The following is a 72,089-nucleotide window of genomic DNA, read 5'->3' on the forward strand; positions in this document are numbered from 1 at the left end:
AAATTGTCTTTTTACTTTTGACAAAAAATCAAATGGTTTTGTGGGTTATTTCTGGACTGTCTATTCCACTCAATATGATACATGTTTCTGCCTTTCCATTAAAGACCACCCTGTCTTGATTGCTGTAGTTTTAGAGTCAGCCTTTCAGTCAGACAATACTAGTCCTTAAATTTGGTTTCTCTTTATGAAAATTAAGTCTCTTTTAGTTTCTTTTCCTTTATGTATATTTAAAATGTCAACTTATCTATAAATAATTCTGCTGATATTCTAATTAGAATTGCATACATTTACTGACTAATTTAGAAAACACTGACATCTTAATTTTGAGTAGCCTAATCTACAATTTATATATATATATATATATATATATATATATATATATATATATATATACCTATTTATTTAAATCTACTTTGATTTCTTTTAACAATATTTTATAGTTTTTAGAACATAAACTCTGCCTAAAGTTGTTAGGTTTTTACCTAAGACTTTCATGTTTTGGACTATTATAATTTTGTTGGATTTTGATTATATTTGTTATTAGATTATTTTATTAAAATTTTAAATTTCTGTTTTCACTTGTTCCTTGCTAGAACACGGAAGCATAATGGTTATTGGCAAATTGATCTTTCTTGGGTTCTGTGACCTCCCTAGACTCATTTATTAGTTTCAAAACATTTTTGAGGCCTAATTGAGATTTTTATACCTGGATAGAAGGCTAATAATTTTCAGATGCAGGAACAAATTTATTTTTCCTTTTTGAATATGTCTTTTCTTTCTCTTGCCTTCTGGAACTTTCAGTGTGCTGTCAAATAGGTCAGGTGAAAATGAACATCCATCCTAGACTTGGGAGAAAAAGCGCTGTCTTTCACTATTTAGAATGTAGTAAACTGTACTTTTGTAGCTTAACTTTATGAGGTTAAGGAAGTTTTATTTTATTCCCAGTTTGCTGTTTTTTTTTTTTTTTTTTTTTTTTTTTTTTTTTTGTTGTTGTTGTTGTTGTTGTTTATTGGCTTGTTTCTGGTAATGGGGATTGACCCAGGGGCACTGAGCTACATCCCAGCCCTGCTTAATTTATTTTTTATTTTGAGACAGAGTCTCACTAAGTTGTTGAGGCTGGTCTTATGCAACCTGTGATCCTCCTGCCTAAGCCTCCTGAATCTCTGGGATTGCAGGCATGTCCACCACTCCCCATGCTTGAGACTTCTTTTTAAAATCATGAATTAATGTTGGATTTTTCAGTACTTTTCATTGCTTGGTCTCTCAAGAGTGATCTTGTGATTTTGCTCTTTTGTTCTGTTAATATGGTGAATTATATGATCTGATTTTCTAATTTCTTTTGAAACATGCATTTCTGGAATAAACTCAGTATTCATGGGTGTGATGTATTTTGCTTTTTATATATTGCTGTTTTCAATTTGCTATTTGCAATTGTGAGTTCTTTCATATATGTTCATGAGTTAAAAATAAAATAGTTTTATTTTTTTTGTACTATATTCATTTAGTTTCAGTATCAGGGTAATGTGACCTTTCAAAATGAGTTAGGGAGTGTTCTTCTGTTTCCTGTAAGAGCTGTGCAGAATAGGTGTTAGCGCTCCATTCAGTAGTATAATTGGCCACTGAGACCATCTGAGACTGGGCTTTGTTTGTAAACATTTTTGAACTATGAATTTCTATTTATTTGATGGCTATAGACATTTTCAAGTTATATCCCCTACCCCTGGGCGATTTTGATAGTTGGAAGTCTTCAGAAATGGCCCATTGCATTAAAGATCTCAAACATGCGCGTGTAGAGTGGTCGGCAGTGTTCCCATGTCACCTGTACATCTGGGATGTCTGCACTGATACCACACTTTCAGTCCTCATCTTGATAATTGTGTCTTCTCTCTTTATTTTCTTTGTCCATGTGTCTGGACATTTATTAAATTTTGTTGATCTTTTTTTCAAAAAACAGCTTTTTATTCTGCTTTTCTTTTTTCTCGTTTATTGATTTCTGTTGTCATTTCCCCTGTCTTCTTGCTTCCTTATTTTGTTGTCCTTTCTTTAGGTGGAAGCTTTATTAATAACTTCATCTGTCTTCTTTTTTTTTTTTTAAAGATGAACATTTCATACCACAAATTTTCTCCAGACACTATTTTACTTATATTCCACAAATTTTCCTACACAGTTTTTGCCTTTTTATTTAGTTCAGAATAGTTTTTAATTTTTTCTGAGACTTCCTCCTTTTTCAGCGGGTCAATCAGGGTGGACTTTCCACATGCTCTTAAAAAGAATGTGTGTTCTGTTGTTGGTGGAATCAGTTACATTCAGCTGATCAGTATCGTTCTATATTCTTGCCAATTTTCCCTCTACTTGTTCTGCTCTGCACTAAGACAGGAGTGTTGAGTCTCCACCTTTATTTGTGGATTTGTCCATTTCTCCTTTTAGTTTATCAGTTTTGGGCCCACCTATTTTGAAGTTCTGTTTTTAGGCACGTACATATTTTCTAGGTTGACCGTTTTATTTGCTTTTGTCTGCATAGTGCTTGCTTTTTCCATCTTTTTATATTCATCTTGTCCATGTCTTCATATTAAAAATGGATTTAAGAAGACGGCCTGTAGTTGAGTCTGTGGGTATCTTTTTTCTTTTAGTTCCACAATTTATTTTTTAATTTGTGTGTTTAGGCTATTCTATTTAATGTAATCATCGTTATTTTTATATTAAAGTTTATCATTTTATATTTGTTTTGTATTTGTCCTTTCTTGTTTTTGTTTGTTTCTCTCTTTTCTGTGTCCTAATTTCTTTTTGGCTTATTTAAATATGTCAGTATTTCATGTTAAGATCCCTATTGAGGTTTAATTATATTGCCTCATATAGTTTTGTGTTTTTTTAAAATATATTTTTTTGCTTTTTTGTTGTATCATTTTTCCATCAATGAATATATAGTGCTTGTACAATGAAGAAAGGCAGGGCTGGGGATGTGGCTGAAGTGGTAGCGCGCTCACCTGGCATGCGTGCGGCCTGGGTTCCATCCTCAGCACCATATACAAAGATGTTGTGTCCGCTGAAAACTGAAAAATAAATATTGAAATTCTCTCTCTCTCTCTCTCTATCTTAAAAAAAAAAAAAGAAAGGCAAACCACAACAGGTTAAAAAGAAAGACCTCAGAGATGAAAAAAATAACTCCTCTCATAGCAGGTAAGCTAGACCTGTGTGTGCATTCATAAATATGTTCACTTAGAGAATCTGAGAGCTCTGAGCATTTCTTGTAAAGGTCATGAGGGTGGTAGGTGAGGGAGGGAGGGGGTCAGGATCATGGCAACGAGAGAGTGATTTTAGTGAGGTGAACAGGGAACTGAACTTATGAGGAAATTGGTATTCTATCAAGGGAGTGGGACAAACACACACACAACACTAACAAAACATTTCTTATCCTATGTCGTAAGGACTACCAAATGCCCTGTAAAATGTTTTCAAGTGATTTTCTTTTTGTTTGTTTTTAAGAAAGTCCTTTGGCCAAATAGATTTGGCAATTTGTGTCCTCATTTTGGATCATTAAAATACACAGATGGGTTTAAAACCTGTGTATAATATTATATATATATATATATATATATATATATATATATATATATATATGATATATATGTGTGTGTGTATATATATGTCTAAACTCACACATATATACATATACATGTATATCCTCTGTGAATATATACATATATGTATAAAACCTCTGTTTAGATTGAATATTTGTGTCTTCTCAATTTATATGTTGAAAACTATTCTCCACTCTGAGAGTATTTCAAGGGGGTTGGGCTTTGGGAAGTAATTAGGTCATGCAGGAAGGACCATCATGAATGGGATTAATGCCCATTATGGCTAATTTTAGGTGTCAACTTGGCATTTAAATCATCGAACTGAGTAAGGAAGATCTGACTTTGCCAACTGAGCGAGCATCATCTAATTGGACACAGGAGGGCCTGGACAGACACAATGCCAAAGGTTTCTCTTCTGGAGCTGGGGTATCCATCTTTTCCTGTCCTCAGACACCAGAACTTCAGGTTCTCAGACCTTTGATTCTAAGATGTACCCTGGCTTCTCAGGTCGTTGGCCTTGAACTGAGAATTATACAGTCGGCTCCCCCGATTCAGAGATTTTGAAATGAGGCTGAATTACACCACTGTTTTCCCTGGTTCTTCAGCTTACTGACAGCATAAGGTGGAACTTCTCAGCCACTATCATCTTGTGAGCCAATCCCCCTAACAAATCCCCTCTTGTATCTCTTTATATATACATACTACTGACTGTTTCTCTGGAGAACTCGAATACATTGCACTAATGAAGGAGGCTTCGGAGAGTTTTCTGGTCCTTTCTACCACGTGAAAATACAACGAAGAGGTGTTCCTCTGAATGAAGAGGTGGGCCCCCACCAGACATTGAATCTTCCATGCTTTGAATTTGGACCTCCCAGACTACAAAACTCTGAGAAATAAATTTCTCTGTGTATAAGTCATCCAGTCTGCGATATTTTTTATTATAGCAGCCTAAGTGGACTAAAACCATCTCTGAGAAGTTCCACAGTCAAAAACCTATAGAAGGGCTTGGGATGTGGCTCAAGCGGTAGCACGCTTGCCTGGCATGCGTGCGGCCCGGGTTCGATCCTCAGCACCACATACCAACAAAGATGTTGTGTCCGCCGAGAACTAAAAAATAAATATTAAAAATTCTCTCTGTCTCTCTCTCTCTCTCTAAAAAAAAAACACCTATATTAGTTGTTGTTTATCAAACTTCCTGGAGCATTTCATAGAAGACTATATTTCAAGGAGCTCAGTTTAGGAACAATTTTTTTTATATGGGGCAGAAGATATTATGTACTACAAGGCAGAGCAAGGTCATGTATGACCAAGTATGGCATAAAGACTTGAGAGAATTTTCTCTAGGTCTTTTTTTGTATATTTTTTTTTCCTTTTGTGAATTTGGTATTTAGAGCCAGGAGAAAAGAGGAATGGAAAAGGGTAGAGAAAAAAATCTGAATAACAAGTAACTGATAAATATTGACATCTATATAATTAGGGTGTGCACCAATAAGTACATTGTGTACATCATCTTGTTTTATCTTTATTTTACCAGTGAAAACTATGGAAGCCTAGAGAGGTTAGGGAGTTTGCTCAAGGTCAAGAGAGATAATAAGTAGTAAGACTGGAATTTCAAATCCATCAGTATGAGATGAAATCCCCTCATCTGAATCACAATGATAGTTGGCAGCAGCAGTGTGATTTTGCCAAAACAGAGTACATGAGCTCTATTTCCTCTGCTAAGAAAAGTTTGTTCTTAACAAAAGAAACTGTACTACAATATTATAATTGGAAGAAGAAATAATCAATATTAATTGAGTATCTACTATGTTGCCAAATGTTAGTTCCCTCACATGTAGAAAGGAACTAACAATGCCCAGAACAATGCTATGGCCTGGGTATTGAGTGCCTTGGTCCAAGTCATTGCCAGAGTCAGCCAACAGAAAAGCCAGAGTTTAACTCTCCACCTGTGGAGTTCTGAAGATTGTGATGTTTTCCCTACCCCTGGCTGCCTCTTCTGTTTCCCACCTTTCTCCTGACATGTATGCCTGACCACTGTGGAAAACATTTCTAAAATTATGGAAAGAGATAAGTTTAGAGATTATAAAATTCTCATTACTTTGATCTATCATCCAGTGACCCTCACCTGCTTGCTATGGGTTAACAAGCACATGGCAGAGTGAAGTCGGGAGAAGACGGGGTGTCAGGCAGGGGTTTGCATAGAACACACCTCCAGATTCAGATCCTCTTCCTCCATATCAGTCTGCTCTACTGCCTCTCTCTCAGATTCTGCTCCAGGGCTGTGTGGTGCTCTGTGTTCTGAACAGTGCCACTGAGGAAGAAGGTTCCAGCCTCTTTCCCTCATCTTCTGAAGCTCTATCACTGGGTTCTATGTAAAACACTCCTTGCTCATGACCAACTGCATTCTCTTGAAACCTACATGCTTCTTCTACCCATTGGATGATTTCAGCTCCATTCAATGGCTCAAATTCCATGTGGGTCCCTAGAGAAGAATGTGTAGCCATATAAGTGGCAGAGCTCAAGGCTGGTTATTTCCTTTGTCCATCTGTATCCCCCAAGTTCTTTTCAGTGGCTAACCACTCTGATGTCCCAATAAACAAATACCCCATCCCTCATGGGAATTCTGATCTGATGTTTTATGTGCAGTACCCCCAAATACCTGAAAGAAGCATGAAATGAAAGGGTATAGGCAGAGCATCTCCTTTTGGGTGAGGGACTTTCTACACAGACAGGACCATGAAAGATACTTGTTAGGTCTGGTGAGAGAGTCTGCCATATAGGCTTTGAGACTTTCATCAATCTTTTTGAAAAACTTCTGACTTTTGTCATTTCCTGGAGAGCAGAATGGAGAGACAATCTAGAATGATATGAGAACAGACTTGGAGATAGAACTCAGATGCTTGTTCTTATTTCATAATTTATGTATTGTGTGTCACTATCTTTGCAGCTAAGAGCCCTGGACAATCCAGGGCTCTATCCATTAGATACCATGGGCACAGCATTGAGGGACCAAGAGCTTTTACAGATCCTAATAAGTCCTTGAAACTTGCAAAAATTATTGTCTCCAAAATGAAAAAAAATACAAGATAGAGAATCAATAATCATAACCACTCAATGACTAAATATTATAATATTTCATCAACTTAAAATCCCACCATTATATTTGTATATAGTTTTTTTGTATAAAATCATATTTACTATAAGATGGTGGTACATTTTAATATTTTTGAAATTCTGTGGAGTGTGACTTTCAAAAATAAGAGCTTCCCAGTCTTTAGATTGTTGCTGAACTTTGCTTTTCATGCTAAGGGGTTCTTAGAATTAAGAGAAGAGAATTACCCTTTGAAGGTTAACATCATACACTAGGTATCCGTACCAGGTAAGGTAGGCTAACCACCATAACAAACAACTGCCCAATTTCTGTGGCTTAACCCAATAAAAGTTTATTTCTCATTCATACAATAGTCCAACACAACTGTTCCTTGTTAGCAGGATTTTTTGGGGATAACTTTTGAGGGAAAAATTACAATCCCTGACTCCATTTATCTTGGCTCTACCTCCTATGGATCCTTGGAGTCTCTCCTTTCAGGGGAAAGAAAGTGTGGAAGAACATCAGAAGGATTTTAGAAGTCAGGCTGGGAAAAGACCTAGATGAGTTCCACCATATTTTATAACCCAACATTCAGTCCCTTCTACCTGAGATGAAAGGTTTGCTGTTGAGCTTTGTACACAGCAAGAGAAGAAATCAGCAGACCCCTGCAGGGTCTGCCTTGGTGTTCATCAGCATTTCTCCACGTATTTTGACGCCAGATGTGTTGTAGCTTTTTAAGGAGGTGTTGACTTCCTTCTTTGATGAGAGACTTTGATGTTTGAGAAGAAAACAGTTATGTTGGTTTTATTTCCCTTTGGGCTTCTCTGCTGCATGTTCATGTTTTCTATTTCCAGCTTGTTCTCGTTGACTTCTGAGTGCAGATATTCCTTTGACCATTGCAGTGACTTACTTAGGGTTTCCCATGGCCTTCTGTTCTCCATGTTCTCAACTCAGGGGTGATCTTAGAGGAGGCACAGATACATTCGCAAGCAGGTAGAAGACCAGGCAAATCAAATCTATCCACTCTATCCTCAGGGGCTTTGGAATGGAGTTCCATTGCATGCAAATATTTGAGACTTAAGTAATGCATATCAGGCCCATTGAGGTTCCAATGTAGGCATGACCTTGGGAACAGTAATGAATCTATTTGCCCTTAGATTATCTCCTTTGTAAAATAGATACTATAGTGTCTAACTCATAGGTTATTGGGAAGATTAAACAAAATATATTGCAAGTACAATGCTTAGCACAACATTTGGTGCATAGTAAATATACAAGTAGTCAGTTAATTTCCTTTATAAATGTGATATACTTTTTAGCAATCAGATTCCTTCTTTGTAAGATAAACTGAGTTTGAATGACTTCAGTAGAAAATGATATCTTGAAAGTATATGGATTAAATGAATATAGTCAGGCCCAGATAGACAACTTATGATATAACATATATAGAATATAAATAGAGCTTCTAGAAACAGAGAATTGAATGGTAGTTATTAGGGACTGAGAGAGAGGGTGGGATTCAATCAATTCTGATCAAAGGATACAAAATTTTTATAAATAGCAAACCAAGAGATCTGTTGTACAACATGGCAAGTATAGATAATAATAAACACTCTATAGTATACTTCAAAAATGCTAAAAGAAGAGATTTTAAGTGTTTTCACTACATGAAGAAGAGATTAAATAGGTGAAGTAATGGATATGTTAATTAGCTGTTAATTAGACATTCTATTATATATACATATTTCCAAATATCATTGCTGCACAGCATAATACAAAATTCTTTGTCAACTAAGGGAAAAAAATTGGTCTAGAAACCTATTCACTGTTATGTTATTTTGTTATTAAAATAGATCATTAGGTAAAAGGGAATAAATGTATTTCACAAAATTTCTTAAAGGAATGATGAAGAATTGGTCTCTTGATCACACAACCATAGATGATGCCCCAAATCACACTTTGGAATGATTTTTTGCACTGGCTGTGTCACCACCTCTGGTGGGCTGTGTCTACCAATACCACTGAGGGGATGCTGGATTACGGGCCTAGAACTGGTACCCAAACTGCATCTAGAACTGAAGCCATTGCCATTGTCACTATCTTTCAACAAGTTCAATTCTTATCAGTCCCAGCAATGTCATGCCACTAACCCCCAATTCGAAGTTGAGGCCATCAACATGCACTCTGGTCATATGTCCATGCCCAACAACTAAAGGAGTCTGGGAAAGCAAGTATATGGCATTTTCAGGTTCTGTTGTGGGATGGGGTTCTCTCTCAGACCTAGATAGATGTCTGTTGTCTTCTTGCAGGACCCTGCCTCTGAGACCCCTAGTCTATGGCTTTGTAGCTGTGACCCAACAATAATAATAGTAAGCACCCAGTAACTATGTGTGATGTGCCAGGCCTGGTGCAGGGGAATCTGCATGCTTTGTCCTGTTCACTTCATCCCCATTTAATAGAGGACACCGAGGTTCAGAGAAGCTAAGTGACTTTCTGGCTTCAGAGACCAGCATAAAGCCAATATTTCCCCCCTTTTCTTCCTGGAAAGCATCTCAAAAGCATCAAGAAAAGGGAGAAAAATGTCAATTTTATTTCTGGTGAAGATAGATAAAAAGAAGAGAGACAAAACCTTGCTTTTTGAGAAACTTCATAGATGCTTCTCTCCATTGGATAAATTAAACCTGTAAGGGGCTGAGGTTGGGGCTCAGCAGTAGAGTGCTTGCCTAGCATGGGCGGGGTCCTGGGTTCAATCCTCAGCACCACATAAAAATAAATAAATAAAATAAGGGTATTGTTTCCAACTATAACTAAAAAATAAATATTTTTAAACAATTAAACCTCTAAAAGCTCATAAATGAATAGAGAGATAAAAAGAATTACATTTAGCCTGGAGTATGGCCCAGGCCTGCCCTCATGTGGATGGACCACCACTCAATAGCCCATCCAGAAAAATCTTTCCTCCTTTAGTGATGAATAGTACAAGATCTATACAGAGATATTACAAGAGTAAAAAAGTAAAAATTAGAATGAAGAATGGCAAAAAAAACAAGAAAACATGTTATAGTAGACCTGATGTAAATTGGGAAGCAAATTTGAACCATTTTTAATGGTTCAAATATGTAATAGTGTAATAGAAAAAAATATGTAATAGTGTGGTCAGAACTTGGGAAAGAAAGCATATAGGTGTGTGTGCACCTGTGCATGTCTGTGGTGGAGGAGAAGTTGGGGTTGCATAAACCATCACTGAAATGAAGGAGAAATTATAAACACAAGGGAAAACAGACTTTACTGAAAACACAATAAAAAACATAAGACAGCAGAATAAGAAAAATAAACAACGTTAAGTTGAATTGAAGAAAGGATTAAATCAAATTAGTCAGAAAATGATAGATAGTGGACAGGCAAATGAAACCCAAAATATGAACTATTGTGATCCCCCCAAGGAATAAACAGGAAATAATTGTCCAGAATAAATATCTAAAGATGCAATTCCAGAAAGCTTCCCTTGAAATAAAACTTGGATTTACATAATGATAGGACAAGCCCTGAAGGAACAAAACTTTGGTGAAATTACAGAAGCGAGAGTGAAATGTAGCTCAGGATGAAGCAAACCAGCGGCAGAGGAGGCCCATCCCGCCCCACCCCCTTTCCCATAACTTTGTTTAGGTTTGTTACTTCTGATGGTGCTTCTTTGCCCAGGCTGCTGTGAGAGCTTTTTGTACTCTGTGCTTGCCCCAGGATGAATGCCACTGTCCGCCCCTCTGCTGGGACAGCAGGTCCTCCTCCCCTGTGTGGGGAATGGAGGGCAAGATTCCTCTCCCTCTACTGCTTCCTACGGTATTCCAGGTCTTGTCCTTGACTTCTCATCTCCACATCCCTAGCCTTGAGAGATGACAGCCTTCTCTGCCAAGGACATGAGCTTCTTTTGAATTAAGTTAATACCAGCTGAGATAAAGACTGATTTATAATAAACAAATCTGAAGCCACATAGTATCATGGTAAATAAAGAGAATTTCTCTTGCCTAAAACAAAAGCAAGTCCCTAATAAATGCCAGGACTGAGCATCTTCCTGTACATACTTCTGATGACAGGAGATTGGCGAATCCAAGTCAAGGATCTGGCAGAAGAGCACAGGGTAATGGGGGCACCTCATCAGTCTAGGCCAAGTGTCTCCAAAAGAGGGGTGAATCCATGACCAACTATTGAGGGCTGGTGTCAGTGAGGGAGTCAAGACAAAAGAGGGGTTTGTGTAGAGGACCGTGCCCACACCCAGGCAGGGTCTGCAGGGTACAGCAGATGTACATTATCACATGGCCTTTGGTAAAACTTGACCTCCTAGGAAACAGTCCTGATGTGGACTGTGGGCTCTCGAAATTGGACATTGCTCTCCAAAAGGGGCTAGTTTTGTCTGAAGAATTTAAATGTAGATCGTCTGGTTGAATAATGTTTCCTGAATTGCTAACACTTTGGCATCAAGAGTGGAGCACTATGATGAAGATGTTTAATGAAGTTGTGGAGGAGCTCAGCTGGCGTATACAGTCATGGATTATAAGGGTGCATGCTGGGCTCTTCTTAAAGCTTGTCACAAATTAATTCTCAGAGCTGGTGTGAGATTAGTGACCCCGCCAGAGATGTAATTTGAAGTTGATTGGGCAACTTGTATCGTTGGGAAACGGGGTCTTCTCTTAAAATGCTAAAAAATAAAGCAGAACTTACCAAGTGAGAGCAGGGGCCCCTCACATGTCCACCTAGCTTCACTCAGGATGAGCCTTGAGTCTGTGCAAATTGGTTTTTGAGATACAGACAGCAAGATGGCCAAATTGTCAGCTGGCAAATTGGATAAGCATGTGATTCTGCCTCTTGGGAAGGATGACATGCATTTGAGTACATCCAAGGCTGGTTTTTCAAAATTCTTGGTATATTTAAAATATCGGGTTGGCTGGCTGCCCAGATTACTTAAACAGAAAAGATTCACTGAGCTCGGGAGCAGCTAGCTCCCCTCCCCACCTGCCATCCCTTAGGCTATCAAAATCCTGTGCTGTGACCCATAGGCAAGCCTGGACCTTGGTGGCCCCAGTTGCCATGAGAGATGGCACATGTAGTCCACAGCTATTTCAGATCATCTCCTCTCTAGAGGGTGATGTGAGGGGTGGCCAGGACCATTTCAGGGGCAGATGCACTTTCTGGTACTTCTGAGGCCAGAGGAAAGAGAACAATTGTATTTCCACCTCCTACTCAGAGGAACAGTCCCAATGGGAGAGGCCGAACGAAAATTCAGTAATCATTTATCCAGTTGAGCAGTTTCACAGTGACAACCTTCTGTCACTCCTGTGAAGATTTTTAATAGGCCCAATTTCACCAAGAGATGGAATTTTTAAAAATGAACTTTTATTTTGGAATTATTTTAGATTCACAGAAAAGTTGCCAAGAGAATACAGAGATTTCTGGTACACCCATCACCCAGATTTCCCCAACCCAATCTCTCACATAACAGTAGTTCATTTGTTGAGACTAAGAGAGTAATAACGGGACATTACTATAATCTAAGTCCTGGACTTCATTTGGATTTCAGCTGTTTTCCCACTAATGTCTTTTCAGTTTCAGGATTCCATCCAGGATACCACATTGTATTTACAACCGATGTCTCCTCCTCTGGTCTGTGCCAGTTGCCAGTGACTCAGTCTTTTTTTTATTTTTCCATAAGGTCAGCTGCCCCTCAGTTTTGTTTCTAGGATGTTCTCCTCACAGTTAGAAAACTGGGGTTATGCATTTTGGAGAACGCCTGGGAAGTGGAGTTCTCCTCACATTATATCAGGGCATCCCTGCTAACAGCATGACCTCCATTGGTGATGCTAATTTTGTTCACTTAGTTAAGTTGGTGTCTGCCAGAACCCTCCATTGTGAAGGTGCTATTTTTCCATTCTTAGATTCATTTTTTTGGAAGTGACTTCAAAGGTCAGTCCATATTCAAGGTTGGAAAAGGAATTAAACTTTATTTTCTGGAAATTGGAGTATGTACATATATTATTTTGAATTCTGTAAAGTAGGCATGCTTCCCTCCATATGTTTATTTATTCAATAACATATTTGCATTAGTATGGGCTTGTGTATATACTTTGAATTATGATCCAATATTATGCTGTTTATTTTAGTCAATTTTTTTTTTCTAGCTTTAGCCATTGGAATCTCTTTCAGATTGGCTCCTGTGTTGTTTGAGAACTTTTTTGCTTTCTGGCGCTATGAGGTACTTTGTTCTCCTGCTCTTTTTTTCTCCACCCCAGTCCTAGAACCAGCCCTTCCTACAAGGAGTCTGATTCCTTTACTGGAGAATGATGTTAGAAACCAGGACCTGTTAGAAACCCATTAAGTGCTTGTTGCTATTTAGAGTCCCTGGAGAACAGTGCTAAGTACACTTTTGCACAAACACTAATTTGTATATATAAACATATCTATAATTGTTTCTTTCTCTATCTGTATCAAACTACGTGTGAGTGTGTACTGATATCTCACCATATCATTACAGTTTGTACTGTATTCTCACCATTGTTATATCTTTCTCCGAAAGACATTTAGATCAGGAGGTGAAAGATTTTGATATTCTCTGTTTTAAATTATTTGCATTTAGAACATATGGATCCTCCTGAATGCAACATAAAACGATCTTTGCTTTACCCCAAACTGCTTGCCCTATAAGAGAATGAATCTATCTATCTATCTATCTATAGAGAGAACTAGATATTTCCTTTAGTTTTATATATTTATGATTGCTGACTGGGAATATAAATACCATAGAAAATTTTATATTCTATTTAGTGTTTTCTGCAGCATTATTTTGCTGTTTTCAAAGCCTCTGCCAATGAGTAAACTCTCAGGGATGTGTGAAAATCTCAGTTTGGCATGATAGAAAGCAGATGTTAATATTTACTGATTCTTTAATTTTTTAAAACAGCTTTATTGACATACAATAAACTGCTCATATTTAAAGTGTAGAACTGAATAAGTTTTGACATGTCTATACATCTGTGAAACTATCATCGTACACAATGTCAAGTGAAAATATTTCTTATCTCAAAAGTTTCCTCATGCCCTATGTAAATTTGAGCAAGTAGGTGAATGTGCAAATATGGAATCTATGAAAAAAGGAGGATCCAAAGTTTATTTGCCAGTCTTTATACCAATACTCACTGTCCCGATTAGTGCATCTGTACTTTCAATTTTAAAATTAGATAATGTTAATTCTCCTATTTTGTTTTTTAAAACATTTTTTGGCTATCTTAGGTCCTTTGAATGTATATTTGAATTTTAGAATCAGCTTATCAAATTTTATATAAAAAAAAACCCTGTTAGAATTCCAATTAAGATGACCTTAAAATCTATAAATTAATTTGTGTATTTTTTTGTTTTTAATTATAATTTTTTTCTATTCTGATTATTTCCTTTGTTCTACTTACCTTCCCATTCTTTTAAAATAATTTATTAAGGGGAAAGTTGAGGTCATAAGTTTGAGACATTTCTTCTTTTCTAATATAGTCACTTCTAAAAGTTCCCGTAAGTACTATTCAGCAATACTTCACTGCTGAGAGCCATAGCCAAGTAGGAATGACGCATGGCATTTTGGGTTGAAAGGTGACCCTGCTCAGGGAATAGGGCGGCTCCGGGTTTAGGGTGGATCCTGCTGGGAATAGAGCGTATCCTGCTGCCTCAGGCGCCTGCTCGAGTTCTGGCGGGGTTCTGAGAGAATTGGTGCGTGGAGCGGGGTAGAGGCAGGGTGTTCACGGAAGTGTGGGTAAGAGTGTCGGTGAGAGTTCGGGAATAAAGAGTTGCTGTTTGAATCTACAAGGCTTTGTGGTGGCTCGGTTATTTGGTGCCCAGCCAGATTGCGGCACTTCACAACTTTTATCTGTTATGTTTTATTTTCTTTTAGTTAAAAAAATCTTTTTAGTTTATCTTTGGATACCATTTTTGGCCTATGGGTTTTTATAAGTATGCTGTGTGGTGTCTGAGTATTTCCAGTGATCTTTTTTATTGAGATCTTATTTAATTCCATGTGTTTCAGAAGATAAGGTGGCTTTCTCCTCCCAGAAGCCCAATTCTTATTTCCCCTCTGTTCTCTTAAGGCTTTCTTTGATCTACAATATGGCCTAACTCAGTTTCTATCTATTCTTAAGAAGAATGTGTATACTGCTGTTGTTGGTTGGAAAATTCTGTAGTATCGATGAAGTCATAATAATCTGTAGTATTCATATCTTCTATATCTTTACTGATTTTGTCTATTTGTTCTATTCATTATTGAGAAAAGGATACTAAACTACATCCCTATATTGAGCTGTGCCAACTAAAATTATGCATTTGTCTGTCTCAGCTTACAGTTCCTCAAGTTTTGTTTCATGTTTGACAGGTGCACCAAGGCTTGGCATAGTTACATACTTACGATGAGTCAATTCTTTTATCATTAGGAAATGAATGTATTTATTCCTGGTAATATTATTTTACTCTAAAATTGATTCTGTCCGACATTAATATTGATAAACCAGCTTTCATTTGATTAATCTTAGGAAAGTATATTGTCCTACATCATTTTATTGTTCTCTTTGTGCATTTATATTTGAAATGCATTTCATATTGGAAATTTGTAGTTGAGTCTTTATTTTTTTAATCCAATATGTCAATCTCTTAAGTGTGGTGTTTAGAGTACTTACATTTAATGTGATTATTGTTGTGGCTAGGTTTAAATCTATCATCTTTCCATTTATTTTTTATCTTGTTCACCTTTACCCCTATTTCTGCTTTCTTTTTAATATTTTTAATATTCTATGAATTTTTTAATGTTCTATAAATATTTTTAATATTCTGCAAATATTTTGTGGTTCCCTTTAAACTTTCTTTATTGACTGAGTAGCTAAACCTTTCATTGCCATTTTAGTTTTTTCATTGCCATTTTAGTGGTTATTTTAGGTTGATAATATACCTCTTTCATTACTATCTACATTCAACTGATATTATATTCATGTTATATAAAGTACTGAGTGACTTACAAAGGTAATCTAATTGACTACATGCAAACTCCAAGCCAGGTAGACATTAATAAGAAATTGAAGCACAGAAGAGTTATATAGTTTTCTTTAAATCAAACAACTAGTTTGACATATAGCTATAATTAAAAAATGGGAGGAACAGAGTAGGACTGTCACTATTTTTTATCTTGATAGGTTTATATACTCATAGAGAGGAAAATGGCTATGGGTTGCATGTTAGCTAAGGAGACATGACTTTAAAGTGCCACATCTATTTCATAAATCTCATGTGTTCAGTATGTTTTTCATCTATTTTCAAATTAGGAATGAAGGGTCTTGACTGAAGAGATCCAACTGGATACAAATGCTCTTAGAAGATACAAAATTAGGATTCACACTGCCTGTGATGTCCTTCTCTCTCTCAGAAGCTCCAATCCTTAATTTTTGTCCCCCTGATTTAGTGCTTCCTTATTTAGGTGTCAATTTTCTTCTGAATTCTAAAGCTTCAGTTTAATTGTGATAAGTCAGTTTCCCTCCACAAAACCCCAAGAAGCAGCCCTGAGTGGGTAGAAGTGACACTTACCAGTGAACCACGTCCTACAGGGAGGGAGAGTGAAAATTTTGCAATGTGACCCCTTTATAAAAAGGAAATATTTATCTTTGGTTAATGTACATGCGCAGTTTTGGTGAATTTAGCCTAAATTCAGTGAGTGGTTTCTAGGAAAGGCTTGTGAACCTTGGGATACACCATTTTATGCTTGTACCATTGGAAGCATGAAGATCCACTGCTTTTGTTGAAAGAGTTAACCATTCAGCCACCAGAGAAAATCTAAACCAGTTGTTATTATTAACTTGGTATCTCTGGAACCCCCTAGAGTCCATGAATGTGGAGCATAAACAAACAAGCAAAGAAGCAAAGAGTACCTGTGTGTACGTACACTTTCAGAAGATGAAAGTCCATGGTTCTCATCAGATTTTAAAGGGTAGCCCAATAGAGGAGGGCGGGGTGCTGAGAGAGAGAGGGGGGGCTGGGAGAGGGAGAGAGAGAGGGAAAGGGAGAGGGAGAGAGACACAGAGAGAGACAGAGAAAACTTTTTAATGAAGAAGCATTCTCTCCCATTGCACAGAAATTATTCAAAATAGCTTAATAAATGGGATAAGATTTAGTCAATAAATGTAATTTAGGAACCATTTCTAACATTCATCTGGAATGCTACAGTGGTTGAATATGAACTTGGACTTGACTAATAGGGGTTTTCTACACTAAGTTCATACCAGATTTCTATAAACAAGTAAAATGGAATAAAAGATTAATTCATTAGAATATTCATACAGCCAAACAGTTCCTGGAACTCAATTTTTCATGTGTAAGAGGTAAATGACAAGAAAGAAAATTACTATTGATTAGTCAAAATGCTTTTCGGAAGCGTTATAAGTTCAAGTGACGTCTGTGCTTTTGGTTTCTCTCGTTTTGAGCTATGGGTGGGTTTCAGGTATAACGTGGGTGGTCAAGTTTGCCACAGTTCAGTGTTGTTTCTAAGGCAGCTAGCTGAGTGGATGCACATTAGAAAGACTGTAACCAGGGAGATAGGAAGAGGTTTCTAGTTAAACCTCAAAGAATGGGAAAGCGGAGTCTTTCACTTCCTGAACAACATTAGCTGGTCAAGGTTTTATGAGAAGGGGCTGGTCTCATGGTGCTCAGCAGCTCACAGGGTTCTTCACTGATGTTTTGCAGATCTCACACTGGCCCTTCCAAGACAGAAGGTATTCAGATGAGGACTAGATCTCATTGAAGAACCCACATATGGAACCTGAACAAGTTGGTCTTATAAAAGTAGAGAGGAGAATTGGTGATCAGAGGCTAGAGAGGTTGGGGGAGGAGAGGCTGGGAGGAGAGGGTCAGTGGATACAAAGCTGCAGTGAGATGAGAGAGAGGTTCTGGTATTTCTTTGCACACTGGATGACTACAGTCAATAATAATGTACTATATATTTCAAAGGAGGTAGAAGAGAGGACTTTGAATGTTCAACACAAAGAAATGATAAATGTATAAAGTGATGGATATGTTAATTATCCTGATTTGATCATTATGCAATGTATAAAAAGATTGAAACATGATCTGTAATTATTATGTGTCAACTCAAAAAAGCTAAAAAACAGTAGAGTTCAAGGCCAACTATTCATGGAGTCCTTACTGCCAAGAGAGCGGAAATGATTCCTAGAAGCTTGAGCGGTAACAGCAGCACAGCGGTACAATTTCCAACATTCTGGTGCTCTCATTCCCTGCCAGACTCCAGGCTGGGCCCTCTCCCTCAGCCCCTGGATAAGGTAAAGAGGATGGCATCTGCTGAGAGGCAAATAGGGGGTGTCATTCCACTCTCTTCTTCAGTGGTGAGCACTGGAAATATTCTGGGCAACCAGATGCCATCTCAGTTACCAGTGTCCCCTGCAGATGTGCATGTGTGGCATGAAGTTTGTTGTATTTTCTTTTTCTTCTGGTCATCTCAAAATATGTCAAATGAACATAATCCCTAAGAAGTTCTACATGAGGTCCCTTGGCCCCAAACTCTGGGGTCAAGGTCAATGTTATGTTGGCAGCTGCTTACCTTTCTTGCTCTCCTTGTCCCTTGAGTTTCTACAATAATGATATGATGGCTAGCACTTACTGAGCACTTACTGTGTGCTAACACAGCAAATGCCCTTGCATTAGGTATATTTTTACTGGAGCAAGAGGTTCTTTGCTAATGTCATATTTTTCTAGCCCGCCCTTCCTCCCTCCCTCCCTTCCTTCCTCCCTCCCTCCCTTCTTTCCTTCCTTCCTTCCTTCCTTCCTTCCTTCCTTCCTTCCTTCCTCCCTCCCTCCCTCCCTCCCTCCCTTCTCTTCCTTCCTTCCTTCCTTCCTTCCTTCCTTCCTTCCTTCCTTCCTTCCTTCCTTCCTTCCTTCCTGTTATGGAAAATGTTAAACAAAAGGAGACAGACCTATTGTACTCAAAATCCCTGTACTTTTACTCTGCAGAAACAGATGTGTTCTCCTGGTCACTTATTTCTTTACTTTTGTACACCCCCCTCCATATCACCTAGAAGCCAATCCCAGGCCCCCAGCGTTTTGTCAGTAAATAGTACAACACAAATCCATAGTAGGAGCTCTTCTGTCACATCTACTTGGCTGTCTCTGATTTTAGCTGCCATTGTGGCCATGGTTTCTATGGGAGCCCAGAGTCTCTGACAGTGACAACGTGGCTCCAAAAAGTGTGTACCTTGAGCGTTGCCACTTTCTGCCTCAGTACCTTCTCTGAAATGTGTGGAGTCACCAGCCCTGGAGTTATCAGCTCATGTGGAGGACGGCAGTTGGGAGATGATGTTTCAGCTTCTCTTTTTTTCAGAAGGATGATTCAGGGGGTAATGTGTCCCCTTCTCAGAGGCCACTGCTGTGGCCTGCTAGTGCACCCTTGTTGCTGTTTCTCTGTCTGGCTCTCCCTGATCCCTCCTCTTGCTTCTTGATGAACGACTTGAATCCAGGACCTGATCTCCGTCTCTGCTTTTAGCAACCTCCAAGCTAAAAGCTGCTTTTAATAATGTCCAAACTAAAAGTTAAGAGCTTAACACCACTTCCAGCCCCAATATTATTATGGAAAATATAATAATAATCTCTTAATATCAAACTTCAAATCAGCTTTTGTCTCATTGCTATTATAAATTAATTTTGGAATTTTCATAAACATTTTTTAAAAACATGCTTTTGAAGTAGAATCCAGTGTTTAATATATATATATATATATATATATATATATATATATATATATATATATATCTTAGATCTCTTAATTTATAGCTTTGTTACTGTTGCAAAAAAACTTAAAATGTATGTGTTGGAGATTCTTGTTTTCTCCCCAACCCATGGAGAATGAGTTGGTCACATTCCCATGATGTCATGCATAATCTCAGTCTTTTCTGTCAATCAGATCGAGGTTTGATTTGGGTGTCCTCTTTTGGCAAGCAGAATCAAAGGTGACTGGGAGTCCTGTTTAGGGTTGCGGAGTGCCTGGCAGTCTCTTCATTATGTTGGCAGCTGCTGAGAATCAATGTCTGGATTGTTAATTCAGGAAAGATGACAAATGGCGATATTCTAATTCCATCACCTTTTCTTCATTCATTACCTGGGACACTTTAATAAAGAGAAAGTTTCCCACATTGACTGATTACTCTGGTTATGTAGTTCACATAGGAAAGGCAAGATACATACTTGATTCTTTTACCTCACCAGTTTTCAAACAAAGAGTTGGTTCGATGCCTCCTTAAATGGAGCTTGGTTACAATTTTTAATTTATTATTGCCACCAAGAATTTGGTGGTGGATCTAGATGCTCTCAGAATATTTCCATCTATTCTAACATCTATGCATATCAAAATTCATTTATCCCTTTTTTGGCCAGTTCACTTTCAGTGGGCCTCAGTTCTTTCTACATGACCCTCTTGATTTTGTGGGGGCAGGTACCGGGGATTGAACTCAGTGGTACTTGGCTACTAAGCCACATCCTCAGCCCTATTTTCTATTTTATTTAGAGACAGGGTCTCACTGAGTTGCTTAGCACCTTACTTTTGCTGAGGCTGGCTTTGAACTCATGATCCTCCTGCCTCAACCTCCCAAGCCTTTGGGATTACAGGCATGTGCCACCAGGCCTGGCAACCCCTCTTTGATTTTTGATGGCAAAACCTCTAGGCTCATCTTGTACATTTCCTCCTTCTGATCTTCAATTAGCTTCAAGGAGCCTCATTTCCTTTACCAGGAAAGAGAATCTTAAAAATGAAATCTAGGTGCTAGCTATGGTTAACATTTCGAGGACTTTCTATAACTTTTCATTGCACAAAATTAGGAGATATTTTCTGATTTTATTTGTTTTAAAACAAAATTCATAATGGATTATACTAATACTTCCTTAAATCTAACACTTTTATTTTTCTGTATCACAACTGTATCTCCTTTTCCCCACACTTATAATCCCAGTTCTCAAGGACACCTGGGATGGTAAAATTAGAATATCACATAATTGCTTGTTTTATTCCACAATATCATACAGTAATCTTAAAATAAGAGTAGCAACACGATCATCAACACTATGATTACTGTAAATAGTGCAAGATTTAGTTTTTTTATTTCTTCATTTCTTTTTTGTCCTTGGGTTTTTCCCACTGGGTGTGTGTCTTTTAACAAGCACCTGGATTATTCCTGTGTAAGGGAACTCGTGCTAGAAGAAAGCTATCTATCTCACCAGTAAACAGGTCTGTCACATATATTGCCCTGTCCTCTTGGGATTTAGAACCACTTCTTTACAGTAAAAATAGACGTAAAATGCTTAATTTGATCCTGAACCAGACGAAGGTTCCAAACTTCAGTTCTCATTGTTTCGTGTGTGAGCCTCAGGAATTTTATTTTAATGGTATAGCCCTCTCCCTCTCTTGAGCTAACTACAGAGGCAGAACTTAAGGAATTAAGAAAACATGGCATCAAAAGACAAATGGGGATTCTTTTTTCATCTATTATGTCAGAATAAATATTCCCTTGAAAAGAGAATCTCTTATCTGCAAAAAAGTCCACATCTTACACTCAGCTGGTGGCTACCATTATGCCCGTAGCTCACACCCAGCTTCTGAGATCAGAATCTAGAAACAGCCTCATCCATCTGATAGTTAGCTCCAGGATAAGATTCTTGGCACTGTCGTCTCCTATCTCTCTGTCATGGTCATGACCTCTGGGACCTAGACAGTTCTCCTTCAACAAGTGAGATCCCAGAGTCCAAGAATTGGACACAACTATTGTCCACCCGATCCTCCATGGAGAAGGAAGTCAGAATCATGTGAGATTAGAAGTAATTCAAGTGTCTGACAAAGAACTGTTTGTCTTCCTGACCCCGAATGGCAGATCTATGAAGAAGGTTCCTGGACATCTCGGTAGTATCCTCACCTCTTTGTCCCCCCAGTATTCTCTCAATCTTCTGGCATGGAATCATACTGAGAGACCTTGAAAAGCCACATGTCCCAGGCATCTGACAACTCTGCAGAGCTGAGGAAAAGCATTGAGCCTGTTTTGAGTCATGACATCTGCTAGCGAAAGCACAATGGAAAGCAGAGCTAGGGAGGAAATGTGTGTGGATTTAGGTGCAAAAATTAAAAAAAAAAAATCCAGAGGGTTGGAGTCTGGCTAATTCTGCCCCAGCATTCTGGATGCCTGCAAATGTTCAGCTGGCCCCAAGTGACTGTTTTAGCCTGATTGTTCACCAGGAATGGGATCTAGATGTCTGCTAAAGTGAAGAAACCATTATCCTGACTCTGATGTAGACAGAACTAAAGGAAAGACTTGGACTTGCTGCATTTCCCCAACTCTTCTGCTTGTGCCATCCTAATGTCCTGTCTTAGCTCAAGTGACCATATGGCTGCTCAGCTGCTTGGCCACCTCTTGAGACTCTCCAATCCTGGCTGCTTCTGAGTCCTTTGTATGATCCTCCCAGGCTAGCCAGATGTCAGACTTAACACATGGGTATGCCCTGTTCACACATTCTGCCACCACACCCTGACCTTGGCCGTGTCCCTTCGGATTACAGTGTCATCCCAATGACTTCTTTATCTTCCAGTTTATAATTTTTCAGAACCACAACATCAGCAGTCTCTCCCATGCTCCTAGAACTCCATAAGAGCTCATAACCTACTCAGTTGTCTTGCTAAAGTTCCTTGTGTGTACATGTGTGCATTTGCAAGTGTGTTTGTGTGTCTTGACTCCAAAATTACTTAAAAAGTTTCAAAGGTCAGGGACTATATATCATCTGTCTTTGGGAAATCTCTTAAGTCACTAACTCTATGTTCATTGTATTGGAAGATACTAAATGGAACCTTTTTCTGTTGTTTGGAAAGTCATAATCAGGACCTGCAACTATGGACCAAAGTTCTGTGCCCCAAGTTCATGATGAGTCAGAAAATATCTGGAAGGCAAAAGCCTCTCAGGGTTTTCAACAAGTATACTACAGCTAACATCTTACAATTTCCTCCATTTTGTATGTATTTTTATGAATCTGACAATTGGGTGTGGCATGTGGGATGAAAAAAAAGATTGTATGAAAAGTGTTGAGTCAATGAATTGTCAGCTTTTCTCCTCTCAGTAGGAAGAAGGTAATTGTGGTCACATCCAAAGTCACATTAAATAACCGAGAGTCTGTTCCGAAAGAATCACTCCTCAGATGAAGGTGGTACCTATAAGATGAGGGAGTCAGGAATGGATCTTCCTGGTAGGAGGTCTGCTTGGTTAGTGAAACTGATCATCTACTACTTGTGTCTATTTGAGTAGTGAAAAAAAAAATTGGATGGAGATACAGTGGGGAGATTGGCATCAACAATGAAGCAACTAGCATGGCCAAGTACACGGGAGTATCACACAAGTCAATTGGACACGGAAGGTTTTTCAAATCGAGCCATCTTGGTGGTGTGGTGGTACGTGGAACAAGAGACTGGATATGAAACAATTGAAGGGTCCAGGAAGTTGTCAAACTGGGGTGGATTTCCCCTGTGCAGAGAGGAAGCTACTTTCTGAGCCTCAGAAAACTTACCCATGATCCCTCAAGAGGGCCTGAATTTGGAAATCTTTTTTACCAAGGACAATGACAGTCCAGGCAGGCAACCATGGTCCTATTTGAGCAAAATACTCTTTGCTTTTTTCCCCTCATTAGCACTTCCTGCTTGAGCACCCTGAAGGAGAAAGTGTTCTATATGAAGGGCAGAGGATCCGAAGGGCAGAACATACTCTCTCCTGTTGCAGGTTCTTCTGGTAATGGTTGGGTATAAATTCGGATTAGAGGGAGAAGTGAAATGGGCCTTAAATTAGAAATGAGACTCAGGATTTAAACTGGAGTTATGAGCATGTTCAAGGTGTACATAAACCAAAAAAGGGAGATTTGAGAGAACATTGTTCTACCATATCAATTAGAGGCAATCTGTTTCATATCTGAACTCCACCGAGCACAGATTATTCAATAAATATGTTCATAGAATGTATGACACTGATTAAATTAATTTAATGAGAATCAGGATAATGCTAATCTTTACTCTTGTTTCCTTTCTTTCCTCATGGACTGCAGGACGTGAGTTGTAAGATGGATGGCTGGGCATTGCCTGAGGGACCTTCAGGGAGAGGGTACTGAATCAAAAGATAATATAAGGGACTATGATCTTTACACATTCTGTTCCCAGATGTCCTGATGCCTCTTGGAGCATCTTTAAGGGCTGAAATGAAACTCTTGGCTTAATGAGAAATTTCACGTATTTATATTTTTTTCCTTTTTTGGAAGAAAAGATTTTGTGGCTGAAATAAATTGAAATCCATTGGCCTAACTTATTTCCCAGTGTAAGGTCTATGCCTGCCTATCTACCTGTCCATGAAACTATCACCATTCAAAAAGATCCTCAATGGAAAAAAATAAATAAAGCCAATTTCTGTGTGCCAGGCTCTGTGCCAAACTCTGGATACAGAGTAGAAAAAAATGAGCAGGTTGATTTTTGTGGATTTTCTCTTTTCCTTGCTCAGAGTACTCAAAGTTGCATAGAGAGTCCAGAAGCAGAAGATGATAAAAATGTTTGGTGCCATTCATGGATTTCATTTTCTACCCTAGACACTTTGGTCTGCAAAGTGTGTTGCTGGAAGATGAGAGGAGGGGAGCAGAAATATTTTCAATTATCCAGATGGCCGTGGTTTCCTGTCTTAGCCATGTACCAATAAGTGGTTTGAGAGGAAGGGATAAATTAATATGTCAACACATTATCTAATATCTGGAAGGGTCAGATAATCGATGCTTGCCATGTCTGCCACCAGGTGTGAGCTCCTGGAGCTCTGGGTTGCTTCAATGCTGTCCCAATTTTATGTGTACTCTTCGAACTCTGGAAGTGCCTACGGTAAAACTTCTCTGGTTGGTAATGATGAGATTTATTTGTGCTGCTTAGATTTATGGCAGGTGAGATTGTGGGACATGGGAGAAAGTCTGTCAATTTAAATTCCACAGGAAAAGAGATCTCATTGGGTGAGCAGCCACCCGTCTTGAAGAAGACGGACTCAAATCCAGGGAAGAGTCGGATTCCCCAGCCACACATGGTGAGCTGTAAAACAAATGTACTGAAAAGAAAATAGAGATTCTATTGGGAACCCGATAGACTGATTCATCTGTGTAGCATTAGAAAGAAGAAAGAAAAGAAAAAATAAAAGAACACATTTCAATTTTCTCCTTTGGCATATGGTGGTTACCTTGCCAAAGGGTAGGCAGCAGGGAATTCAGCACTTGAGAAAATGCACAATTAATTTTCCATCATCATTTTGCATTTTTCCTCTCTCCCCTCTCATTTCTCCCTTTATTCAGAAAATGTCCGTTATCTATTTTGTCAGGCTGCTCTCCCACCCTTTCTTGCATTGACGCCAGGCTTCCGCCTTGCTTGCTTTCAGACTTTGTTCTTACTGTTTTCACTCTGCTTGGAGCACCTTCCCTCTCTCTCACCTGGCTAATTCCCCCTCCTTATTTAGGCTTCTGCTCAGCCATTACCCACTCCGAGGAGCTTTTCTCCTTCGCCTGGATTGACTGTTCTTCCTCTGACTTCCCTCTACGTGCTTCAGCACAGTTAGACCATTCTCTGTGCAGGAGTGCCCCACCTTCTCAAGACTGTGGGCTCCTGGAACACAGGCAGTCTCTTGCTTTAAAACCCCTGTCTAGTCCCGCACCTGGACACAGGATGCGTTTGGCTCACATTTGTTGACTGAAAGATGAGATGAATGAGCCCGTGTTAGTTGTGAAGAGGGCTTCCCGGGATGCTTTCCTGATGACTATGATTTAGCAGTCTTCCTTGAACACCTGCCTATTTGTTGTGTTTTGTTCAATTCATCAAGCAACTCAGTCGGCTTAGTGCCATGCTGGGGGTATTCCGTGTTCCGTATTGTCTGGCCCAGTTGGACCTCGCTTCGATTCCTCCCCTAATCAGGTGGGATGACCAGTCTCTCTGCCTGCATATGTGTCATACATATGGATGTTCCAAAAAACAGTCATCTCACCATGTTATGTGCTAGCTTTGCAATCTCCGTGGCCCCTCTTGGTCAGCGGACTCAAATCTCACTGCTTTAGTAAGGCATCCAGGTGCTTTGTTTTAGAACCCAGGTGGTCCTTCAAGCCTTGCTACCAAGTTTCTCTGCATTATTCAGTTTTTGTACGGTATAAGAAGCAAAGCTTTAGCCTATTCGATTATGTATATCCATTGTGGTTTCCTCTTCATACAAGTGCCCCAAGATGGATCTTCAATTACTGCTTGTTGTAAAACAAAATGACAAACCAACAGAACACGCCAGAGAGTGTCATGCTGTAGCACATCTCACTACTCCAGGAAAAGTGAGGGGCATTGCTTCATGTTGCTAAGGGATAGGTCTCCTTCTCATTATTTGGGCCTCTGCTCACAAAGTATCTCCTTCCAGAGGACTTTGGTGACCATCTTGTCTCAGTACCCATTGTCCTGCCTAGTTTCTTTGTGTCACATGACACCATCTGAAATAATTTTCTGCTCGTGATTGCTTGCATGAGTGTCATCACAGGACTGAGCCTCTTTAATTTAACAGCCTGTCCCCAAGCATAGGAGTAATTCATGTCATGTGTGCCAACATTTAGCAACTGGTAAATATCTCTTGTATGTCAAAACAAAACCAAAAGTCAATGAACAATCACTGGGAGCTGGTTGGAACAGTGGTTTTCCCTCTCATGGATAAATGTGGGGAGTGGGCTTCTGGATAGGTCTTGGAAATGACCACAAGTACCCCATGCAGGCTAATGTTTCTACCAAACTGAATACATCTCAGGATAAAATCTGAGCTGTTTGGCTCACCATACAACCAGCTGAGTGCTGAGAACCTCTGCCATGTAAACAAGAAGAGGCTACCATCGTAACTCCTATGGGTCGGAGTCACAGGTTTCTATGAATGTCCCCATTTTTGACATTCCCCCCTTTTTTTTTTTTTACCAGATTTCCTAAATATGTCAACTCTAAGCTCTTTAAAGTGAAAAGGAGGAGTAGGATATAAAGGAGGAGAAGGAATTGGAGTTTCAGGATAGTCATGTTGGGTACATTTTACCGTGAATAAATGTGTTTCCCTTGGTGAGACAGAGCAAAAGATAAGTTTTTACCTAGCCACAAAGGCCCAGCTCAAATGTCAGCTCTTCAATGGTCATCTCTGATTACACCAGTCTTTATTTAGCTTTTTCTAGTCTGAATTCCCTATAGAATTAGCACTTCTAACTTGAACTCTTAATTGAATTTTATCTTAAGTTAGTGCTATTTTTCAATGTCTTTGTGGTGGGCTCTGTGCTCACTCTGGACAGATGACCTACCTTTTGGATCAGTATATTATCACAGCACACTGCACTGGGCTGAGAACCTAACTTGATGACTGATGCCAAAGCACACAGATGGTCCTGGCCACAGTACTGTGCATATGTGGTTTCATTTGATCCTTTCTGACACTCTGGGGATAGATACTATTTTACAAGCGAGGAAATTGGAAGTCAGGGTAGTTGAATCATCTGCCCAAGGCTACATATCTCATAACAGCTAAACTAGAACTCTACCAGGATTTAGCCTGTGCCCTTTCTTCTGAAACCTGACTTGGAGAATATGTTCCTGGCAGATGAATACTCACAGTCAGGTTCATTGACCACTGATGGTGGGCATGGAATCTCAATTCTGAAACCATTACCATTCTTAGACCCATACATGCAATCCCGCTGCAGACTAGCTTCCAAGTGTCAGCAACAGATGATGCTCTACCTCAGGGACTGCTAGGAGGTCATGGGTAGGAAGGCTCTGGGTTCCATCATTGAACCAGAACAAGGGCCTTTGTGACGTGCTGTGCTTTGTCTTAGACTCAAGAGCATCCAAGGGAAAAAATCTGGAGAGAAGACTAGCAATGAGTTTAAAGCTCCTGCCTGCAGTAGAACTGATGTCCCTTTCCTTAGCTTATCAGAAGTTGCTGATTAGCATCTTGGGGAAAAGGTATGTGTCTTTTTTATTTTGGGAAGAACTATTTATTTCTAAATACTTGCATCTTAAAGATGGTATTTGTGATGATTAATTTTATGTGTCAACTTGACTGAGGTAAGGGATGCCCAGGTAGCTGGCAAAACATTCTCTCTCTCTCTCTCTCTCTCTCTCTCTCTCTCTCTGTGTGTGTGTGTGTGTGTGTGTGTGTGTGTGTGTGTGTATCTAGAAGAGATTGACATTTAAATTGGTAGACTGAATAAAGGAGATCTACCCTCATCAATTAGGTGGGTATACTCCTATTGTTGAGGGTCTGAATGGAACAAAACCAAAAAGATAAGGTGAGTTTTCTCTTCTTGGGCTGAGATGTCCATGTGCTCCTGCCCTCAGATATTATCACTACTGATTCTTAGGACTTTAGACTTGGTCTGGGAGTTATGCCATCAATTTCCCCAGTTCTTAGGCCTTTAAAGAATATATATATATATATATATATATGTATATATATATATATGCATATGTATGTACATATATAAAATATGTGAAATCTATTAAAAAATAGATTATATAAATATATAATCCACTTTATAATATATACATTCTCTATGAATATATATGCTTCCTATAGTTCTGTTTCTCTGGAGAACCGTAGATGGTACAGTATTTTCAAGTTACTTTTTTTAAAACACAGACTTATGAAGAAAATGAAATCTACTTTTACAGAAAGAGGTGGATACAGCACGTTATTCCTGGTTATCTCTGTTAGAGAGATTATTAATTTCTACATATATGGCTTTATTTGTATACAATTTTGCATCTTTCTTTATTTATCTAGCACATCATAAACTTTCCTATGTCCTTAAATATTCTTCATGAGCATAATTTTCATTGGCAGCATCATAATTAGTTTATGGGCATACTATAATTTACTACCATTTTTCTAACATTTGGTCATCAAAATCGTTTATGGTGTTATGTTTCACTGAGTGCCTATCAGCTGTGGTGGTGATTTTGTTTTTATGGGAGGTTACCCACATATTAATTATCCTAAGATCATCTCAAATCGTCATCATCCAATGACTTTCTGAGTTTCTGTATATTTGTCATGTAATGATACCATATGAGCTCTTGGGAAACTCTCAGGGGAAGTCATTATGGCTGAACAATAGTCCATGTGGATTTTAAACATAGTCTTTGGCACACTTATGCTTTCAAGGAAAGGATTGCTCTCTCATAACTAAGTTTTCTGAGTTAATGCAGTTCTCCAGGGAGGCCTCTGTGGAGGCAAAATTTCTTATTTCATGATTTGCTATGGCTTACTTAATGCTGATTTCCACAGCACCCAGCAGAGTTTTGATAATATTATTTTCTTGCTTTTGTGTGTTTTCCTGTGGATTATTCCTTGCAAATAATGATGTTAACACTTCCAGGAGGAATGATTTCCAATTCCGAAATGGAGACTGTCAATATTTAAAACTTGGTGATTATGTAAATTTAATCAAACTTTCCTCCCTGGCAAAGTATGTTACCATCCTTTTAAAATTCATTCAATGCCTCATTTCTACCACCACCCCAATAGAGTAGGTTGGTAGTAGGTTGCTGTATTTTTACAAAGTGCCATCAGGACAGCTGTGGAATGGTCCAGATTCAGCACAGGTGTCCATCTGCCTGGCCATGTGGCTTTGCTGGCAGCACACCTTTGTTCCCTACATGCTCCTGTGGCTTCCTGGGCTTGCCTTCCTTGAAGAAGCATCTATGCTTTGGATCTTTCCCATCTCTTATTATCCCAAATGGAAATGATGGAGTATTTTGAGACCTCAGAGTCAGGAATGAGCCCAATAATACAATTACTGGTTGAGGAAAAAAACATGGACAAACAGCTCACAGCATGGACAAACAGCATTTTCTTAGTCTGGGGTAGAGCATCTTTAGAAAATTTTTGTTATTTTTATTGATCTGTATCATATGGTGTAAATGAAATGAGTGTTCTTTCTGTGTAAACACAGCTTCCAGATTATTGTTTGAGACAGCATGCAGCCACTAAGCCCCTCCTGTGTGTAAACACTGGATCTGCTTTAAAGCAATGGCTTTTAATTGATTTTTGGATTATAGATCCTATTGAGACTGATAAAAGTTGCAGATCCTCTGCAAGAAAAAAAAATACAATGACACCCAGGACTTTGCACACAATTTCATGAAGTTTACATAGACCCTGAAGCCAGGTTAAAGCAAAGCAAAACAAAACAGTAAAAATCCTTCTGAATAAGCTCAGACGCTCTCTAGAAAAGAAAACCAAGCTCCAGAGAAATTTGGTCCATTTCATCTATTTAGGAAGCAAATAACAGAACTGAAATTAGAATTCAAGAATTTCAGTTAAATATTGCTTTTTTTCCCCAAACTGTAATGACTTGCTGTTGCTATTATATTATTATTTAAATATGCAGAGCCAGGGATTATATTCAAAATATTGACCAGCCCTTATAGCTTGGGAATATAGCTAAGCACTGCAGCAGCAGCTGATGTAGCAGGCAGGGCCATGAGTCCCCGTGTCAGCTGCTTTCTTCTCTATGCACAGAAGGAGAGAATATCCAAGACTGAGTCTGACCTGCCCCCACTCCCACCTCAGAGCTCAGAGCCTGCCTGAACACCCGCTGTGAGCTCAGGGACCATTCTTTGAATAATGTGCAGTTTGAGGTTTGCTGGGAGACAGAGCAATTGATTCTGGTTTCTCAGGCAAGTGCTTCAGATTAAACAATGAAGTTTTGGGTGTGGTTGAAATCATGGTCTCCAGAGAGCATGCAGCATCATCAACCTGAAGGAAGACTCAGCCACAGGGGACACCTCCAGTGGATCTGTGCTGTCTTTTACAGTTTCAGCAAGATTGTTTCTCGAAGGAAGATGTCCATCCTCTTAGGGTTTGTGAACAATTATTAACCCTGCGATGGGACTTAGGACCCATCTAATGCAAATCCAGTCCCATTTGCCTGCCTTTCTGCCCCTTCTATTTCCCTTTTGTAATTATAGAATCAGTCTTAAAGGGGAGAAGCAAACTCAAGTTGTGTGCAGAAACGCAGTTCTTGTGTTCCAAGCTTGGCATTATTCATAACATTTCTTGTTTATTAGGACTTCATGATGAAATGCCATCTTTATACACAATTTTTCTTTAGCCGCTTCCTACACTACAGTCTGCCCTTCATACCCACAGGCACTTCAAACAATTCCACTTTGAACATATTTTTTAAAGACTTGTATTTGCATGAATATGTGCAGACTTTTTTGGTATTATTTTTTTGGTTATTATTCCCTAAATAATAAAATATAGCACTATTTACATAGCACTGACATTGCATTAGATATTATAAGTAATCCATAGAGGACTTAAAATACAAAAGAGATTTGTGTAGGTTATATGCAAATAATATGGCATTTTATATAAGGGACCTAAGTATCCTTGGATTTTGGCTTCCTAAGTGGTCCTGTAACCAATCCCCCACAGATACAGAGGGACTACTATATATTCTCTTTTACTGCTGTATATATTTAATGACAAAACATTTTATTAGAAGTCTCAAGTCCACAGATTCAATGGATCAGGAACCTTGAAAGGAAGGTAACAACTACCTCCTGAAAATACACCTTCTTTGGCATGCTTTGTGTGTGTGTGTGTGTGTGTGTGTGTGTGTGAGAGATATTTATTTTTTAAATACACAACAGTGGAATGCATTACAATCTTTATTACACGTTTAGAGCACAATTTTTTGTATCTCTGTATATAAAGTATGTTCACACCAATTAATGCCATTATACATATACTCTTTTTTTTTGCATTACAATTCTTTTTCATATCTCTGTTTGTATATAAGGCATGTTGGCACCAAATTCAAATCTTCATACATGTATTTTGTATAATGATGATCATCACATTCCACCATGCTTGCTAATCCCCTTCCCCCCTTTCCCTCCCATCCCTCTTCCCTATCTAGAATTAATCTAATCCTCCCAATATTTGCTATAGGCAAAACTGTTTGGGACCGGATATGAGCTAAACTCCTGTGTCCTGGAGTCTAATCTCAACACTGCTGCAAAGGATTGTTCTACGGCTAGGGCTGTAATTTGTCCCAGGATACATGGCAATTCTGAGAGATTCCAAAGCATTTTATTGTGGAATTTTATTACCCTAAACTTTCCAAAAGGGCAAAGGAGACCTTTCCTCTGCTCTAGTGTTTCTCAACTTATTAACAGATATTAGCTTCCAGTGCTTTCTTCTTTTACCCTCTGAAGAAATCTGTTATTGAAACTTTGGAAACAGAGATAAATGAGTCTATCCCCCAGCCAGTTTACTGCAATTCTTTTAATTGCAAAGTGACCCCATGCTGTTTGTCTTTCTATGACATTTTTTTTTGTGCTCAAGTTGAGCTCTGGAATAGGTAAGGTTGTCTGTGTTGTATCAACAGGATTATCACAAATCCTCTCTTTAATAGCTCTGCAGGCATCAAAAGAGGAGCATTTCAGCTGCCTTACTCTTCTTGTTTTTTAATATCTGCATAGGAAAACTAGAGTTTTATTTGCAAATGGATTGAACATGATGTGAGTTTGTTTCCCAAAGTAGAGACATAAATGGGCTACCTTATCTTTGCACTTTCCATTTTATTTATGTTTTAAAACAGGTGATTTTTATTTACATTTTTTTCTGATTATAAGAGATGTGTGTTCATTGTAAAAACTGGAAAATGAAAATAATAGCAAATGCATCTTCTGCAGTCTTACTGCCCTGCATTATAAGATGTTTATATTCCTTCCAGGCTTTTTTCTTTCTCTCAAGTTTTCAGCAGACTTTATATAAATCTTAACCTTTTTTAAAAATTTTAACATGAAAATATTTGCATTTTGCAATGTTTGAAGGTAATGTTCATCACCACTTGAGAGGCTACATAATATTCCATCCTGTGAGTGCACTATAATTATCCAGCAGCTATTTAGAATGTTTTAATTTTTTTGCTGCTATAGACATACTGCTTTAAAGATTTCATGTATTAAATGCCTTCTTAGAAGTGGTATGGCTAGTTCAAAAGGTTCACTTTTAACGTTCTAGGTGTAAATGACTGGTCTTCTTTCTAACAAAGTTGAACCAACTGATGGTCTCTAACACATTGAAAATGTTTATGACATCCCAACTTCACTAGAACTGAAGTAGATAGAAATATATATATATATATATATATATATATATATATATATATATATATGTGTGTGTGTATATATATATATACACATATATACACACATACACACACACACATATATATATATATATACACACAAGATATATATGTATAACTTTACAGATAAGATGTTTCTTATTGTTATATCAACTCAAACATCTTTGATTGCAAGTGAGGTCAACTTTTTTCCATATGGCTTTACTTGAGTATATTTGTTTTTCTGTGAACTGTTTCTTCCAGTCATTTCCCTGAGTTGTACTTTGAGCCTGAAGCTGAGCACCCTGAGAATGCCATTGTATGCAGCTTGTCTCTCAGAAGCTGGTAGAACTACAATGCCATAGAGTATCTGCCTTTCTCCCTATCAAGGATTCTGCCAGTCTTGGTTAGAGATGCATGAGTTTGGGCATTTCCTTGTATTTAAGCTAATGTAAGATTTTCCATTTATGACAGTGGGTGCCATCCTAAAGGAACCCCTGCAGAAATGGTGAATGTCAGTTTCCTGCACTGGTCATTTGGAACCACCGAAATACTTTTCTGTCATCAGCCTGGAGCTCATTCTAAGAGGCGGATAGTCACTCTGAGGTGAGCACAGCGGAGGGTTCCTGAGCAGTTTCAGTTTAACATATGCCTGTAATGAGCTGCTGGCGCCTGAGGGTCCGCTTTAATTGGTGGCCTCCTTCTCCTCCTCTGCTCTCCTGCATGAGAATCATCCTGGGACGTGTAAATGGAGCTTTCTCCAGAGCCTCCTGCTCAGTATTCTCGCTGAGAAATAAAAGCTCCATTTCACGGGGCTTAAGTAAATGGAAATATTTGACACTTGGCATTTCCCAGCTTCGTGGAAAGAAAGCAAAGAGAGATGAAGGTGGGAAGGGCTGAATTATACTGCAGATATTGTCACCTGTCACATGTCACCTCACTGGTGCAGCATTCCTACCAATTTTGTGTGTGTGTGTGTGTGTGTGTGTGTGTGTTTCCTTGATTAAATGATTTCAGAAAACTTGTTGATTAGATGAAGGAAGCTCAGGGACAGAGAGAACAAAGAATGAAGTGATTCAATATTAAAATTTAGAAAGTTGGTGTAATTATTTCAACTCACTGCATTCTGAAACATCTGGATTTAAAAACAGATGTGTCATCTTTGTTGAACTTACGATGCCAAAACTTGAATCAGTCATATACTGTCCATGTTTTTAAGAAATTGAGGGCTGGGAGGAGAAACAATTTACCCAGCTCTAAAGAGACGTTGAACTATTGGTTTTCTGTTTCTTTGCAACTCATTTTTGGGGATACTTTTAGACTTTATGGTCCACCTTTAAAAGGAGACCTGGGTTGAGATATTTTTCCACTTTAGGACCTAATCTGTTTGTAATTTACTGCTAGTCCCCTTATGACCTAGGACATGGCCTGTCTGAGATGATGGCTGGGTTAGGGGTATGGTCTGTGACTTGGGAGCAGTTTTCCTCTTTATGAACTCAACAGTCCTGAACAAAGACCAGATCCCAGGTTTCCTTTATGAGTTCCACATGCTCACTGTTCAGATGCAGTCACAGTCTCTCTTTGACCCCCACTCAGAGCTGTACATTTCATGATTCCGCCATACAGCTTCCCATCTGATGTTAGATTGGGTTGATACCCTACATTAAAAGAAATTGAGGTATCTGTTTACCAGCAGGAAGTCTTAGAAACTGAAGCCCCATGAAGAACTTAGATCAGGAGGCCAGGTCAAGGGCAAGGAATTAATTCGTGTGTTTTATAGCTAGAAGGCACCAACTTTATGTGATTGGGTGGTTTCTTATGCAATAGAAGGTAGATACTGAAAAAAAAATATTGGAAAATAAAAGAAATGAAAAAAGAAAAGGATAAGCAGAAGAGAGAACAGCTTCCCAGGTTGGAGGTCTATGTATTAACGTCCCATGGTGTTGTCACAAATTGCTGCCACAGATTACCACAGACTTAATAGTTTACAACTATGCAAATTTATTCTTTCACTGTTCTTGAGGTCATAGGTCCCACAGTGGGTTGGCAGGCCGAATTCCTTCTGGCTGTTCTAGGGGAGAACCAGTTTCCTTGACTTTCAAGCATCTAGAGGCTGCCTGCATTCCTTGGTTCATGGCTACCCTCTAAGCCAGTGGTGTAATACCTTTCTATCTCCATCTTCATCCCTGTGCTTCCCTCATTTTGTTTAATAAGGGTCCTCACGATTACATTGAATCTTTCAGGATAATCCAAGATAATCTGAAGATCCATCTGAAGATCCTTAATTTAGGCTCATCTACAAAGTCCCCTTGGCCATAAGAGAAGCATATTCACAGGTTCTGAAGTTTAGGAAATGAACATCTTTGGAGAGTCATCATTCAGTCTACCACAGTATGATAAGTCAGAGGTTCAGGGTAGGACAGTAAGCCAATTAGGTCTCCTGCCATCAGATCTATGAGGTGTCTCCTATCATTTCTATCTCCTCAACCAACACCCAGGCATGAACCCAAAGACACATACACACCAACACACACACTTGTACACAGACACACACATTCAAATTTACATACATACACATATGTAGACCTAGATATGTTCTTAGTTAATGTACTTTTAAAATTAAAGATTACTAAAAATTGAACAGAAAGTACAAAGAATTCCAATATGTTCCTTTATTCCTCTCAGTTTCCTCTACTCTTAGTATATTCCACTTGTTATAACTGATGAAACAATACTGGCATATTATTACTAACTAAAGTTCATAGTCGACATCAGGGTTCACTTCTTATGCTGTACATTCTATGGATTTTTTTTGTCTTTTTTTTTATTGATTATTTAATGCATTACATAGTTCATGATATATCATCTTTCATACATTTGACTCAAATTGTGTTTTGAACTCCCATTTTCACCCCAAATACAGATTGCAGAATCACATCTGTTACATATTCACATTTTTACATAATGCCATATTAGTGACTGTTGTATTCTGCTACCTTTCCTATCCCCTACTATCCCCCCTCCCCTCCCCTCCCCTCCCATCTTCCCTCTCTACCTCCCCTGCTGTTGTTCAATTCTCTCCCTCTTTTTCCCTCCCCCTTGCCCCTCATAACCTCTTATAATTTTGTGTATCATTGAAGGTCTCCTACCATTTCCATGTGCTTTCCCTTCTCTCCCCGTTTCTCTCCCCCCATTCGTCTTTGTTTACTGTAGTCTTTTCCTCCTGTTCTTCCTTCCTGTTCTGTTCTTAGTTGTTCTCTTTATATCAAAGCAGACATTTGGCATTTGTTTTTTAGGGCTTGGCTGGCTTCACTTAGCATAATCTGTTCTAATGCCATCCATTTCCCTGCAAATTCTATGATTTTGTCATTTCTTAGTGCTGCATAATACTCCATTGTGTATATATGCCACATTTTTTTTATCCATTCATCTATTGAGGGGCATCTATGGATTTTTGACAAATGTATAATGACATGTATCTACCATTACAGTCTCACATGGAGTAATCTCACTGCCTGACATATTCCCTATGCCCTGACCTGTCTTTAAAAAGTTTCCTTTTCTGTGAATTTAAGTAAAGTTTTGGACCCTTTTGTATAAGTCAATATATGGATTCGACAAAACTTTATGGCCTAGTATTCTTGAGTGTGCTTTACTTCATCTGCATCTATATGCGATGAGCTCAGAGTAGGAGCTTCTATACAGGGATTTGTTTTCTGCTCTGGAGCCAGAGGTATGCTGGAGCCAGTTCATAGTGACCTTTGAGATACTACTGCACAAATCTCTTCCCAACTCTGAATTCAGTGAGGTCAAGCTGAGAGTTTGAAACAGCCATGGTAGAAATATCAACACCATGAAAACCAGCTCATATCAGTTCTTTCCCCAGAGAGTTAGTCATTTGACATTGGCCAGCACACTTCTAGAAATGTTCCCTTTGCCCCCTTCTTCATGGATGGAAAATGGCAAGAGTAGAGGTTTTGCCTGGGATCCAGAGATGGAAGCCACTGTTTGGTCATGATTGTGTCAACTCTGTGGCCTGTGTCCTTGCTGATGTTATAGGGCAGGGCCTGGATGGGTCACCTATGAACTTATTCAAGACAGCAATCAACTTCTTTCTTCTTTGAAATACTGCATTGTATTTTAGGATATTTTTGTTATAATAGCATATGCTATACCCATTGAATAAAGCCAGCTCTTTTTTTTCCTTTTATACTCTCTCCACCGATGCAGTATGAGAATGTACATAAGATGTACCTATTATTACCTTCTATCATCCATTTCACAAATAGAAGCCAGAGTAAGCTTTTAAAATACAAATCAAATCATGCCACTTGCTTACTTAAAAACTTCCAATGGCTTCTCATTGAACTTAGAATAAAACCTAGGCTATAGAACATGATCTAGCTCCTCCCTATTCCAACAGTCTCCTCTTCTGACTTTCCTCGCTCTCACTTACCAAGTTCTAGTTACGGTAGCCTTCTTTCTGTTTCTAACACATGCCAAGATTTCCCATATTTGGCACCTTGTATTCACCATCTCATCTGCTAGAAATGATGGCTGACTCCTTGTCATGTAGGTCTCAGCTCTTCCCTGAACCACCCATCGGAAGGGATCGCTCTTACTGCTTTTATTTTCTAACCCTGTGTTTTCTTCCCCCCATAGTACAATATAGATTTGTCACTACCTACGAGGATTTTGTTTATTGATTGAGTTACTTGCTTATAATCCATCTCTCCCCAGCTAGATCATCAGATCTGTGAAGGGAAGCATCCATCTGTTGTATCCACTTTGAGATTGTGTGTGCTGGTGTACAACCACTGTAGACATTCAATAAATATCTGTTAAGTGAATACATGTTTGTCTAATAGAACAGCATCGGCCTCTGTTCTCAATGAGCTTACAATCAATCTGCTGGTGCCCTTGAAGCCAGACTGCCAGCGAGATTGGAGGAATTTCACGTGGGACGTTCTGTGACACAGGTGGTAGGGACAAATTCCAGTTTACAAACTGAGAATCACAATACCAAAGCAACCCAGTGTATTTGGGTAAGTTAAGTGAGTTTTTCTTAATTTCTAACTACACTGTAGTCCTTTCCTTTCGACCTTAGAGAATTTCATGAGAAGGTGAACAGAAAAATTGTTGTTCAGATTCTCATCAAAAGTTTGTTAGAAACCAGGGATGATTCTACAGCTATCGATGTCCAAATGGGGAGGGAGACAGGAAAACAATGACTTTTGTGAGCAATGGCTAGCCCAATTCTGTTGACTTCTTCCAGATGTCTTTCCTGGTGATGCTGAAGTCTTGTATTAGCCACTGGAAAAGGGAGCTGATCAGACAAAATGTGGACCTGATGGTGGTTGCTGTACAGAAAATATTTCTTGATTTCCACTGGAACCCATGGGGCCATCCTCTTCCAAGAGAGAAATGTCTTTAGAAATCTTTGCACTGTCTTTATTCTGGGGCTCCTGTCAGTCTCTGGCACTCCAGGTTCAGACGTGCATAGAAACCTCCCTGTCTCCTGAATCAGGGTGTCCTCCATTAGACTACAGAGTCCCACAAAATATGCAAAGAGCTGTCTCTTGCTGTGTTGCCTCTCCTTATCCTGTACTCAGAAAACGGAGAATATCTCCAGGCACCATTTAAGCTGTCATCATGACAGTGGAGGGGTAGATTTGCCAAATGACTGTCATCAGTGGGGAGGCCAGAGGTGCCTTTGATGAGAGACTTCTGCTCAATCCCCAGGTTCCCTCGAGAGTGATGCAGATCTCAAACTCTGGGGAACAGGTTAGTTACTCACTAGCTGATCCTTCCAGATGGTGAGAATGAGTAAGAGTTCTCTTTTTAGGGTCTGTCTGAACCCACTCACGGAAATAGGTAGTGCATGTTTAGGTCCACCAAGGCACTTCCGCTCATGGGGGAGTTTTGTCATGAGCAGCCCTGGGAATTTAGTTCTCTTTCCTTCGTTACCATAGAACGGATGCTCAATATAGATCCCTCTCCCTCATGACAAACCTGTCAATGGGCTCTCATGACAAGGAAATACAGAATGAGAGAGTCCACTGGTTGGAAAACTTTGCTATAGGTTCTCAAACTTTGGACATTTACATTTATGATTTATGTTACTGTTTGTGATGGAAAACCGTAATTGAAAAAATTAACACAACAGAGCTTTATAAATTTTTCAGCATTTCAGACAGAAATTTGCCTCCCTCCCCCATTATTCCAAGTGGCAAGCACTTGGTATGTGGGTTTTACTTCTTATACCTCTACCACAGCAGACATTGCTGGATAATCACAGCATTCTTTCTTGTTGAGCTGAGATGCAGCAGGAGGATCCCTCTGAACACAGTGTTCTCAGCAGCCACTTTAATGGATCAGAAATGTCATGAGAAATGAAATGCATTTGCTATCTGTGTTCTAAGTTAATGAGGTCTTACTGTGTGTGTAAGCCCAGGTGCCACCTAGGGTGGCCTCAGCTAAAATGTTCTCATTTCTTTAGCTTAGATTTCAGACTCACTTTTGTAGGGAACAGAGCCTCCTTCCCCAAGTTAATCAACTATCCTGTTTTACTCAATCACCAGGGTCATGTGAGTATAGATCAAAGGGCAGCTGAGAAGCTTCTTGGGAGTACCTCTTCCCAGGGTCTTTAAAAGTTGGGGCCTAATAAGAACCATTCCTGCCAAGAACAAGTGTTTTGGAGGCTGAGTCTGGTCCCAGTTTCCTGGACGAATCTGTGGTGCACAAACCTGGCCTGGAGCCATGTTCTATACTGTTCTCACTGCAGTGTCCCGTGACTGATCTTATTTCAGAGATTTGTACCAGTTTTTCAGCAAATTACAAGGAAGGTCTGGTTCCTGAAATTAGCTGAAGGCCAATTAAGATTCCTTGGGACCCTTTCCCTCAGCTACAATGCCACGGTAAATGACTCTGCAGTGCAGTGGAGGGCTGACGTTTTGTAAGCCAATACCACATTTTGGGAGTGATTAAAATCTTCATCTCAGTCACCTGCCTGACCAAACTGCCAGTAGCCAAGAAACAAAAGGATTACAGTCAATTCACATCCATTAAGAAAATGACTTGAAACACTATCAGTTTATCCTCCTTGGGGCTTAATCCGATTTCAGGAAGGAAGAAGAGAAGCCGGGTTAAAGCAGAGAGGAAAGGAAGGTCAGAAATGCAAATGAGAAGTTTCCCCAAGGCCTTTTTGGTTGGTTCATTTCCATAAGGATTTATTAAGCACCTGTCGAGTTCTTATTACTGTGGTAGACCGTGCAAGGGTACAGCGGAAGGGGGAAGCCCAAGCAATGCCTGCCTTTGGAATCTGCATCCTAGCAGGGCAGAAGCATTCACGGAGGAATCGGGCAGAGAGCAAATTTGCATTAACAGGAATGTCTTCACATCCTCTCCGTGTCTGGCAGTACTGGAGAAAGAAAAGAAGAAAAGTGAAAAACAGTGGTTGACATTTTCATAGCTCTTAATATTTGCTTTGAATTAAGTCTTTTCCAGATGTTAACTCAGTCTTCACAGCAACCCTAAGATGTACATGTCATGACTATCCCTGTTTTACACCTAGGAAACGGAGGCCCAAAGAAGTGAAGAATCTTGTCCAAGATCACACCATCAGCAAGAGGAGGAGCTGGAACTTGCACACAGATGGTCTGGCTGTAGAATTGGAGGCTTCTCCATTATTCAATGCTGTCTCCCAAGAATTGGGGTAGTTGAGGATTTACATTCTCCCTGGGAGATCAGTTAAGCTAGAGATAGAAGATGGGAAAACAGAGGCCAGAATAGATGGTGTTGATGTCAGGAAGTGGGAGGAACTTGAACTGAGCTTAGGACATGGATGAATATGTATAAGGGTCTGCTTGGCCCAGGGGAGTAGAGAAGGTTCCAGAACAGGAGAAGAGAAGGAGCAGAGGTGACTGAGAGCATGGCTAGAGTTATTGGCTGAAGGGCTCAAAACTGTCCAGGGAAGAGAACTCTCCTTCAGTCAAAGGCTGTTTTCACACATGGACAGGAGTCACAGCACTGGGGACAAAGGAAGGACTGGAAACTGGGAGACTTGGCTTAAAGTTGGACTTTGCCACCTATTCCTCAAGCAACTTTCAGCAAGTCACCTACTCTCCAGCGTCCAGTTTGCCTAAAAGAAAATAGGAAGAATGCCTGTAGATTAAGAGGGAAAATTTTTGCATTTTAGAAGAAATTCATTTATTTATTTCTTCAAAAATATTCCTTGAGTACTCATGGTGTGCCATGTTCTGTGCTAGATGTTGGAACAGCAAACAAGAGTAATGAGATTGCTGCCCTCCTAGAACTTGGAGGAAAAGCAACAAATCAGCAGGCAAAATAACTTCAGATCATGAGATAGGTTTTAAGGAAAGCTCAGGGTTAGAATGAATGGAAATAAATGTTTTGTGGTATCTGGGGCAGTGTCTGGCATGTAGCAAGCAACCAGTGCCTGTGGCTTTCGTTTCCCATAATATCAGGCAGTTCTGTCATAGAGTTCAACATATTCAACCATGGGGTGGATACTCTTTGTTGTCTACCTGGCAGGCATTTCTCATTTCTCTTTTCTTCCCTGCTTATAAATCCTTCTTAGTTGAAGAGGTCCCAGCTTCTCACAAAGCACAAGGCAGCCAATCCCAGTGAGCCGAATCACCTTGTCAGGGACTGGTTTGGGGAAGTCACATGACTCAGTTCTGATAAGGAGATATGATGGGAATTCCATAGAGAGGACTTTGGGGTAACGGTTTCTTGCTCCGAAAACAACCAGCCAAACAAAAGGCATTACAGGAAAGCAGGCTCGTCATTATCCTGCTGATACTTGTGTGTGGCAGTTAAAAATGCATTAGTCTTCTTGGGGATTGAAAGGAGCTGGCCTGGAGAGCAAGATAACATGCTGAGTGTGACAGAGAGAAAGGTAAAAGTAATATGGCCACGTGAAGCTTGTTTGGACACTGAATTGGTCACCTGCTAACCATCCACTACACATCCCACTTTAAGTGAGATTAAAAAAATGAGGTACTCACGCTCAAATCACTTGGAGTTAGATTTATTGTTATGGGCAGCCAAAGCATCACGACCAGTAGAGCTGTTAAATGTGGACAATGAGACATCACAGGAACAGGATTTATTTTTTCCTAGGGGCTGTTGATAATGGGAAAGGAAGAGAGTTAGACTCTTACTGATGTGCAGATTTGGAAGATTATTAAAATATTTGTTAGAAAAATTCATAAAGTAGGGGAGTCCTTCCTCTTCCCATGGCATGTCAGGGGTCTCTCCCGAGGACTCTGCTCCTCACCTGGTACAAGCATGCCCTGCAGGACTCCCATGGGCAATGCGCTGAGGGTATTGAAAGCCAAAATGGACGATGTGTATCTCTATGGAACTAGGTTCCACCAAAATGTGGAAGAAGCACTGAAATATAATGTTTGAGGACAGGGACTGTGTTGATTTTGTCCACTCCTTTTTTTTTTCTTAGTGACCAGAATAATTCCTAACACAGAATAGAAATCCAACAAACATCTGTGGAATTAATAAATCAGCAGATTAAAATAAACACAGACATGTTTTAGAACAATATGAGCATAGACAAAACCAGGTAGTGTAATGGTAGTGTCTCTTCATATTTTCGACCACTAAATGGCATCTGGTGAAAATATGTAAGGAGCTGTCCCTTAGGAACAGCTAACTTGACTTGGATTTGAGCCTTGCCACATACCATTAAGATTACTCTCCTGGGGTATATTCCTACAGGTAGCCCCCAAATCTCCAGGCCAGTGCATCTCTGAATGTGACTGAACACCCAAGCAATATTTTCCTTTTTCATCAACCGTCTTGGCAGTTTAGATGAGGATACCTAGAAAGAAAAAGAATCTTGAATGGTGTGATTGGGTGGCCTTTACTGGTACCATTTTCCTCACTGATTTTCTTGCTTGTCTACAGGATCCCTCCCTCTCCTCCAGTGCCTGAATGGAAACCCATTCCCCCCTTCCCTCAGTACAGTGAGCTAACTCTTACACCCTATCATCTGCACAGTATCTTGTGTTGTCTATCTTTGGGTACTTAAACCCTGAATGGCAGCACAGGACAAAGCAAGGTGGAGCCCACAAACTGTTTCTCTACCAGAAAATTCACTATAAGAGGCAGGGGCCAACCCTATTGTATTTTCATACTTCCTACTATACTTCTAATTTCTGGGTCAAGTCCTGGTTATGTTACTTACCAGCATGTTCTTCAAGTTCTATGAGTCTCAGTTTCTCCTGTTGGAAAATGTTGATGGAACTAGTAACTCTTTCAGAAGGTCATTGCAAATATTAAAGAGAGAAAAAGTGTAAAATGTCTCCTACAACTTCTAGTACTAGTCTGTGCTTAAAGATTACGTTAGTATCCTTATTTGAGGATTTATTGAATACTCATTCTCAGCTGGGAACAGATTCACCTCTCTTGCCTTATCAAGACAGGAGTGCTCCTACTGCAGTTGATCATGGAGTTTCTCAAATCCCGTCCTGTAATTGTAAGGGAGGAGAAACCAGTAGCTTCATGGAGATGGAGACCCAGGCAGAAGCTGGGCTGGCCCCTGTTGTCTCTGAGTGGTTACTAGCCCCTGACTTGACAAAGACACCCAGTACAGAGTTATAAAGGCTAATGGGAATGGCAGGTCATGCATCAGGAGCAGTGTCCTCAGGAAGAAGAGATGAGCAGAATACAGATCTCCGAGGAGCTCTTAGAAAGCCATGTAATGAAGAAGGTTGAGAACCACCAGCTCTCCGGAGGCAATTGTGACTACCCACAGAAACCAGTTACTTCATCTTGATTGGTCTTTGTTATTGGTCTAGTCTCACAGTGATACTCCAAGTGGAAGAATCAGGCAGGATCCTCCTGCTTGTGATAATTCTGCTCACCACACTAAGACTGAGACGCCAACTAATCAAAAGTCATTGACTCTGACCCCTCTCCAGTCTGAGTCCTAGGCCAGGGGTGACTCCCCAGGATAAAGTTCAATTATCACATAAAGCTGTATACAAGACCAGGATGGCAAATGGACAGTTTGGAGTCAGGTGATTCTGCAGAGGCCATTGGTGCCACCTTCCACATTATAGAGATGGAGAAACTGAGGTTCACAGAGGAGTAGCGACTTATATAAATCAGATGGATGGTAAAATTGGACCTGACAATTTCATTGTCAGAAACGAAGAGCCAATTTTATAAAATGAATTCAGCACGTCTTTGACTTGGATCCAGAGAAATCCTAGACATGGATGGTCAGATGTATTATCTCCTACCATCATGCCCTGAACCCTTTGCAGCGCTTTTGGAACCCATGTAATTTGTAATCATACAAATTGGATCCTCTCTTGTATTGTGATTTTCACAAGAATGTGGGCCAGAAAGAGGCCCCCATGTAGAGTTTCACTGGTACCACAGAGAATGATGATAACACGGTAGTTGACACTAATACGCAATGTACCAGATACTGTTCTAAATTCTTTCCATGTATTAACTCATTTAATCCTCAAAACAATCCTATCAACATAGTTTATAAATGAGGAAACTAAGACAGAGGGAGGCTACATAACTATCCCAAGCTCACTTAGCTTGTAAGAAGTAGAACTGGGATTTGAGTTTAGCAAGTCTGGTTCCAGAGTTTGTTATCTCAACACAATGCCTTACTGGATCTAGTTTGCAGGAAATCGTGCTTTAGAACATGGCCACAAGGTTATTTATTTATCTATCAGTTACAAATTCTGCCTCCCTTTTCCCAGGGCTAACCATGGAATGGGCTCAGATAGGGAGTGATTCTGCCAGGCAAAAAGAGGAACGCATGTTATTCTGCCCACTTCTCCCCTGGTGCTGTAGCCATTGAAACCCCGTCTCCTCCTTCAGGAAATAGCCAGTTGCCCCTGCTCTATACCTAAAACACTCAAGATTTCAAATGCAGAGGTCAGCACTCAATCCTGGATTGTTTTCATATTCCCTTAGGGGTAAAACTGGAAGAGTCTCAGTTGTGTAGTAAAAAAAAAAAATAACCATTTGATTTTTCTCAGCTCTATGAATTTTGTGAACTGGTCTCCAGAAACTACTTGCGTGTCAGGAAATAAAAAAGAGAGAGCCCACCTCCATTCCCTGGAAGAGGGATTAAAAGGTCTGAATAATTCATCAGGACCTCTCTCTATACCACAGCACGCACACACACACACACACACACACACACACACACACACACACCAGTGCTACACTGCCAGAGGAGTGTTCATATTGCCTCTGAATTATGCACCTTTGATAAATTTCTAAGGGAAAAAGATCAGCTTTGCTAGAGCCAATGTTGTGTTTTCTCTAAATCAGGGCAAATAGCATTACTTCTCCAAATGTTGCTATTATAATGAGATTTATATTTAGCTAGAGAGGCTGCTCTTGAGAGAGAGGCAGCTAGAAGTTTATGCTACAGACAGAATAATCTGCCTTGCTGAAATGCGATTCGCTGCAGAAGGCTGTTTAGGGTTTGGATAAATGAGAAAGATAAACAGGATGACTCTTGGTGGTTTTTGGTAACACGATTACCACTGGGGAATAGATCTTTCCTTCTCTCTTTCTGGGTCTCCCATTCTCTTAGCTTGTGAATAAGCAAAGATCAAAATTTTCCAAAATAGGGGATGGAGCTGGTAAGACTATGACATATGCCTGTGTCCATACCCTGTCCTGCACATGTCTATCACCATAGTTGTACTTTCCTGCACACATGTGCACATGTGCACACAGGGCATATCTAGGCACAGCATACAGTAGCATTTGGCCATCACTATGGACTGTCCAATGGGCACAGAATAAGACTTTTCCTGCTACAGTTATCTATCCTCCACCTCTCAGCAGAGCACATTGGGCCCTTGAGGCACTACCAATATAGTGTCAGGAAGCAGTTTGTTCCACAGGTATAGCTGTAAAATCCAGACAAAGTAAATTTGGTCACAACCCTCTGGGTGCTCTGAGTTTTGTTTCTGTGGTTTATGGCTATGGAAAAGAAGTAGTTTGTGGGTGTGGCTGGCTTTATATTTGCTCTGTGTGTTCTTGTAGTTCAGTGGCAGCATGGGAAAGAGGTCCCAGAAGTTCTAGATTCCGGCTCAGTCCTTATTTGTTTAACATTTGTGGAGTTTTCACTTATGTGCTCAGCTGTTCTGGGTCTCTGAGGAGGTATTAGTCAGTCTGTAGCTCAAGGAGCACTCAAAGCGTGACTCTAAATAGATTGAATATAAGCTCAGACAGAAAGAGGAACCAAATGAGAGACACCCCAGGAAGTCGCTGCAAGGGAGGTGTCATCTCTGGCTGGTGAACAAGGGAGGGCATTTATGGACCCAGTCTTCGTGCTGCAGCCTCGGGGAGATGCCAGACTGGGCAGAGGTGACGGAGGAGGAAGGACAAAGGAGAAGCATAATTACAAGTAGAGGGATGGGAGGGGGGGATGTGTATAGGGGATAATGAGTAGGTTATTCTAGTACATGGAGCACAGTCCGGGTGTGCAAGAGAGGAAAGCAGGCAGAAAATCAAAGTTCTTTTCTAAGTTCCATTTCCTCCATGTCTTCAACCTCTTCTTACTTTAATCCACATGCCCATTCTAACACTTTTCCCCTGTTACCTGGTAGCAGACACTCTGACCAAATACGGATGGATTAGGGCTCTGTGCTCAGGACAGGGAACCTTCTGGAGGAGATATGGTGAGAAAACATGTCCCCTACCTTCCTCTCTACTGCATCTGCCATTGCTGTTTCTTTCTCCAAGACTTGTCTTCCCGTTCCCATCACTTGTCTAAGTCACATCCTCCTAGAGGCAACTCAAGCACAAGTTTCCCAGGAAATTCTTCCTTGATCCTAAGCCAGAAACAGTGCCTCCTTTTCTGGAACCTTGAAATGCTATATTCTTCTGGGATGTCGATGGGATTCTCCTATAAACAGTGGAAAACCCCAAACCATTAGCTAGGCCCCAGTTCCCAATTTTGTTTGATCTTCGTGTGTCTATTCCTGTAAAAAGTTCTTATTGTGGATCTTAGGTCAGCTGCCAAACTGGGGCTTAATAAGCATAAAAAAGAATAAAATAGAGAAGATGAAAGGGTCAGATCCTGTAGCTCGGACAACTCTATTGCAAATGTTGCTGACACCATGACGCTGTGACAGGGTGGTTCCAGCTCCACTGATTAAGGATCTGGAAGGAACCAGTCATTCTAAAACCCTGAGTCTTCTAGGAAGGCACTGAGAACAGGACCCAACAGCACCTGAAAAACAAGGGGTCCTCAAGTGTCCTTGTCAAAGGGCTAGCAGGCAATAGCAACGATGGCCCCAGCCTGGGTTCTTCCCATGTGTTCAAAACCAAACCAATCACCCTCCTCCTCCCCACACCTGGCTGCCTCCCCGATGGCAGGTCTTTGTCTAGCACTGATGCCGTCCACCGAGTTCTGTGACTTGGAAAACTCAAAGGCGTCTTGGCTCCTCTGTTCCTCTCTCTCCACTCCCAGCCTGTCAGGTCTTGTAGTTTTCAGGCCCAGCATTCAGATTCACCATCCCCTTCCCATCCCAAGCCATTATCATCCATTGCTTGGATAATTGCAGCTTCAGCTAGACTGACATCAACACCTTGATTTAAGTCACTGCATGGAGCCATCCAGGGGCTTCCTGGTGCTCTCAGGGGGCTGGCTAGGTCATGGCAAGGGATTTTTCCCTCTTCACTTTTATCTTTCCTGGCTCTCTTCTCGTCTTTCTGAACTCAAGATGTCACAGCTTTCTGTCTCAGGATTTAAACACGGCATGGTCTTTTGCCTTTGCCTCTGAAGGCATCTTCCTGACTCCCTAAAATGTCTTTTAGTTTTCATCTTGTCACTTCTTCAGTTACATCTCTCTTTATCCAACAACCTGGATCATGCCCTCTCCTTAAGAGAACCTGGGCTTCCTGTTCTTAATGATTAGACATTAAGAAGGGACAAAAATACCTTTGCTACTTTTTGACTAGACTGAAACTCTGTCCAGAATTTAAGGAATCATGTCTAAGTTCTCATTTTTTGTTTTCCTAGTAGGCACTGTAGTTTCTGACATCTAAAAGGTACTCAGTGAATACTTATGATTAATGATTTAGGTAGTTGGTAAGTTAATAAATAGATGAAGCACATTGCTATAACCCAGGAACAAAGACACCTTGTCCCTGGGAGAGGACTTTGTAAGGTTAATGGCTGGGACACTCCCTCGTGTTTTTTCCTTTCCTCTCAGTTTTTTTTCAGGCCAGCCTAATGTGAAGGCCACAAAGGACACGTGTATGCAAAGTTCTAGAAAAAAAACTGGATCTGTCCTTTGGGATTTCCTGTGGTCTTCCTCAGACTAATCTCTTACCTCATAAATCATTATATCAGTAAGCTCCAGGGGAGTTAGGACCCAACTTAGGGTATTAAGAACATTATAGATTTGCCTTGGAAGGAAGCTCCTAACTTGTCTTTCTGACTTCAGTTTCTCCAAATGCCAACCACCCCAACACCACTGTCATTTGTATTCTCCTAAAGCAGAACTTTCAATCTGTCACTCTCTTATACAAGATCCAACAGTGATATCACTACCTACAGGATGGAGCCCAGATGGTATGACCCAGCCAATCTTTATCTCTAAGTATAAAACTTTTGTATGCTGTATCTCTAACCCCTGGCTGTGGCACTGAGGGTTCTTTATGGCCTTGTCCCACTTGTCTGATTCAGTGGTGGCCAATTCTGTTTCCCAATGCACACCCTTTAATTTGGGAATCTGTTCTCTCTTCTGCTCCTCCAACTTCTCATGTTCATATTTCTTTGAGAGGATCATTAAGGCATAGTTTATATCCTAATCTCCCTTGCTGTGTTCTGCCTTCAAATGCTATCATGCCTCTGTATTAATTAGGATAGGCTAAGTTATGCTGCAATAACAAATTTACCACAAATTTCAGTGGCTTAATGTACAATACACATTTATTTTTCTCATAATAAGCTTTTAGTGCAAGTCAGCAGTAGGCTTTTCTCTTTAGAGAAACTCAGGAGCCCAGGCTGACAAAATTTTACCATCTGGAGTATATTTGGAAAAAAGAGCACTTAGAAAGTTCACATGTACTTTTCCTGTTCTTGTTTAGAAGGAATACAAGCCACCTCCACTCACAGTTTATTTTCTAAAACTAATTACTTGGCTCTGTCTAAATGCAAAGGGTGAAGGAGATGTGAATAACACCTAGGGAGCTATAGGCAGTGACTACCACTACCTAAGCACGCCATACATGAGTGCATACTGAAGTCCAATGATCTCATGGTGGCATACAGACCAATTTTGTCTATTCTGAACACAAACAATATTATGTGCTTGGAGGTTTTATTAATAGGGTGAAGTCCAAATTTTGACCTTGCTTTGTTATGTTTGTTTTGTTTCCTGTAGCAGATAATAGATGACCCTAAAATACGGACTTTCCCAGTATTAATATATAACTTCCTTAGGCAGCAAGAATAGAGGGAAGAGCTCTGGGTATGAATGGAGCTTTGTCTGAAAAGTTGTGTGATCCTGGGCTAATTATTTAACCTCTGATGACAGAATTGCCTTGAACTTCAGAACAAGGACACAGGACTTCTTTAGTGTAAATTCCCACTCTGTTACCTACTGTATTCAGACATTGTCTCTTGAAGCTTTAATTTCCTTATCTGTACAATGGAGATAATACTGTACTTATATGGCTGTTGTGGAAATAAATGATGTGTACCATTTCCTTGCACAGTTCCTGGCACGGGTTGAGCACTTAATCAATGTTAGATGTTGGTGGCTGTTCCCTGAACTCTGGTTTCCTCAACTGTGAAATAGGCGAAATAAATAACAAATCCTGCTGTGCCTAATCCATGGTGTCATCTGGGACCAAATCCTACTGAGCAGAGGTAGAAGCACGTTGTAAACTGTAGAATACTACACAACATTTGGTCTTCTTTCTTTTTTCTTTTGCTTCTTCCTCCTACTCCCCCGGCTCCTCCTCCTCCCCCCTCCTCCCCCATCCTCCTCCTCCTCCCCCCCTCCTCCCCCATCCTCCTCCTCCTCCCCCCTCCTCCCCCATCCTCCTCCCCTTCCTCCTCCTCCCCTCCCCTCCTCCTCCTCCCCTTCCTCCTCCTCCCCTCCCCTCCTCCTCCTCCCCCTCCTCCTCCTCCCCCTCTTCCTCCTCCCAGCTCCTCCTCCTCCTCCCCATCCTCCCTCTCCTCCTCCTCTCCCCTCCTCCCCCGATCCTCCTCCTCCTCCCCCTCCTCCTCCTCCCTGCTCCTCCTCCTCCCCATCCTCCCTCTCCTCCTCCTCCCCCTCCTCCTCCTCCCTGCTCCTCCTCCTCCTCCCCATCCTCCCTCTCCTCCTCCTCCCCCCTCCTCCCCCGATCCTCCTCCTCCTCCCCCTCCCCCTCCTCCCCTCCCCTTCCTCCTCCTTCCCCTCCTCCTCCTCCCTGCTCCCCCTCCCCCTCCTCCCCTCCTCCCCCTCCTCCTCCTCCTCCCCATCCTCCCTCTCCTCCTCCTCCCTGCTCCTCCTCCTCCTCCCCATCCTCCCTCTCCTCCTCCTTCCCCTCCCCCTCCTCCTCCCCTCCCCCTCCTCCTCCCTTAATCTCCTCCTCCCCTCCCCCTCCTCCTCCCTTAATCTCCTCCTCCCCCTCCCCCCCTCCTCCTCCCTGATCCTCCTCCTCCCCCTCCCCCTCCTCCTCCTCCTTGATCCTCCTCCTCCCCCTCCCCCTCCTCTTCCTCCCCTCCTCCTCCTCCCCTCCCCCTCCTTTTCCTCCCCTCCTCCTCCTCCCCCTCCTCCTCCTTCCTCTGCTCCTCCTCCTCACCTTCCTCCTCCTTTCCCTCCTCCCCCTTCTCCTCTTCCTCCTGCTCCTCCTCCTCATTCTATAAGGTAGATACAAAAATACCTAATGAAGGCTTAGGCACTGAGTAGGTGACTTGTCAGTATTTATTAAAATGAGTTAAATTTAATCATTAAAACAGGAGACTTTTCTCATTACATGTTACCAAATATAGTATCCCCCCCACACACATTCCTATTTGCATTTCACATGGAAAGTGTTCAGCACAATTGCCGGCACAGACAGGGATGTCCCTCCTTGTTCCCCTGGGCTTTCTCCATGGAGAGCTGTGTAGCTCCCTCTCTCTGCTCCCCACTGGTCAGGCTTCTGGCACCCTGTCCTGCCGGTAGTTGAATCAGTGGCCCTGCTGTTGGCTTGGCCGCCTTCGTTCCACTCGAGGGAAACTGTAGAAAGCATCTGTGAAAGGAGAAGCGATGCTTTATCTCTCTGCCCCAACTCATTTTTCACTTAAGGACAGGGCAGAGAGGATCATATTTCCTTCTGATGTCTTTATTTCCCTGTCAATAAAGATCTTGTTAGCTGCCTGGCTGGGCAGGGTTTAAGGGTGGCTTGCTCACATGGCCAAGCCCAACTCTGCCTTCATTAGCCTTTGGGCAGTGTCGGAGAGTCAAAGGGCTGAGCCCTCTAAGATCAGAGGTGCCAGGTGCATTCTGGTATCTGCAGTCTGGGGCATACATTTGGTATGGAATTGTGTCTCCTCATTGGACAATTATTCACCACTAGTCCAACAAGAAACCGTGAGGTTGTGGGTGGTGTAATGGAGAGAGGTGTGGGCAAGACTGAAGTCAGAGTGCCCACGCCTGGAACATGGCTCCAATGTCTTAGGGCACTTCTGCACCTTTCTTGTCCTGGTTTCCCAATTTCCTTATATGGTTGAAATAACAACTACAAAGCACTTGATGTAATGACTGAAAAGAAGGAAGCATACATGTCAATCAACATTAGTAATGATCATTCCATGGTCACTGAGGACTGTAGGGACCTTCTGTATACCTGGCACTAAAGCTCAGAACACATCAGGAAACAAGACAAAGTCCCCGTCCTCATGGAGCTCTTATGATAAGAGTAAAGATAAGAATGATATAGTGATACTGAACGTGGTTCCCGCCATCTGGAACTTAAAATCTATTGGGGGAAAATAAAATGAACCCCTCCACTGCCATGGCCCTGTAAACTACTGTCAGATCTTGGAGAGCTGTATTCAGCTTTCTTCTTCCTTGTTTTCCTCTTGTGTTTTATTTCACATTTCATATTTTTATTGGTGCATTATAATTGTTCATAATGGCGGGATTTGTTATTACATATTTGTACACCACACATAATATAATTTGGCAAATGTCATCCCTCTCCTTGTCCCTTTCATCTATTTTGCTGACCTCCCTACAATTTTAATGAGATTCCCTTCAAACCCTTCTTTTCCTTTATCCTCACTAGCTTCCATGTATGAGAGAAAATATATGGCCCTTGACTTTCTAGGTTTGGCTTATTTCACTTACCCCAATGTTCTCAAGTTCCATTTATTTTCCTGCAAATGACATGATTTCATTTTTCTTTTTGGCTGAGTAGAACTCCATTGTGTATATAATACATTTCCTGTATCCATTAAACTACTGACAGACAGAATGATTCTAGCTGGGCTATGGGGAATTGTGCTGCTATGAACACAGGTATGCATGTGTTGCTATGGTATGCTGACTTTAATTCTTTAGGATAAATACCAGTATAGTTGGGTCATATGGTGATTCCATTCCTAGTGTTTTGAGGAATCTCTGTACTGTTTTCCAGTGTGGGTTTTACTAGATTACAATCCTATAAATGTAAAAACCTATGTTTTCTTCCATATTCTGTCCAGCATTTATTATTACTTATATTCTTGATGGCTGTCATTCTAAATAGAGTGAGATAAAATCTTGATGTAGTTTTGATTTTCCTAACCCCAGTTTCTAATGATGTTGAGCCTTTTTTTTCTCATATATTTGTTGGCCAATTGTATTTCTTCTTTTGAGCACTGTTTAATTCTTTTACCCATTTATTAATTGGGTTGTTAGTTTTTAGTGTTACATTTTTTTGAGTTCCTTATTTGTCCTGGATATTAATCCTCTGCCAGAAGAGTAGCTAGCAAAGATTTTTCTCACATTCTGTAGGTTATTTCTTCATATTCTTATTTCCTTTGCTGTGCAGAAGCTTTTTTAATTTGATGCCATTCCATTTATTAACTCTGGGCATTATTTCCTGAAATTCTATTATATTACTTCCTGAGGTTCTATTGAGAAAGTCATTACCTGCACCTATGAGTTGGAATGTTGACCTTACCTTTTCTTCTAAGAGTTGCATAGTTTCTGGTCAAATTTCTAAGTCTTTGATCCATTTTGAGTTGACTTTTGAGAAAATGAGAGATAAGGATAGTTTCATTATTCTACATATGGATAACCAGTTTTCCTAGTACCATTTGTTAAAAAAAGACTTTTTTTCTCCAATGTATGATTCTGACACACTTGTAAGGACTCAGATGACTATCTCTGTGTGGGTTTGTCACTTCTATTCTGTATCATTGGTCTGTGTGTCTGTTTTTATGCCAATGGCATGCAGTTTTTGTTATTATAGCTCTGTAGTATAGTTTGAAGTCAGGTATTATGCCTCCTGCATTGCTCTTTTTTTTTAAGAATTGCTTTGACTATTTTTGGTCTTTTATTCTCCCAAATTAATTTTAGGACTTTTTTTCTTAGTTCTGTGAAGAATGCCATTGATATTTGAAGGGGATTATGTTGACTCTGCATATTGCTTTTGTTAGTAGGGCCACTTTAACAATATCAATTCTGCCTATCCATGAATGTGGGAAGTCTTTCCATCTTCTGATATCTTCTTCAATTTCTTTCTTCCATGTTCTACAGTTTTAATTGTAGAGATCTTTCACCTCCTTGGTTAGATTTATTCCTAGGTATTTTTGAGACTATGTGAATGGAATTATTTACCAGATTTCTTTCTCTACACATTAACTATTGGTGTATAGGAAAGCTGGAGAATTTTGTAAATTGATTTTGTAACCTGCTACTTTGCTGAATTTGTGTATTAGCTCTATCAGTCATTTGGTAAAATATTTTGCAATTTCCAAGAATAGGATCATATCATCTGTGAACAGTGATAATCTGACTTCTTCCTTTCCTATTTTTATCCCTTTTATTTCTTTTTCTTACCCAATTGCTCTGGCTAGAATTTCTATTACTGTATTGAACAGGAGTGGTGAGAGTGGACATCCTTGTCTTGTTCCAGATTTTTAAAAAATTGCTTTCAGTTTTTCTCTATTCACTACAATGTTGAATTTGGATTTGTCATATTTAGGCATTATGATATTGAGGTAAGTTCCTTCTATCCCTGGTTTCTTTGGTGATTTTATGATGATTGAGTACTAAATATTGTCAAGGGCTTTATCTGTGTCTATTGAGATGATGAGGTGATTTTTGTCCTTATTTCTGTTCATGTGATGAATTACACTTATGATTTGCATATGATGAACCAACATTACATCCCTGGGATAAAACCACTTGGGTCATATTGTACAATCTTCTTAATATATCGTTCAATATGATTTGCTAATATTCTTATTAAGAAGCTTTGCATCTAAGTTCATCAGGGATGTTTGTATGTAGTTTTCTTTAGTTGATACGTCCTTATCTGGTTTGGGTATGAGAGTGATGATAGCTTCAGAGAATGAAATTGGAAATGTTTCATCCCTTTCTGTTTCATACAGTAGATGGAAGGCCATTGTCATCGTTCTTCATTAATATTCTGGTAAGATTCAACTGAGAATCCCTCTGGTCCTGGATTTTATTTGTTGGAAGACTTTTTATTACTGCTTCTAGCTCATTTGAAGTTATTGGTCTGTTTAGATTTTCCTCATTCTCTTTATTTAATTTTGGTGGGACATGTGTGACTGGAAATGTATCCATTTCTTTTAAGTTTTCCAATTTATTCCAGTACAAGCTTTCAAAATAGTCCCTAATGATCCTGAATTTCTGTGATGTCTGTGGTGATTTCTCCTTTTTCATTTCTAATTTTATTGATTTGGGTCTTCTCTCTTTTTCTTTTGGTTAGTTTGGCTAAGGGTTTATCAATCTTGCCTATCTTTTCAAAGAATCATCTGTTTATTTCACTGGTTGTTTGTATTATTGTTAGTTTATTCTCAATTTCATTGATATTAGTTTTGATCTTAATTATCTCCTTCCTAATGATTTTGGAATTGATCTTTTCTTGTTTTTTAAGGGCCTTTATTTTCATCATTAGATTGTTTATTTGAGCTCTTTCTGATTTTCTTATGGAAGCACTCAGAGCTATAAACATGCCTCTTAGAACCACCTTCATAGTATGTCCGAGGTTCTGTCATGTTGTATCACCATACTTGTTTGGTTATAATAATTTTTAAATTTCTCCCATGATTTCTTCTAACACCCATTCATCATTCAAAAAGTGTATTGTTAAATCTCCATATGTTTATAAAGTTTCTGAGTATCCATGAATGACACTTGAGGAGTCTCTTAGCCATTCCTACTTGAGATCTGGTCATTAGTTTGGATTATTTTCTCTTATATTTTTTATATTAAAGTAGAGCTGAAGTTTGAATGTGGTTATTTTGTGTACAAAGCAAGGTGCACTGTCTTTTGGCTACATTTAGTTCAGCAACAGTCTTTACTCTGTAAATTGGTAGTATCTCCTGTAGATTCCTAGCACCTCACATAAAAGGGGGCAACAAATAATACCAACAACTGAAGTAAACAATATACAACATTAAAATAAATACCCAGTGCCTGCTGTGTAATCTACAACACTAATTACCACAAAACAGGAAACGTGGCATCAGTAATCGCCAACGCAAAAGATGATTAATAACTGTCAACTAAATCTGGCATTAAGCAACCAGTGTCAGCTATGCTATCCACAGTACTACTAACTGTGACATCAAGAATGGTGGGGACAGGAGTTATATAAACCAAATTGGTCTAAAAGATGGTTAAAAATACAGTTTGCTAAGAGAAAAATAAATTGTGATAGGAAAATCGAAGAAAGTTTAGAATGTTCAAAATGTGAACAGAGAATGCAGAAGCAATATAGGAAGTGATAGTTGGAAAGAGGAGAAAGAATAGAAAAAATAAAGGGAGAGAGAATAAGATAATCAGTCTGTTAGTAGGATCAGAAAGGAAAGAAAGAAAAATGCACAAAAATGTAGGAGGAGTGAGGGCTAGGGTTTTACAACCCTTTCTCCTGTGTTGTTCATCGAGCTGCAAGCTGGAGGGGCTTAAAACCAAAGCTGTTTGAAATGGCTCTTAGCTTCCCTTCTCACCAATATAAGGGAGGCCCGAATGGGAAGAACTGTTGATTGGAGTTTTGTCCAGACAGACCATATCAATATTCTCCCAGGGTGGGGCTGCTGCAGAGTTCTGTGAGGGGATAGGGTTAGGGTCAGGGTTAGGGTCAGGCCAGGCAGTTGGGTTTAAGTCTAACCAGGCTTTGGGGGCTTTGTTGAGTAGTTCTGCTTTGGAGAGACAAGGTCAATACACTCCTAGGGCTCAGAAGATACTGCTCTCTGCTGGAGTTTAGATCTCAGGAGCCTTCCAAGAATTCTACTCATGGGTCAGGAGTCTATTCTCCATGGATTCCACTCTCTCCACTGCCCACAGCTATGGCCTTCCCTGGCTCAATCCCTGCATGCATCCACCCACCTGTTCACTTTCCCTACTCCGTTTATCTGTCAGGTCAGTTCCCAGATTCAAAAGGAAAGCATGTGGCACTGCTCTCTGTATTTCTGACTTGACTTCCCCTAGGTACAATCTTCTTTGTGCCTGTTTCACTCATGTTCTGCTAGGTACACCCGAGGCCACAGAGTAGGTGCCAGTGCAGTATGGCTGGGGCAAGCTGCAGCATGTCCTCCTCAAGATGACTGACTCCTGCTTCTTATCTCTGTTTGCCAACGGAGAGCTTCCAGAGCACTTTTCAAACATCAGTTTGCTGTGAAGCCTCTGGAGCAGCTAAGCTGAGGCTGCTTTTCTCATCTACAGGTTTTTCCATGCCAAATTTGTCCATTATGTTTCTCTCTGTTTGTGTGATTCCCTCCCCTCCGTGATGAACTGGTGCTGCTGCCACATCTGATTTGGTGCCAATGCGCTCTTCTTGTTCTCTGTTCAATGCACCCAAATTTCTGAATCTCTAAGAGACTCTGACTGTCCAGTGTTGAATTTCAGTGAATTCCCTCTTCCCTTACCTCACTGAGAAGCAGTATTTTCATTGCTTAAAGCCTGAGACATGGAGCAACTGGAAATCCGGAGTGTATTTTATGTATTAACTTTCCAACCCTATGATAGAGTTTAGCCTACTATGCATGAGAAGGATGTCTCATGGCTCATGGAGGCTTCATTAAGCCAGAGAAAAATATGCTGGAGTGATGTAAGGCAGGCCTCATTCATTTGTTCCTCCATTCATGGAGAAATATTTATGGAGCACCTAGGAAGCAGTCAGAATGGTGCCAAGTACTATAAAGGGCCCAGAGATCTATGGGGTATGGCTCCTGGTTATACTTATACAGAACCAATGACAGATATTCATGGCTATTTCCCTAAGGCCATTAAGAATATCTTGCACCTTTATTTCCAGTCTTTATTCCCTTTTTCTACAATAGGGTCCCTCCCTTAGGGAGAAAGGGAGGGGTAGCTGCTAATGGAAGCGTGTATCTACAGAGAACGACCACACTGGAGCACACACCAAGGAAAACTGAGGAAAGTGTTCTGTCCTCCAATGTCTGACTGGGAATACTCATAACAGTATTAGCACTGCTGGTTTCTCTAGAGAAGAAAATCGATTTCCTGAACTACTGACCTGCAGCTCAGTGAGAAGGTTTCTGTGCCGAGTCAATAACTTATACAGAAGGTTCTTTGAGAGCCTGTCACACAAGTGACGCGACGCAGTGACTCGAGGACTACTACCCAATCCACCTTCGATGCAATATTTGTATCACAACTAATTCCTACTGTCATCTTGTCAAGGTCCCACTGTTAAAGGTAGGATTAGGGCTCAGGGAGGAAGACGGCCTTCCAAGGGGTGAGCATGTGAGGAGCAAGAGGTGGAGGAGGACAGGGTGACTTTGATAATGCTGTCTATTGGGTAAGATGGTTTTATCTGTGGTCCCCCAAACAGTCCTGTAAAATGTGCAGGAGGCCTCCTAGCTTTGGTTTTAGTTATAAAGAGGAACACAATCCCAAACTGACAAATGTCAGAAAGGAGTTTAAAATTCTGGTTTTATTACTCCAAGTGGAGTGACTTTCCCACCGTTCCAGCCAGCTTACTGCTTGTGATGTGGACTGAAGTAGAGAGACTTCTGGATGAGTAGATGGTTCTTCTAGATCACTGGCTCGTCAGAATGACAAAGGCATCACACTCATGCACACTCACATACACAAAGACCTTTCTGTTACAGTCAGAGAACTCCTGGGACCAGAAGAGATAAACCTCTTTACTCAAGACTTCTCAGTGCCTTTAGAAGGCTCACCTAATGAATGAGTCCCTACAGGTATTCAAGAAGGAAGAGAGGATACAGTGGCTTCTTTGATTAAAGGATTCTTTCCTCATAACCTACCTAGTAAGCACTAGTTTTCTAGGAAATACACTTGGGGAGTCCCTGCTTTAATTTGTAAATTGTCCCATTAGTATCCCTGGAAGACTGCAGAACGACCCCTGATCCAAGCAAGATGAAGAAAGAAACCCAAGACCCATTCTAGACCAACAGTGTACAATTACAATCTCTAGGCCAGGCTGTCTTCAGAGCAGTCCTTCTCAGATGCATGAGACTTGCTAAACAGCAGGTTAGGATGTAGATTCTTTAGTCCCCTTCCCAGGGTCTGCAATTCTGCAGATTTGGGGTGAGACCTGAGAATCTGTATTTGTAGCCACCACATTAGACAATTTTGGTGTTCAATTTTGTCCACTTCAAGGCCTGCAGGGATTTATTCAGACCCAGTGAGGCCCACAGAGAGGCCTGTGGACACATGCCAGATTGAGGAACTCAGCCCATCCAAGCAGGACCACAGGTGTGCATCCCCAGCCTATTGCCTGCTCCCTGAGAATATGGCCATCCCGGAAACCACAGCTGTGTCTCCAGGGTGCTTTATTCTATTTTTATTCACCAGTAGTTGGTAATTCTTAATAATCCTTTTGGAGAAAGGGGAAGAATTCTTTGGGTTATCTACAATCTACGGTCCATTGTGAGGCATTGAGGAAATACTGCCCACTGTATCACTCCCTTAAGGGGGGACTCCGAAACCATCCCCACAGTGGCTAAAATCCTTACAGTCTGCTTCAGAGCTATTTCAAAATGTTGGGTTTTAGAAAGAAGTTGGCTTTTTTTAGAAAAGTTTCTCTGGAGTTACATAATTCCAAGCTCTGTTTGGAGGCAAGCTGCCAAAGATTTTGGTGGCTGAAAGAGCAATTGTTTTCCAATTTTACTTCAAACCAGACATGGTTTGGAAACTTTGAAATTAAGGAATATTTTCGAGTGAACATAAATTACTTGGCAATCAAACATTAATTTTATTTTTAAAAAATTCAGGGAAATGAAGTCGGACCGAGAACATGAGAGTATTGAAATCCTTTTCCCACAGGGCAAACTGGCAGAGCAAGTTCTGACTCCTGCTTCTGACTATGGGAAGTTCTTGCTGGAGCTTTCCAGTCCCAACACGAGGACGGCTCTCCTAGAGCAGGATTAACAGCTCCCAGAGGGAGAAGCCACAGAAACTAGCAAAGGGCATCAGAACTCTGCTGCTTAGGATCTTGGGCTTATTTTTTTAGATACCTGTGCTCATATTGCATGCATATGTTTTTACCTTGCCTCTCACAGAGTATTTTCACACAAGGGTTGCTACCCATAGATAGTATGGCGGCTTTGGTTCCCATCACACAGAAGCACTATAATTCATTTATCCATTATTCTCCAGTTGGACATTTTATTAGTTTCCATTTTTTTCCTCTTGTGGAAAAAGTATTGTGATGAACGCTTAGCACATTAAGATTTTTCAGTATTTTCGTTCGTTCTCTTAGGAGAGATTCCAGTGTAGATTGAGTTGCAGAAGCATAGCAGTGTAAATTTTTCTCAGCTTTTCTTTGCTATCTCAAAAAGTTATGAAGAGCCTTCGAAGTCCATGCTAGTCTGAAGTCAGATTCTGAGAAAGGTTTAACTTCAAAGTAAAGATTTATGAAAAACAGTTTAAACTACTCTAAATATAAATCAGAATTTTGATCATATTCTATGGCTTAATAAGAAATCTTCTGCATATGGATCATCTTTTCAATCATTGGTTACAAAGTATCTTAGATGAAAGTCACTCTAATGTGTAGCTGCAATGTCTAACTCATGGTGATGATAACAGTGACACATTTCATTATGTTCAAATTAGACATTAGTTATGAAAGTACTTTGAAGGAAAAAGGTGTCTCATGTTACCATTATTGCTTGTTAGGAGGGTTATTAGTATTTCCATCACTGTTCAGACAGAAGCTCTGAGGTCAAACCTGGAGGGATTTGTCTACGTTCTCAGGTCCACTCACAGGTTTTCCTGATCATCAGAGATGTGGCACCAGGAATATTATCATGACAAACCAGTCCTCAAGCTTCTGTTCATCTCTGCGAGGAATAGATGTCACAGTGATTATATCTGGGAGAAGATCAATAAATAACTAGATGCTGAAAGTAAAGAGATAAAGAAAATGACTCTCTGTTCTTCAGAAACTACTAGTACCTGGGAGAGACATAAATGCAAATGGATTAACTCCAATCCGATTATGCACAACTGTTTCAGCAGCTCAATATTGAGGGCACAGAGAGGGGATGTCAGGGTAGGCTTTACCAAGGCAGGGACATGTGAGCTTGCCCTTGAAAGAAAAAACATGTTCCTTGTCTTTACAAGGTAGGGAGTAGGTGTGTTTGGGGAGGAGACATTCAAAGTGAAGGGTCTGGGAGGGAGGAATAATCAGAGAAACATTAGAGGTCATGCTTGGGCTTTTCTGAGAATCTTAATATGAATTTAGGGCTGCTTGGTCCTCAGGCATAGAGGGTGGATGAGCGGGAGTCAAGGCAGAAGGGAAGGAGGTCAGGACATGAGAGGGACTCAGAGTGCTGGGTGAAGGGAGTTCAGACGACGCAAGGGAACACAAGTTACAATGTGTGTGTGTGTGTGTGTGTGTGTGTGCGTGTACGTGTGCGTGTGTGCATGCACACTGGTGAGAAAAGAGAGCACCGAATATTTGTGTCACCCTCAATTCCTATGTTGAAATCCTAACTTCTCTGTGATGGCATTTGTAGGTGGGTCCTTTAGAAGATGGTTAGATCATGAGGATGGAACATTCATAAGGGATCAGTGTTCTCATGAAAGGGATCTTATGGAGCTGCCTAAACCTTTTTTTGCCATGAGAGGATACAGAAAAAAAAAAAAAAAGGCTGTCTATGAACCAGGAAGAGGCCCTCACCAGACCCTGAATCTGACTGTGATAAATACGTCACTACTGTTTTCAAGACACGAGTAGCTGGGAAATCATTTCTGAGGCATTGCAAGGGGTCAGTGAAAGATGAGGGTCTCATCTGAGGCGGGGAACACTGGGAGGGGTAGGGGAGGCCAGGTGGAAGAGATACTGTAGAACTGGGCATCTGTTAAATGTGAAATAAAAATGCAACAGCAAATGAAGATAACATTTTGATTTTTAGTTAAGGAAAACAGAGCTGGAAAACACCAGAAAGAATCAGTTCAAGGGAAGAAGGATAAGAAAGAGAGTTCTGTTTGGAAAAATAATGTTTGCCATGCTTGAAGGGAATCTAGACACCAGTGTGTTAGCTGACAACGGGAAGACAGAAGTGTCAGGGAGGCCAAGACTTGGACACTAGTTCAAACATAATTTCTGCAGTTGAAGACATGGCGTGGGTGGGATCATCCAGGGGGCACAGGCAGAAGGAGGTATGGAGAGAGAGAGGAATCACACCTAGAAATGCTGACCTTTAATACCAAGGAGCCACAGAAGGAATGGGAGATGGGGCAAGAGACAGCAGTGTTTCCTGTAGAAAGAGAGAAGCTAGCTAAGTCACCACCCGGTGGGACTCTCATCCAGGGAAACTAGCCATGGTGGGACACAGGGACCACCCAGGATGTGCTTCCTCCTCTGCCTTAACATCAAACGGAGACAGACAGTGTCGTCCCAGGGAGCGTGTCTCAGAGAACTGCCTAGAGCAGGTTTGGGGAGAGAGAAGAAAGAAGGAAAGCAAAGAACCACCAGTGCTCACTGGCGCTGATGGGCGCTCTGGTTTCTTGATCTCATTTTGTTCTTCCTCCACCCCCTACAAGGGGAAGCTCTTCCTCTGTCCTCCCACTTTCAGAGGAGGCTTCTGTCATGGGCTCTTGCAGCTTCTCTCCTCAAAAGAGGAGAAAGCTCTAATATCTGGCCAGAGGGCACCAAACAAGAGATTCCTGCTTCCTTTTGGCCTCCTCTCCTCCTCTTCTTGTTCTGGGAGTGACCTGATCTGCTGTCTGTTGTTGGATTTTTTTTTCCTAAGAATGACTTTTTGGGGGAAGGAAGGGGGCCATGATTGTCCAACTATTTTGCCTGAATTTGGTTCAGTCTTTGGAAAAGGTGACATAACGGGGATTACATCTGGCTGTAAACCCAGGCTGTTTTTCCAAATCCAGACGTATCAGTTATTAAGCTGATGCTGTCCCCATCCCCACTTTGACTCATGTCTATTTCTTATTTGATTCAGATTCTTGTTTGAGGCACAGAGTTCAAATGGGTTCAGATCCCAACCTGTTCCCATCTTACATCTGAGGAGGCTGAGTTCATTCAACTTACGGTAGAGGAGGAACAGAATCCAGACTTCTTGTCCTCCTTCTACTATATTGACAAAAAGAAAAGAGCCCCACAGCCACAGTATGTTCTTCCCATTACCATGAGGTATGGAATCACTTCAGCCCCTTTGGATGTCCTGCCTGCTCCCAGGCTATCAGTTCAGGAAGCATTCTCTGGTCTATTCCCACGAGGTACGTTCTAAGATTGTCCTGGCCCGGCCCTGCTGGGAGATGATTGAGCATCCGCTCGGCAAGCACGCTTCCTTTCCTCAAAGAGTACACTTCTTGGGTGATGCCAACTTTCCTAATGGGGAATAGGAAGAAGGTCCAATTTGTCGGTGGGAACTTTCAAGCCCTTTCCCAGGGAAGGGTGATCCTTGGGAAAGTTGTGGGAGTTTTCCTGCAGGTTCCACCATGCTCTAGTCTGGAGAGGATTCTTGACTCCCCCCCCCCCCCCCCCCCCCCCCCCGTTAGTCTAACTTATCCCGACTACCCCAGACCCATTCCCTGCGCTTGCCCCAGCAAGGTCATGCGACTGAGATGCTTTGCACGTGCAGAGGGCGATCCTACTACCAGAGCTTGACCTAGTGACTTCCTCTGCTCCCCACTGGAGCTCTGCTGGTTCATTTTCCTGAATGGGGAAACTGAGGTGAGAGGTGTGAGGTGCTGACCAGGTACTGAAGTAGACCAAGCTAATGGGAAACTGGAGTCTGGGACTCTTGACTTTGGTACTCTTTATGTTCTAAGACTGGTTGTGATTTCTTTTTAAAAACCAGTAACAGTCATTTATTATCAAGTGTTATGTAACATTCATAATTATAGGTACTAAGACTGGTTGTATTTTTAATAGGCTCATAATCCTCATCAGTGAAATGGGTTTATCTCCTTGCAACTTCATGGAGTCACAATGAAGGTAGTGTGAGCAAACATCCAGGAACACTGTGTAAAATGTTAGCTATTCACACACATGTGTTACTTGTTATTGGGATGACCACTTCCACCCCCTGGGTTGAGGTTATGTATGGATCCATCTTTCATTCATCTTCCTATTCAGTCAATTTATGAAGCACCTCCCATGTGCTAGGTGAGCTCTGATCCAGATGGTGTCAAAGTTACATTATTCAAGAAAAATATGAAAACTAGTTAAAAGTAACCAAAAGTGGATGGAAGGCCACAAGCATGAAGATTCTGTTCATGTCAAAAAAAAAAAAAAAGAAAGAAAGAAAGAAAAAGGAACAATATAGGGTTTCTATTGTGTTTTCTTTTTCGGATTTTCAGAAGTCAGAATGATTCTCAACGTCTTTGAGGCAGCAGCGAGTCCCCCAATGAAGTCAAGTGGCAAATCTAGGATTACTCCAAACCCAAGTAGACGTTTTAAGACACCCTGATTCACCCTGTGAGTTGTCACTGGTGGAAGCAAGGCACGTTGAGAGCTGTGAGACAAGTCGAGTCGGGGCTGGTATGACTCATAGGCGGCAGCTTGCTGGCTGGTGGAAGAGCATCTAGCTGGGTCCTGTTGCTGTGGAGATGTAGTCAACGAGTCTCAACGTGGGCACAAGTGTCACCTTCCCACTTAGATGGAGGTGAGAACTCTGGGAATAGGATGGGGTTGGAGTTGGGGTAGGGGGCTAGGCCCAGGGGTGAGCTGCTTTAGTGATTACAAGCCAGGGGAGCTCCCATTCATTCTGATACATTTTTTTTCTACTTTGTTAAATATTTATATTTAAATAAATGAAAGCCAACAATCTCCGACCAATAGGATCCTGTATTTACACATCTTGATAAGACAATTTGAATGTGAAAGGATCAAAAAGATGCAGTGAATAATTCTGCGCAGTCTATGCACTAATTTGAGAAATAGATCAATGTCACATGAAATTTTTTTGATAAAAATGAAATAAATCTTGGGTAAAATTCCTGTTTCTTCTATATAGTTGGGGTACAGAAGGAAGGTAGCTATCTACCTAGAATTTTACATGGGATTGATCTGATTTGGATGTGAGGTATCCTCCCAAATCTCACGTGTGAGACAATTTAAGAAGGTTCAGAGGAGAAATTATTGGGTTGTAAGATTGTTAACCCAATCAGTGATTTAATCCCCGATAGGAATCAACTGATGGTAAATGAAGTTGGAGGGTATGGCTGGAGAAGGTGGGAATTAGGGCGTGGCTTTGGTGTATATATTTGTATCTGGAGAGTGGAGTCTCCTCTCTGCTTCTTGACCACCCTCTGCCACACACTCTACCATGATGTTTAGCCTCATCTTGAGTCTTAATAAGTGGAGCCAGCCTTCTATGGACTAAGACCTCTGAAACTGTGAGCCCTGAAATAAACTTTTCCTCCTCTATAGTTGTTCTGTAAGATCCTTTCGTCACAGCAGCGGAAAAAAAAAACTGACTAAAACAGGGATGATCGATATAACTTTTTAATTATATTCTTAATGACTATTTCTCTTTGCTTCCAACTTAAAAACATTTGAAACACAGAGCCTTGGTTTTATAGATAAGAGGTAATGATTTAATTTGATTTGGAATCTACTTTGTAGATTTCTTAACATTAGCAACTAGTTAAATGAAAACGTAGCTGAACACAACTGGTTTTCAAACTAATCAAATTTCAAGATCAGAGACCTGAAATCAGTATCGTCTGATGGAAGAATAAATGGTTGAACTATTTTGCAAATTGAGAAGAAGTTTGTTTCTTGATTATTATGAGGAATCCTCATTATATTGACAACAAAAAAATGAAGGAAAAGAAAAAAGACATTTCAAACAACCTATGGATATAGGCAGACGCATACTCCCTGAACTCTCTGAACCTTGTTTTAGTACCTTGACATTCAACATCTGACACCCAAGAAATGGTGAAACTGAGCACCCATCCTTGACCTTGGGAACCAGAATCTACATTTAACAAAATATGCAGTGATCTGTAGGCACATTAGAGTTTCCTCAGCTTTGATACCTTGAGTTCTCCGGGATAAAATTTGGCAGTGATAATAAACTAGATATTAGGTTAGACCTCTTCAGTCAGATGAGAGGAAAGGATGCCGTTGCTTTGGCTGATGGTTTTGCTCCCAAATGCACGGGAGGCATATTTCTGTGAGTGACTTTCTATCTTTCTGTATAAATGGCTGCCTCTAGCATGACTGTGGATAAATCAGAACATGTGACATATATTTACAAAGAAAGTAATTGCAAAAAAAAAAAAGGGGGTGGGGAGAGTATGAAGAAATATCATTCATATCTGTTTTTCATTATCAAAATAATACTGATGTTTTGCATGCTTTCTAGATTCCTTAGGGTATTCTATTGCCTCTCTTGAGTTCTTTTTTTCTTTTTACATATTTAGAAGCAATTTAATGGAAACATTGTCGCATGGGAACAAAAATATTTTTTCTCACAAAATGTTCCCATTCAATAAGTTACCACATATTTTTGTTCCATATGGTGCTTCATAAACCACCAGTGTTGTAAGCAATTGACATAGCACAAAAGTAGATTTTTATGTTCAAGAGTGTATAAACCCCTAAAAGACAATTGAAGCTTATTTTTAAGTAATGTTAAACAGCAATTCAAGCTAAATTCTTTAAAAAGACTGCAGAGAATACTAATGAATAACTTCATTCATTCATCTAACAATTACTAACCCTTAAATGCAGATTCAAAGATGAACAAAATGTCTTCTGCAGCACTGAAGAGCTCAGCCTGTAGTGAAAGAGGGAGGAGGAGGACAGCAGAGAGAGCCTCCAGCCAGTAAGGGTAGGTGCTCAGGGGAAGCACAGCAGGTACTGAGGGACCTCTAGGAAAAGGTGACCTGGAGTCCTTTAGAATGTAGGCCACAAAGCTACTCCCTCCCTTCCTTTAGGTGTCTGCTTTGTGTCAGTGAAGTCCTCTGTGGCCATCTGCATCAAGAGCAATATTCACCCCAAACCCCAATCCTCCCTATTCCTTTTCCCTGTTCCCCTCCTCCCTACATGGCTCTGGCCAAGAGGGCCCGCAATCCTTGCAACCCGGCATTCATGACCTGATATTCTCCTCCCACATCTGATCACTGTCACAACCAATAATAGAATACATCCCAAGCAAGGTATGCCGCTTCCAAAATTGAGTGATGAGCCTCCATCTTGATCACTCTTACATCATTCACTCTGCTGAGTTGTGAACAGGTCTCTGGGAAGAACCATAGGTGAGGGACAAAGCTTTGAGATAATGTCACATGAGTTCACTTGGAACCAGACCCTCCAACCCTATACAGACCTTCAGGTGAGACTTCAGAGCTACCTGGCCCTTGACTCCAACCTCGTGAGAGAGGCTGAGCTGGAGCCTCCCAACCCACTGCTCCCAGACTCCCAACCCTCACAAACCTTGAGACCACAAGTCTTTTATGTTTTAAGGTGCTAAGTTTTGAAGAAATTGTTATACATTAATGGATAACTAATGCAGCATCTGGTATTGAATATGTTTATTTGTTCATTACTATGGTTAAAAAAAAGTTCATTATTCCCCAAGTTAAAAGTGTCGGTCTCGAGGTTAGCTCTTTTCCTATGTTCTAGACATTAGAGATGTCTAATGCCTAGAACCCTACCCGCACCCTGGTAGGAGGTCAATATGTATTTATCAAATGAGCTACTGGAGACTGCTGACTGTCATTCTGATGATCGGAATGAAGACTTACAGCGTCTCATTAGATGTGGGAGATCCTTAGGACACAAAGGACTATCTTATTTCTCTTTTGATGTAACTGATGGAGTGTTTTTTAAGTGGTGAACTCTACAGCTAATAAAATAACCCAATCAGGCTCTCTAGAGGAAACAACACAGGCTGATGTTTTTATTCAGTCACACCTCACTGGATTACAGAATTTTCTTATTTGGGTGCTCACCAAAACCAATAGCTGAAGACCACTGTTTGAGCAGATCATCAACACAAGTGTTTGTTGACCACCAGAGCTGGGTGACTCCAGGGAAATGTGACACCTGGGATCATGAGTTCAAACAACTCTGGAAGTCAAAGTTCAGCCTCTCTCCTCTGATTGCCTAGGGTAAGATCCTGCAGGGCTAAGGAGGGCTGGAGTTCTTCAGAGGTGGGGAACTCAGAAAGCATATGCAGGGACCAGGGGAGCAGACCAGCAGTGGGAGAGTGGAGCTGATTAGAGTCGGGGGCAACACAAAAGAGAGGAGGAATGCTGAGCAGAGTCCTAGGTTGTCCAGGACTTCCCATAGCCGATAGTTCTTAGGCCTGCCACTCCAGTAGGACCACCTGGTGACCAGTGCTGTTTAGTGGAGTCCAGTTTCTTACTTTAAATCTACCCTCCTATGTTCCATTTTGAAATGCTGGGGCTGGGATTCTGCCAACAGCACTTCTCCTTCATCATCTCTGCCAATAGGGTATGCTAGAAGAGCCTGAATGGATGGAATTTTTTCCATTCCATTTTCTTTCTGCTCCTGTCACTGTCACCCTGGCAGTGGCTCTTCACCCTGTGGTTCCTGCAGCAGCAGCTGGTTCTGGTTTGTAGTTTTGCCACAACCTGGGATCAGTTGTATCTGAGACATAAGCAGTGGCCAGCTGGCACCTCCTCCTCAGAAGTCAGCCTCCTCCATCTCTGTGGGTCCCTCCTTTGAGTCAGACACTCATAGCAGCTGGTGGCACACCTCCACAGGACAGCAGGGGCCTCCTCCCAGCTCCTAAGTATCAACAGCTCTAACCCCCTGTCTTTGTGTCTCCCCGGCTCCCTGGTGGTTGCTGCTTCCCACATTCATTGATAACTGGCTAAAATTATTTTAATTCAATTCCCCATTTCTGTTTCTAGATTCTGACCAGACTTTTGACTGTAAGCACTTAAAAAAATGTTTAGATGACTGGATTCTCCCATCACCAAAGATTGATCTAATTGGTCTGCTCTGATCAGGTTTAGAACGTTTCAAAAGTTCATATTAATGAGCAGCCAGGATAGAGAGGCACTGTTTACCTGTAAGGAATGGCCCAGTGGACTTCAAGATAGAAGTGAGATGTGCCTCAAGCAGCAGCTTCAACTGTCCCCAACTTGACATATTCCTTAAGCTATTTATATCACGGCTTAGGAGAAACCACCTTGTAAATTTGACCATGTCCGCTCATCGATCGAAGAATAAGGGTTCTTCTGTCCATTCATATGTCTGACTCCTTAGCAGATGGTGCTAACCATTTGGGCTGGTTCCACCCTTTTGCTTCTATATTCAGAATGTCCCTGGACTTCTGAAATATCTTTGGATATCACAGAGGATTGTGGGTAGGACCAACTGAGGCAGGAAATTACTAAATAAATGTTTCCCTGTCACAAAAAGCAAAGCAAAGGTCAGCTCTTAGGTATTTGTGAGGGTCTTTTGAAAAGAAACCTTGCATTTGCATTCAGAGAACATCCATCTTATACAAGTTCTTTGGGTGCAAATTCAGTTCCCTAACTCCTGATTTGCTTTAAATATTTCATGTGTGTGGACAATATTGTCAACATTACCAATGGGGTTTATGTTTAATTTCTTAATATAATTTACCATCAAATAACTGCCCAGCAAGAAGTTCTGACCAACCAGATGGGACCTCATGGACATGGATGGTTGGTTTCTGCAAAGGGAATGATTTCAATTTTGAAAAAGCAGGAGCTGGGGAATGTATGGGCCTGGTGACTTGGCAGGAACATTATGGAATGCAATTAAATGAATGTTCCCAGCTCAAAGACTCACTGATTCAGGTTTCTGCATAATGTATATACCCTTGAATCAGACATGGAGAGACACTTCATGGAAATTACTTTCTTCTCTTTCAGTGGGTCTCCTCTGCTTAGATGTCTTTCATTAGACCATGGAATTATGCTGACCTCCTATGGCATACCTCTCCACAGACAGGCTGTGCAGATTCCCATCCTTTCCCTGCAAATGGGCCATGCAATGGCTCAGAATGGAAGGTGATAAACAGTAAGGCACAGACAAACAGGGAACTGGAAAAATGACCTGGGGTACACATATGCATGCACAGTCCAAACCATGACAGATGACGGTCATTTGTACTGCTTCTGCTCTGGTCTCTCAGGGGGAGTCTAGGACCAGTGCCTCTTCTGCCTGTCATTTCTCTAAGGAAATGAGATATAATACTATCCCTCTCTCAAATATGCCTTCTCTTTCCTTTGTCCAAGCCTTTAGACGCTCTACTACCCCACTACACACCACTGGAATCTCTTACTCGCTCTCCTTTGCTTATTAAAACCTTACTCATCTTGTTTCCTTGACCTGACTGAACATTCATGGGGGTGGGCTCCATCTTGATCAGATTTTTATTTCCTACATCTTTTGACAAAGTGTCTGCCCAATGATCAGGAGGTGACCCATGCATGTATATTGGTCAATTAACTAATTTGATTGTCGACTTTCTACCTTAAAAAAAGCAATCACTTCTATAATTGCATCAAGTGTGCAGAAATCCTGAAGGTGTTTATTGCCTAAGAAGAAAACCTGTATCATATTGGCAAGAGCTCATGTCAAGTATCATGTAATGAACTTGGAGTGCTGTATGTTCCTTTTACATTGCTACTGAGTTGCTTCAGTATTTCCTCAACTATCACACCTGGAAAGGACAGACCTTCAGAGGATCCAGTCTTTCTTTTCTGATCTTTGTAAAAGAGCCCAAAGAATTGTTGTTGGCTTTACCAAAAGAAATGCTAACAGTGTGGGGTCATGTTTTGCATTCAGTGGAATGTTTTAGAATGTTCTTTCTGGATGAGATTGTATTTCATTATTTCCTTTGTGAAAATATAACACTTAATTACCAACACTAAGAAAGCATTCACTGAGAACTAAATTGCTTATTAACAAAAGATTTGAAATGGATTTGAGTTTCAAAAGAAAACAGAAGAAATTGAAGACATGTATCTTTAAACAATAATTACACAGCTGTAAATCATATACTGAACATAATTTTGCAGATTCAATTTACTTGTTATTGGAGGAAAGACAGAAGATTAATCCTATAAATTTAAAAGTATCTGGATTTGTCTTTTTTTTTCAAAATTGACTTTAAATTCGATATTTTGAATTTGGAAATCATGTTTCTTATTCTGCATTTCAATTGGCAATTATTTGGAGAAATAAACCCATTTTTAAGGTGACAGTCTCAGAAATGTTTAATAGCAAACAATCCTTTTATTTTATTTCTGTTTTTCCATCAATTACAATTAGAACTATGGGTAATACTGATTATTCAATTTTCAGAATCATGCTTATTATATTTTCCATCTCATTCAGAGTTCATTGAATCTAGGACCCAACCATAACATGTAGATGAAATTACTATTGTTTTCTCTTGTTAATGAAAGCATATTTTATTTTCCCTTGCTCCTGTTTTTTTTAAAACAAAGATTGCCTTAATAGGGTGTTTAACCCTGAATATCCAAAATGGCCAACAGGCTCTGAATGCAGCTGAGAGTGATTACAACTCACTCAACAACCCAGAGTGAAGAAAAAAGGGGAAGAAGAGCTTAAGGTCAGAAGTGTTCTCTGACCCAGCAGGGTCAGATGGGTTGAGAGGGTTCTTTCATAAAAAACCCTTCCTCTCATGAGGTATATGGGCACACCCTCCTGGCCCTTGGAATCTTGTTTAAAGATTTTAGTAATCATCAGCCATAGAATGTCTGAACAACCAGGGCCCTCTGTGATCTGGAGTGACCTCCACACTGTCCTTACCCCTGCTCAGCCACATACAGTACATAAATGCTGCATTAAAAGGTAAAGAGGTAAAATAAAAAAATGACTCAAAGAAGACAAAACAAACAAAAAGCTCCCACATTAAAAATTCTGAATTCACTGGCATGTATTATAACTGACCCATTTTTCTCATGTAATGTATAGCAGAACTGATATTTTTTGACTGGTTGAAAAAGGTGCTACAAAATAGGGTTAAGAACATGGACTTCAGAGTGGGCAAACCTAGTTTTAAACCAAGTCCTTCCAGCAATGATCTTCTTGGTGGTCTTGGGCAAGTGACTCAAATACTCTGGCCCAGTCCCCTCATCTCTGAGGCAGGGACAATGGTCCCTGCACAGGTACGATGAGGCAGACACGAGCTTTGTGGTGCCAAGAGCCCCATGACTGCAGATGGGATACCTATGCCATTGCAGCAGGGCTCAGGACACTGTGACAATATGACCTTGCCTTGCCGTGTGTGGTGGTGAAGACAGGTGCTAGAATTCCTGTTTCACAAACAAGAAAATTAGTCCGAATGCTTCTAGCTCACCACAGCAAATGCCCCCTCTGTGCCCGCTTGTCCTGCATGTTTTATGTGGACTCTTGCGTTATTCTTTTCTTCCTATCCCAGGGAGGTTGGTACTGTGACTGTCCCTATATTTAACCAAGTTTAGAGGTTAAGTAACTTTTCTGCTCTTATCCAAGTCAAAGTGCAGTTA

Source organism: Spermophilus citellus (genome assembly GCF_964194105.1).
Source record: "Spermophilus citellus genome assembly, chromosome: 15".
NCBI lineage: Eukaryota > Metazoa > Chordata > Mammalia > Rodentia > Sciuridae > Spermophilus > Spermophilus citellus.